The 69,624-nt window shown below is 34.0% G+C and overlaps 8 protein-coding genes across 19 annotated transcripts in view; 2 read left to right on the top strand and 6 right to left on the bottom strand.

Moving 5' to 3' along the window:
• The window catches only part of LOC18097133 (probable receptor-like protein kinase At1g80640), a 4,300-nt gene extending 4,269 nt beyond the window's left edge, over positions 1-31 (bottom strand). For 3 of the 5 annotated variants that reach the window (XM_052451733.1, XM_052451735.1, XM_052451737.1), the window contains exon 1: positions 1-31. This exon is cut by the window's left edge and continues 254 nt beyond it. The gene's annotated coding sequence lies outside the window, so the exon portion shown is untranslated. The other 2 variants (XM_052451732.1, XM_052451734.1) reach the window with 1 other exon arrangement.
• Positions 32-7,628: 7,597 nt separating this feature from the next.
• LOC127905130 (uncharacterized) lies at positions 7,629-8,613 on the bottom strand. The gene is made up of 3 exons (XM_052451671.1): positions 8,187-8,613; positions 7,946-7,997; positions 7,629-7,842 (listed from the first exon to the last, which is right to left on the bottom strand). The coding sequence occupies exons 1-3, from the start codon at positions 8,611-8,613 to the stop codon at positions 7,629-7,631; spliced, it is 693 nt and encodes a 230-aa protein (XP_052307631.1).
• Positions 8,614-10,247: 1,634 nt separating this feature from the next.
• On the bottom strand, positions 10,248-11,033 carry LOC127905129 (uncharacterized). The gene is made up of 2 exons (XM_052451670.1): positions 10,850-11,033; positions 10,248-10,801 (listed from the first exon to the last, which is right to left on the bottom strand). The coding sequence occupies exons 1-2, from the start codon at positions 11,031-11,033 to the stop codon at positions 10,248-10,250; spliced, it is 738 nt and encodes a 245-aa protein (XP_052307630.1).
• Positions 11,034-13,473: 2,440 nt separating this feature from the next.
• Positions 13,474-15,632, top strand: LOC7478290 (uncharacterized). Its single transcript, XM_024598331.2, has one exon. The coding sequence runs from the start codon at positions 13,696-13,698 to the stop codon at positions 15,427-15,429; it is 1,734 nt and encodes a 577-aa protein (XP_024454099.1). The 5' UTR covers positions 13,474-13,695; the 3' UTR covers positions 15,430-15,632.
• A 6,478-nt stretch (positions 15,633-22,110) lies between these two features.
• LOC7478287 (pleiotropic drug resistance protein 1) lies at positions 22,111-42,100 on the top strand. 7 transcript variants are annotated; one of them, XM_052451726.1, is made up of 25 exons: positions 22,111-22,281; positions 34,891-35,185; positions 35,449-35,569; positions 35,678-35,766; positions 35,861-35,945; positions 36,038-36,197; positions 36,309-36,385; positions 36,505-36,558; positions 36,666-36,756; positions 36,851-37,152; positions 37,273-37,554; positions 37,644-37,960; positions 38,068-38,228; positions 38,320-38,423; positions 38,512-38,668; positions 38,749-38,865; positions 38,960-39,099; positions 39,194-39,526; positions 39,888-40,178; positions 40,267-40,350; positions 40,463-40,596; positions 40,754-40,981; positions 41,081-41,252; positions 41,345-41,599; positions 41,708-42,100. In XM_052451726.1, exons 1-25 carry the CDS (start codon positions 22,257-22,259, stop codon positions 41,963-41,965), a joined length of 4,332 nt encoding a protein of 1,443 aa, XP_052307686.1. In that variant the 5' UTR covers positions 22,111-22,256; the 3' UTR covers positions 41,966-42,100. The 7 variants fall into 7 exon arrangements, with proteins under 7 accessions (XP_052307686.1, XP_024453096.2, XP_052307685.1 ...); XM_024597328.2 differs by having other exon boundaries at positions 22,111-22,299; XM_052451725.1 differs by lacking the exon at positions 34,891-35,185 and having other exon boundaries at positions 22,111-22,594.
• A 948-nt stretch (positions 42,101-43,048) lies between these two features.
• Positions 43,049-47,907, bottom strand: LOC7493208 (uncharacterized). Of its 2 annotated transcripts, XM_024597330.2 has the most exons (6): positions 46,775-47,907; positions 46,209-46,288; positions 45,597-45,708; positions 44,122-44,174; positions 43,173-43,354; positions 43,049-43,075 (listed from the first exon to the last, which is right to left on the bottom strand). In XM_024597330.2, the coding sequence occupies exons 1-5, from the start codon at positions 47,784-47,786 to the stop codon at positions 43,199-43,201; spliced, it is 1,413 nt and encodes a 470-aa protein (XP_024453098.2). In that variant the 5' UTR covers positions 47,787-47,907; the 3' UTR covers positions 43,049-43,075; positions 43,173-43,198. The 2 variants fall into 2 exon arrangements, with proteins under 2 accessions (XP_024453098.2, XP_002303830.2); XM_002303794.4 differs by having other exon boundaries at positions 43,049-43,354; positions 46,775-47,906.
• Positions 47,908-49,689: 1,782 nt separating this feature from the next.
• Positions 49,690-56,406, bottom strand: LOC7493207 (E3 ubiquitin-protein ligase PRT1). The gene is made up of 8 exons (XM_002303793.4): positions 56,045-56,406; positions 54,806-54,834; positions 54,554-54,733; positions 53,161-53,514; positions 52,894-53,070; positions 51,190-51,317; positions 50,235-50,638; positions 49,690-50,115 (listed from the first exon to the last, which is right to left on the bottom strand). Exons 1-7 carry the CDS (start codon positions 56,212-56,214, stop codon positions 50,267-50,269), a joined length of 1,410 nt encoding a protein of 469 aa, XP_002303829.1. The 5' UTR covers positions 56,215-56,406; the 3' UTR covers positions 49,690-50,115; positions 50,235-50,266.
• A 1,576-nt stretch (positions 56,407-57,982) lies between these two features.
• On the bottom strand, positions 57,983-67,259 carry LOC7493206 (transcriptional corepressor LEUNIG_HOMOLOG). The gene is made up of 19 exons (XM_006385860.3): positions 67,078-67,259; positions 66,909-66,999; positions 66,693-66,764; positions 66,471-66,568; positions 66,135-66,244; positions 65,754-66,037; positions 65,602-65,677; positions 65,389-65,500; positions 64,005-64,054; positions 63,643-63,924; positions 63,468-63,539; positions 63,030-63,254; positions 62,325-62,466; positions 62,137-62,246; positions 60,335-60,484; positions 59,459-59,614; positions 59,216-59,332; positions 58,913-59,110; positions 57,983-58,533 (listed from the first exon to the last, which is right to left on the bottom strand). Exons 3-19 carry the CDS (start codon positions 66,722-66,724, stop codon positions 58,390-58,392), a joined length of 2,358 nt encoding a protein of 785 aa, XP_006385922.1. The 5' UTR covers positions 66,725-66,764; positions 66,909-66,999; positions 67,078-67,259; the 3' UTR covers positions 57,983-58,389.
• Positions 67,260-69,624: the final 2,365 nt, after the last annotated feature.

Here is a 69,624-nt window from a genome sequence, read left to right as displayed (position 1 = left end):
TCCCCTTAAATTCTCAACTTGAAAATCTAACTTAAAAGGATATAGTATGGGCTGTTTATTTTTGCTGTTAAAACCATGTTTTATAATTTTTTGAAAAAAATATTTTGTTTAAAATTAAATTTTTAATATTTTTAAATAATTTTATATGTTAATATAAAAAATGATTTTTAAAAAATAAAATAGTATTATTTTTATATATTTTCAAAAAATATATATTTTAAAAACCACATAATTCGTTACCCTACGGTTGTAGAAGAAGACAAACTAAAAACTGTTTCAGGGTAAAGGACTCATGCTAGGGGCACTCTCTATAGCAATTGCCTTTCTAGTACTCCCTCTGTCATGAAGCCACGTGTATTTTTAATGAAAATAAATTGGAATCTCTCTGTTAGGCCGTGTTAGGCCGTGTTTGATTGCAGGAAAGTGAATTCCTGGAATTCACTTTCCTGCTTTTCCCATGTTTGGCAGCAATATAAGAAAATGATCAAAGGAAACTGAATTCCAGTCAAATTAAAAAAAGTAACTTTACGAAAGGAAAGTGTTTTCCTTTTGTTAAAGAAAGGAAAACACTTTCCTTCCGTTCATTTTCTGCTTTCTGCAATATTCCTCTCTTTATCAGCCGTCACCGATAACTGACACAGCCCAATCTTAAACTGCACATCGCATTAGATCACACAGCAAGCAAAAAAAGAAAAGAAAAGAAAAATCAATTACAGGAGTATGAAAATCAAAAAATGAATCAAAAAATCGTGCCTTGGTGACAGGAGGAACGGGTAAGGGAAGAGCGGGAGGGGCTCTGGCTTGCTCGGGCATGAAAGAAGCCATTATTGGAGTGTGGATTTGGGATTTCTGGTTGTGAGTGCTGTTGTTACGTGGTAGGAGAGAAGGGAAGTGGGTGTTTGATTTTGAGCGGAAAAGGGAAGAGGGCAAGCGAGATAAAGGGGAATGATTTAGATGGAGCTTTAGGCTCAGATTTTTTGAGCTCAAGAGTGTTGTCGTTGATGATATTGTTGTGATAGAGAGAGGCAAAACGGTGGGGGGAGGGTGGGAGAAATAACTGTGACAGAGAGAGGCAAAACGGTGGGGGGGGGAGGGGGGGCGATTTCTGTTAACATGGAAGAGAAGTGTAGTGGCTGGAGATGGGGCTGGAAATCAATACATCCGGGGGGAGGAAGAAGAAACAAAAATCAGGCCAGAGGGGGGAAAGGTTCCAGCGGCGGTTCTGGCTGGAGAAAAAGGAGCGGCCGAGAGGGAGAGAGGCAGAGGGGAAGTCCTTGTGGGGGGAGCTGTTTGGGTTCCTTCTGTGTTTTGGCCAAAGAGTGAGCAGAGACGGTGGGGGGAGTGTTGGCTTTTTGAGTGAGGGAGAGGAAGACTTGCCCGGCTGAAGGGAGAAGAAACTGAAAATCAGGACCCCCTTCAGCCAGGGGTTTCTCTGGTTTTGGTCCCCAAGGCCAAAAGTGGGGGAAGGTGGTGGCTTGTCTTCCAGGGGAAGGAAGAGGGACAGGAGACCGTGGGTCTCTGCCCACTGCTGTGGGGAAGAAGAAAATGGTTGCCTTCCATTGGGAGGGGAATGAGGGGGGGGGATGGGAGCAGGGGAATTGGGGGAACTGGGACCGAGAGGGGAGGGGATTGGGAGGGGAATGGGAACAGTGAATTGTTGAAGGGAAAATGTGTAATGAATAACACGGGGAATGGGAGGGGAATGGAACAGTCCAATTGAGAAATTATACAAACCGGTTATAACAGGGGAAATGAGAAATGAATATAACAGGAAAAATAGAGAATTATTGTCCGCTTCTTTCAGCATAATTTTTTGTAGAAAACTAATTTGGCTTTCTTCATATGAAAAAAAAAAACTTATTTTAAGCTTTTATAATTGAAAAAAATATATTAATAGGCTTTTTGTAGAAATATTTCATAAGCTTATGTATGAATATAGGATATAATAAAAAAAATCATCATTATACTTTTTAGATTTCATTTTTTTTTATTGTAAGTGATTAAATATTTTATATATATTAGATAAACTTGAAAAAAAAATTAATTCATTATTAAATTATTTTCTAGTTCATTTTCCATAACATAACCAAACACTGGAAAGTGTTTTCCAGTTTATTTTCCATAACACTACCAAACATTGGAAAATACTTTCCCGGAATTCACTTTCCAGGAATTCACTTTCCCCGGAATTCACTTTCCCAAAGGAATTCACTTTTCTGCAAACAAACGGGGCCTTAGTTTAGTGATAGTTTGGAAACGCCGCTGTATCTATATTTTTAAAAAATCTAATTTTTTTTTGTTAAAAATTAAGTTTTTATGTTTTTTGGATTATTTTGATACGCTAATCTTAAAAATAATTTTTTTAAAATGAAAAAAATATCATTTTGATGCATTTCAGCACGAAAAATATTTTAAAAAGCAATCGCAACCACATTCTCAAACAGATTTAAAAGAGAAAAGGGAATATCTATCATTATATCATAATTATTTCTTTTTTACTGTCTGGTTTTTTTTTAATTAAGGTCATGTGAAATTGGTCACGAAACTTTAAAAGATGATTGAGTAAATAAATTGCCAAATTAAATATTTAGTTTTGCCTTTTACAATCCACACATGAAGACTCAGTAGCCCTTAGATTTATAAATAGGAGCACAAATAATTATGTAGAACATGTGAAAAATATGCAAGAATATCTTATAAATTATATAGTTGTGGTCGGGGTTATAATTGTGTTTATATTTAGAGTTATTTTGTATCGTGGTATTGAATGTTTTTTAAAATATTTTTTGTTTGAAAATATATTAAAATAATATTTTATTTTTATTTTTAAAATCAGCACATCAAAACGATTTAAAAATAAAAAAATAATATGAAGTAAGAAAAAAATAAAAATAAAATTTATTTTTAAAAAAATACTTTTGAAATACAAAAATAAATTAGCTTTTGGGAAAAAAAATTGTATAGTAAACTTACAGGTTAAATTGAAATGCATATTTGATATAATATAAAACTAGTTTATTATTTTATATAAGTTTTTATGTATTAAGATATACATGTGAAGTTTCTCTACTTTTGTCATTTACAACGTAAGGATCATATGTACTCCGATCTCATTTTATTTAATTAATTACTAAACACTATAAATGTATTGGGTATATATCTTATATCGCTTTTGTAGTTCCAATTTAGAAAACAGATTAAAATTGTGAGGCATATTAATTAATTAAGTAATTTTAATATTATAGTTGAGATGAATTATAATTTTAACCACAATACACTTCCAAATATGTAGTAAAAAGGCGATTGTAACCACACAACGCGGTTGCACCGTGTTTTTTGTATTTTTTATTATTTTAATATGCTGAAAATTAAAATTTTAAAAATAAATAAATAAATTTTATTTTAATTAACTTTTCAATAAAATATACTTTAAAAAACAAACCTACACTGTGGAGAGATAGAGAAGGATGAAATCGTAAAGAGCAAGCTGATGTTAGGTGTTTCAGCAACTGTGCATGATAAAGTTGCCGGTTGCAGTGAGCATGCATTAAAACCTGTTTTTTAAAGTATTTTTAGTTTAAAAATTATTAAATTAATTTTTAAAAAATATCTTTTGATAATTTTGATATATTAATATTAAAAACAATTATTTAATATATTCTTAAATGCTGCTTAAAAGCGATGGTAGCTAGCAATGCCTAAAAAGGGAGGAAGATAGGAAGAGGAGGCAAGTGGACATGAAATCACGTAGCAGTTATTGACTATGAAAGCTGGCCATGACCTCAATTCAAGAGGTTTGAGAGAGAGATAGCTGGCGATGACCTGTGCCTGTGTGACTCCCATTAAGGCAGCCTCTACTCTCTGCCACTTCCCCAAAACCACCGAGGTTGATTGAACAACAGGAAGAAGAAGAAATATCTTAGGAACCTATCGGCGAGTTCGTGATCTTGAAGAAGATAAGGTATAATACCTAGTTCTCTGGCATCAACCACAACTCGCATGTGAGGAAGGGTCAAGCCATGAATTTTTCCTGGCTATTAAATAAATATATAAATTTTTTAAAAGATTAATTATTAATTCATATACATGAATTTTTGAAGTTAATAATAAAGTTTTAATTCAAATACACTACCTAAAATATTAAAAAAATAAATTTAAAAACACATAAAATTAAAGTGAAAGTAAAAATAAACTCATTATTGAAGTTACATCTTTTGATGTTTTGTGGAATATAATTCATCTATAATCGAATCTGAATCGATATTGTAATAACTCCTTAACCGAGATAAAATAACAATGTCATGTCAGCTGGAAAATAAAAAAATTAAATTTTTTTCCCTCTCTCAATTCCTCATTCCTTCACTTGATTCTTCCTTAGATTAGTATTTTATAAGTTAGACTTTGTAAGTTTACAAAGTTATTCTCTCACTTTTTTTTTTCTTGGATTTTTTTTATGTTTTTCCCTTACTTTTCTCTCTTTCTCTCTCGCCTTTTCTTTTCTTTCTTTTCCATTTTTGTTTCTGCCCAATTGGCAACATATAAAAGGAAAGAGGAGCTGATTTGTTTTATTTTTTAATGGCAAATAACTATTTTATCTTTAATGAGTCGTTTTGCTTTTATTTGACAGTTTTTTTTTTTGTTAGCACTACCAAGCTCCATTCATCCTAAAATTTTTATCATATTTTATTCAATATATTTTAAGATCCCTCGTAAAATTTCAGCTCAATCTGATGGTCGGATTGAAAATTACGTCCAATAACATAAAACTGATCAAATTGTAATTTTTCATCAAATTTTTAAATTTCTCCAAAAATTATGAAATTTTAACTCAAGTTAAAACATCATATTAGAAGGCTCTTCGCAAATTTTTAGAATTTTTTGATAACTCAATTGAGAATTATAAATTTATTTTTTACATAAAACTAGTCAAAAAATATTAATAAAATCTTGACCTGAATTGTAGCCCAGCCAAGCTTTAACATTACTCCACCCTGATATGAGATTTGTTTCGATCATCAATGTTGAAACTCGAAAAACCGAAGCACATCGATGATTTCTATGCTACTGAATGAGGGTTACAACAAAGCTTTAAATGCTCTACAAATGCAGAGGGGACGTAATTCACCGCCATATGGGCCTCCTTCTAACCATTGCAAGGAGAATTAAAAAAATATCCTTGAATTATGGGACATTTCTCGTCTGTTGTCACTGAGCTGGGGACAATAAGGACGGTGACGGCACACTGTTAGCCGTTTGGTTCATCTCGTTAGTAATCCACTCAAACTTCCAATCACATCTCTTTCAATGCCCCACGTTCAAATTTCAATCCCAATCCTTCACTAAAAAACCCCACCACCAGCTCTGCTAGCCTTTTCATTCGCCGATCCCACTCAACCACCTGATATTATAAGGAGATTGGAGAGTGCCCCTCTGCCAACAAGTAATGAAAAATACCAGAGTAATGAACTAGAGGAGGGTCGTATAAACACAAATTCTGGCTACCATAATTTGATGACTCATTTTGTTCCATGTTCTAAGTTTTCTAGATATGCACTACTAGTCAGGCGGTGGTAAGGAGATCTCCAAGGTGTCAGAACGTCCCTGATTCGAATTCTATTTTTTACATTTTCAATCCACAAGCGAGTGTGTGAAAATGACTACCAACCGCTCTCTGTCGTTAATACTATTGCGGTGGGTAAGTTACTGGTAATTCAAGATTACCACCGGAACATTATCAATGAGAGACAGGCAGCTGGTAATAATTTTTCAATTTAACCACTGCATGTTCTCTCCTCTATTCCATTTATCTTCTTCACTCATAAACAACAGACCCCGACTAGCTCCCATTGCCATCAATGCTCGGCCTGCCAATCCTTACCGGCCGACCACCCGGTGCGAATGGGCTTAAAGAAACTTCCTTGAGTTGAAGACACTCCCTTGTGCGCGAGCGCGTGTTTTCGTTGTGTTGTTATGGATTTTAATGTGTTTTTTGAGTGAAAGTTTTTGGGATTCGATGGAAAACCTTGTGATATGCTGTGATTGGATCAGTTTGAATAAGCCAATTAAAAAAAAAGTGAATCCAAAATCTACATGGGTGTTTCATGTGGACATCAGCTTGCGATATATTATCCGGGCTGGGTATGACCATTGCATGTATTCTAGTTATCAAGGCCTTTCTGTTATGGATTGAAATTGGAAAGACTGTGTAATCGGGCCATGAGCCTTGCATGCATGATTTGCTTTCGATGAAAAGTACACACAAAAAAAAAAAAATTGTTTTAAAAAATTATATATATATATTTGAGAGTGAAGTTGTTACTGTATTTTTAAATGAGTTTCTAAAATATTTTATATTTAAAAATTAAATAAATACTATTAGTTTTTTTTATTATGATGTGATGATATCAAAATAAAAAAAAATTATTTTAATATATTTTTAAATAAAAAAATATTTTTGACTACAATGTTAAATTAGTGTTACATCATGTTCATGAAGATTTTTTAAAATGTCAAATATTATTTTCGATTTTTTAATTAATCTATTGTATAATTTGAGTAGGAAATAACCTTAAGACGTTGCTCCTATTCAAAAGAGAAAAAAAATGAAAAAAAAAATTAGCAAGAGGAGAAATGAAAGTACACCTCATCAAAAAAAAAAAATATATATATATATATATACAAAAAAAATATTTGAGATTTCACTCTAGCAATTAATACTGTTATATTTTTGGTATTTTGCAACTTGATCCTTCAATTTTTTTATTATAACTTTATCCTTTAATGTTGGGTTAATAGGTATTGAGTTTTATAAAAAAAAATTATATAGAGTTATTTCAGGTAGCTTAGGTTTTTTTGGGGTCTTTTTCTAATTGATTATTTTTTCATTTATATCCTTCAAGATTGAGTTTATTGAAAATTTAATTTCATATTTTTTTTTATTTTCTTTTTATGAGGTTATCCTGATTTCATGATATAGGTTTGACAAGTTAATCTGGATTGACTCGAGATTATTTTCTTGTTTTTTAATTGAATCTTTCAATATTGGGTTGATTGAAAATTGTGTTTTATAATTTTTTTATGTACTTTCTATGGGGTTATAATGATTTTATGACTCAAGTCGCAAGTTAGCCTAGTTTTCTCGAGTTTTTTTATCTTTTTTTGAATTTATATTTTTTTTCAATACTGGGTTGATTGAGAATTATGTTTCATAATTTATTCTGATTTGCATTCTATGAGGTTATCATGGTTTCATGACTTAGGTCACGAGTTTATTCAGTTAACTCAGATTGTATTTTTGTATTCTTTTTTAATTGATTTTTTTTCAATTTTATCCTTCAATATTTGGTTGATTGAGAATTGAGTTTCATAATTTGTTTTAATTTTCCTTATATACGGTTATCCCGGTCTTATGACTAAATTTAACAGGTTAGCCTGTGTTGACTCGACTCATTTTTCTAATTGAATTTTGTTTTTAATTTCATCTTTCAATATTAGGTTGATTGAGAATCGGACTTAATTATTTTTTTATTTGCTCTCTACAAGGTTATCAAGGTCTCTGAGTTAGAGATTTGAAAAGTGAACCTGAGTTGATATTTTTTTTTTGTTACAGTGGAAATAAAGCAAAAAGACTAAACAATTCTAGGGAAGCTAATTCCCATGATATTTGCTAGAAGAAGCTGTTGCAAGCCTTGAGGAGGCTCATCCCAGATCATCAAACCATTGTCGCAGGAAGTTGCAAACTTTGCCATAAAATCAGCACAAAAATTAGCCTTTCTAAATGTATGTTCAATTCTGACAGTCCAGTCTCTACTCAGTAGTTCTCTAATCTCGAAAGTAAGGGCCCTGTACTTATGGAAACCCACTTGATTAGCAAACAACAATCTAAGAGCATCCTTTTGAGTCTAAGTGACAAATTATCTTGCGATATCCTCGATCCCAAGCCAGCTTCAGTCCTTTAGCAATAGCTAGTAACTCTGGAAGAAGGTTGCAAGCAATACCTGCAAAGACAGTAAATCCAACAAGAAAATTCCCCATACTGGCCCTAATTAAATCACCAGCTCCAATCCTACCAGGGTTACCGAGAGAGCTACCATCCACATTAATCTTTACAAAATCTCAAGGAGGCCGTTGCCACAAGATCTGGATTGTTTCTTTGGTTACCTTCATATCTTCTCCCCAAGCCATACGAGAATCAGTAGCCATTCTCCAAATATTCCTCCTCAACCAAACATCGCCTTCATAGTGGTTTTCGAAAGCAAAACAGTTTCTCTGCCTCCAGATCCACCATAAAGCTGAAAGAAACAGATGACCCTGGTCTGAATCCACTTGCTGAATAATCCAGTCCACAATATTCCCACCAAGAAAATTAGTTGCTCCAATGAAACCAAGTTCCTGCCAAACCTCCCAAGCTCTTCTACAGTCTCTAATACAGTGCCAAGTATCCTCGACAGCAAATTGGCAGCGGGGACAGCCCTGATTGTTCGTTAACCTCCTCTTAAATCGAAGTGTGTTTGTTGGTAAACAGCCATGGAATATGAGCCAAATTAAGTGCTTGACCTTTTCTATAGCCTTAAGCTTCACTAACCAATGCCATTTCCCCGTATTATCCTCCATATGTCTAGAGGATCCAATATGAGTTGATATGAATAAATCCAAGTATATCCAATATGTTATCGTTTTAATATTAAAAAAAATATTGTTTTGATTTTTTTAGTCAAATTATATTTTTATCAGTTGTTTGAGTTATTTTTGGACTTTCAAAGTCGACTATATTATATCTAGTCGATCTCTATATAATTTAAGTTTTTTTTTGCTAGAAAACATGTTAACAACACCTAAATATTTTTTTATATTCAACAAAAATTTAATTAGACCTACAAGTAGCGTAGATAATTATCTAGTTATAAACAGCAACATTATTTGGGAATACGATTAAACTGTAAGTTTTTTGTTTTTTGAGTGTTATTTAATTATTTTAATTTAATAATATCAAAATTTAAAAATATATTTAAAAAAGCTTTTGAAAATCACTTTCCCAAGGACCACGAACATTCAAAAGAGGCATATGGTCTGGCATTTGCATTTAAGGGTCTTCTGGTCAAAATGGCACATATAACCAGGCATCCCCAACTCCAACGCAGTGTTAAATTGCGAGCTAAAAATTAAAAAATAATATTTTAATTTTTATTTGTTTGTTTTTTCATGTTAAAGGATAAATTAAATAAAATATTAAAATACATTTTCTTTTTCACAAATATTATTTTTTTATATTTTTTTTAAAAATCAAAATTAATAAAGTGGAACCAATAAAATAATAAGTAGAAAAAAAATAATATTAAAGTTATTAATAAAAAATAAAATATTTATTTACTCCACTCTAATACAATTAATTTTTTAAATATTTTTTTCATTGAAATATATATGATAAAAAAATTTATATTTATACTATTTAAAATACTATTTTAGTAATTTACCTCTTTAAAATAACATAATGAAGATGCTCTTACACCGAAGAGCATCCCATTTCACCCACCTCTCAATTATCCATTGTCCAGAGCCTGGACTCTGCAAGGCCTTGCCCCTATCCATTTCTATTGGAACTCGCAAAACTAGCTCTCATCTCTTGCACATTAATGGATTCCGTGACATTTAATTAAGCATCGAACAAGTTGATACTGCGTTTTTCGGCTCAAGAGTCAAGACTGGTCACCAACAGGGTATGGCATATTTATAGTCCACTGAGACGAATCAGGCTAGTCATGATTAAGAGGGATCGAAACTAGGTTAAGATTAATAAATGGCTCAAGGCAGAACGAGCATTGATGCTACCTCATTCAAGCTCCTCCTCGACCTTACATTTCACAGAGTCTTTATATATATATATATATACTGGTAAACCATTTTCAGGCGGACAGAGAGGAATGAGAAAAGCAAAATGAGGTGAAAGCAGCAAAAATGAAAGTAAATAGAGTGATTCTGATAGTTTTAGCACTTCTTTTGATAACCCAATCGCTCTCGGAAGCCATCCCTCGCCTCAAACACAAAGAAATTACCGAAGGCAAAGATAGAGAAGAGAAGAGAAGCAGCAGTGGAAGCAGTGGCAGAAGTAGCAGAGGTGGTAGTAGACGGAGCAGAAGTGGTGGAAGAAGATCAAGGGGATCATCCAACTGTGACCCATTATTTCAGTACCTATTTGGAAACTGTGGCCAATGGCCTTTCCCAACTTCCCCCTCACCAAACAATCCATTTCAGCCCTCACCCAGACCCTCCCCTCCTAGGAGGAGGGCTCCACCATTGCCTCCTCTAGTGCCTTCTCCTCCTCCACTCCCCCTTGTCCCGTCTCCACCACCAACAGTGCAACCTCCAGTAGTACCATCACCACCTCCCGAAGTCCCATCCCCGCCACCCGTTGCTACGTCCCCACCACCTTCTTCATCGCCACCAGTGTCACCACCTTCTTCACCACCACCCCCATCTCCACCTCCACCATCCTCTCCACCTCCACCACTGGCTCCTTCTCCACCACCACCAGTACCATCTCCTCCTCCAGCACCATTAGTATTCCCACCACCTCCACTAGTCCCTTCACCACCACCACCCGAAGTGACACCATCACCATTAAATCCATGGCTATTACCTCCACCTGAATTCACACCTCCGCCACCACTAGTCTCTATATTTGATCCACCAACAGAGCCAGACGTCCCACCAGATGATGAGTTTACACCAGCACCGCCATTAATTCCAATATTTGATCCACCAACAGAACCAGATATGCCATCACCAGATGATGAATTTACACCTTCACCACCATTAATCCCAATATTTTCCCCACCAAGTACCGATCAACCAAATATGCCACCGGATGAATTTGCACTACCACCACCATTGCCCTTATTTAATCCACCGCCAGAGCAAGATTCGCCACCCGCTGATGAGTTTACACCAGCACCCTTTCTACCAATACCACCATTTCTACCACTCATAGGATCACCACCAACTGATGTGTTTACACCAACTCCTTTAGTCCCCATGTTTTCTCCACCAGTACCTGACGATCAGCCTCCACAATTTCCTTTACTGCCACCAAAAGAACCATTTACATTCACTCCACCTATAGAATCAACCACCCCAAATGCACCTGACCTTTATTTCCCACCACCTTTAGTGCCTGAAATACCAGATAATCCACAGGAGCCCCTGCCATTTTCTAATTACGTGCCGCCAGCACCAGATGCTGCATAAAATCTGCACCCAGTTTAGCATCTACAACCGCCAAATGCTCTTCCATTGAAGAGCTGAATGCTTCTTCTTTTTCTTTATACTAGAATTGATCCGTTAAAAAAATAAATAAGCAGAAAATAGTAAGTACTGATGACGAAAAATTAGAGAAAGTTTGTCTTCTAAATTCGAGTCATCGAGTGTTTGAAAAAAATCAATGAGATCACGTGTTCTTAAGAATCTGCACTTCCACGTCCATGATTGCATTTATTATTATTATTATTATTATTATCATCAGGAAAGATAATATTAGAATTCGGAATTTTCTACAAATCAATGGCCTAAATGCAAATCCGACCCAGCTATAACTATAGACCATGGCAACAGGGGCGGAGCAAGAACAAATAATTAGGGGGGCCGTGACATTTCCTTGCACATTTCCGATGCTCTTCACGTCACAAGGAAGGGGCTGGGAAATGTGGAAAAACATTTCCTTGTACGGGCCGGGGCCGGGGCCCTGCCAGCCCCCCTGCCTCCGTTACTGCATGGCAAGGCTCGGGACATGATCATTGATCATTTTTTTTTAAACATGGGCTAAAAATTATGTTTTTTTTATTTTTTTAAAATAACAAAATTTGATTTAATTGACTAAATTACAAGTTTACCCAAGATTTTAGTATGATTATTCCAGTTCGGTTTAATCATGTTATGCCCCACTACTCAAGTTGACTTGCGAGCTTGATTAAAAATATGTTTGGTATTATAATAATAATTATTTTTAAAAACTTATATTTAAAAATTTATTTAAATAATTTTTTTTATTTTTTAAAATTTATTTTTAACAATAATGCATTAAAAAATTAAATTAAAAACTTTCAGAACGCACTGTGCAACATTGCCTAACAAGCTCTGAATTTAATAATCAGTCCAAAGAGTTCTGATTTTTTAATACTGTTTATTTATCATCGGTTTTGAATTCCAATCGAGATCACCTCCCAATAAAATAAAAAATGGTCGTTGTAACCATCTAGATGGTGGCCCAATAGTAAGAGTTTGGGACCAAGAGGTTTGCTTCCTCTGTGGTCTCAGGTTCGAGCTCTGTGTTTGCTCATATGATGGTCACTGGAGGCTTACATAGTCATTAACTTTAGGGCCCGTAAAATTAATCGAGATGCGCACAATTTAACCCGAACACCTACATTAAACTAAAAAAAAAATAATCGTTGTATTGTCTGTTCACTTTCAAACAATATTGTTTTATTAACTTGGCAGATCATTCTAAAATAAATAAATAAGCTTAATTAAGTCATTGGGGTTGAGTTCGTAAGAAGTCAAAGGGTTATTCTAGAAAAAAAAAAACATAGGGATTGAATCCGACATTTGAATTTTTTTTAAAAAAATCTAAGATACAATATCTTCAAGACATACGTGCATTCTTGAAATCGACCGATGAGAAGATATAGTTTTGTTTAACAGGTAACCTGGTCTACGATACAAATACTCTTCATTGACCAATTAAAATGAAGATTACTTCTTGTGTTTATATTAAACTACGAACCCTAATTTAAAATTAAGATACCCAATTTATTAATTTCACTACTTAATCTCAGGGCTTTGATTTAATTTATTGGAGATGGCATAAGGCATTTTTTTTTAAAAAAAAATCAGCATGGTAAATTAAAAATAGTGGTAGAATAACATAATTTTTTTAAAATAAAATAACACTGTTTTAACTTGTCGTGTTTTCTAATCGCAATATTTATGGATATCACGATTCTAAAACATGATAATTGCAATATATCGTAAAATTAAATTTTTTTTGCTAGTATTTTGATAATTATTGCGGTTTCAAAACAGAACAATTACTTAATATCATGTTTTTTAGTTTAGTTGTGACTTTTCACATGTTATATTTTAAAACCACAACAAATAACAAGACTAAAAAAAAAAAATTACAAGGCTAAAAGAAACAATAAATATAGAGGGGTAGCTTGTCATATTTTTTTAAAAATAAGAAAGAAAAGAAAAAAAAAGAATAGTGTCAACTTATAATATTTTATTTATAAAAATATTTTGAATGTTAAAATAATTATAATAGCGAACTTATAATATTTTTATTTTTTATTGAGTTTGTAAATATCTGAATTATTATGTTATTATGTAAAGTAAAATAATTATATAAAAATAGAATTTAAAATAATTGTTTTTAAAACTTAAAAAGAAAGTGTTAAGGTGTTCAAAATACAAAATAATTAAAGAGGGGGGAGAGAGAGAGAGAGAGAGAGAAGGAGCGGAGGGCTGAAGGACCTTTTCGAATTTGAAAAGAAAGGGTTAATCGTTCTTGAAGCTCCATTATATATTCTGAAGAGGGGAGCTCACTGATTCTCTCCTCCAGCAACTTTCCTTTCAAGTCACTATCTCTCGTTTTCTTCTTCTCTCATCCCAATTTCCAATTCTCAAATCCACACAAGCAAAATGAGAGATCGATCCACTGAATTACCACCAGAATGCTGGGAATTGATTTTCAATTTCCTTGACCACCACCGTCACTTCGAATCCCTCTCTCTAGTCTCCACCCAATTCCTCTCTATCACCAATCACCTCCGTCGTTCCTTAATAATCTCCTCCCAAACATCCCCTTTCCTTCCAAATCTTTTCCAAAGATTCCCAAATCTCAAAGGAATTGAAATCCGTGAGTTCGACGGAGACCTCAATTTCCTTCTCCATCAAATCTCCAATTCAGGGTTGGACCTTGAATCCCTCACTCTCTCTAGCCAAGACCACTTTCCCTTGATGGGTTTGAGGGAGTTGGGGCTGAGAATGAGAAATTTAAGGAAATTGAGTTGCTCGGAAATGAATTGTTTACAAGATACTCATCTTTTTGAAATTGGGAATTCGTTTCCATTGCTTGAAGATCTTAATATTAGTTTTCCGCAATATAATTCACGTTTTGATCCAATTGGGTCCTTGGATCTGCAGCGTTTTTCAGGGATTGTAACTGATGAAGGGATCATTCACTTGTCAATGAAGCTCAAGAGTTTGCTTAAGATTGATCTTTCTGGTAACCAATTCATTTCTGATAAATCACTTCAGTTTTTATCGGAGAATTGTTTGTTGTTAAGGGAAATAGTGATTCGTGAGTGTGATTTTATAACCCAGAATGGAATTGGTTCGGTTATGCGTAGATGCATTAATTTGAATTATATTTCGGTGGATGGAATTGGAATCCCTTCTATTGAACTGTATTTTCAAGAATCATTTGTGTTTGCGAAAAATTTATCTGAAGTTAATCTCTCACATTCGTTTATCTCCGATGAATTGCTTTCTTCGATTGCAGACGCTTGTCTTCCACTAAAGAAACTGACTATCTGTCATTGCTATGATTTCACATTTGTTGGAGTTTCTTATTTGTTGTATAAGTATCAGTTTCTTGAATACTTGGATCTTGAAGGAGCAAATTTTTTGACCGATGAGTCCATGATTGATTTGTGTGAGTTTCTTCGGAAGCTGACCTTTATAAACCTTAGTTTATGTTCTAAGCTGACGAGTTTGACCTTCTTTATGCTTGTAAGTAACTGTTCCTTGTTGAAAGATGTCAAAATGGAGAGAACAAATTTAGGGGTGGAAGAGTTTCTGGTGGATTTTGGAATCAACCCCTGTGTCATGTCTCTAAACTTGGCCAGGAATGAGAGTTTGAGTGATGAATGCATAAAAAAGATTGCATTTTGTTGCCCCAATTTGCAAGAGCTCAAGATCAGCCATTGCCCTACTATTACAGAAGAAGGGATTAGAGAAGTTTTAAGGAGTTGTGGTGAAATAAGACATTTGGAGATGAATCATTGTTCAGGGATAAAGTGTCTGGATATAGACTTTGAACTTCCTAAGTTGGAGGTTGTGCAAGCAGAAGGACCAGTACTGGATGATGAAGCATTGATGATGATTGCTAAGAGATGCCATGGATTGTTGCAGTTGGACCTGGAAGGTTGCCTGAATGTGACGATAAAAGGGGTAAATGGAGTGGTGCAAAGCTGTATGAGATTGAGGGAGATAAATTTGAAGTGGTGTGATAATGTGAAAGTTGATATCATACCAAGAATGGTGTTTTCAAGGCCATCCCTGAGGAAAATTATCCCCCCATGTAGATTTATTCCTACTGATAAGCAGAATAAATTTTTTCTGCGTCATGGATGTTTAGTTTGCAAAGGCTAGTTTTCTGGAGCTCTTGGCTTTGCTCTCTTCCAATTTGATTGAGTATTATAGTTTTCATTTTAGTTACTACTGTGAGAAATTTGTTAGTGGATTGTATATGTGTGTAAGCAATCACGTTGTCGATGCTTGATAGAACTGAGACTTGTAATATTTGCAGGCTTGCAATAAATCTTTTTAGACGCCAGGTGTTTATTGGTTGTAAATTGAGCACTGTACTTGAACTAGCCTTGCATATGTGTTTGTGTGACCTTGAGCGGGGTTTTGCTCACTTTTCTTCTAACTGTGATAATTTCTTTTTCTAATGTTGGATCTCTCTGATTCTTGGGCAAGTTGATTGCATAACCAGGGGTTGCTGGTCAGTTTTATGCTATTGTTTTTTGTTAGGTTTAGAGATTGTTACTGATTTTTCTTGGAATCATCACCCTGTGCAATGGATCTATTTAACAAACAGCCCATGCAGCTCTCCTTTCTGGAAGGATTGTTCCATCTTCCATGTAATTCTAAATGTTCGTTGCTCTTTATGTTCTTTCCTCTGGGTATAAACTTTGCATTTTAAATCATCATAGAACATCATCTGCTTGTTAGTATATTATATCAGCATCATCCCATTTTGGTTGATATGCATCAGCTTTACTTTATCTATAACTATCGATACACTATTGCTTGCTGGCCAGTATCCTTTACTAAAACAAAGAAAAGAAATGCATACAATGGTGAAGGCATGTTTAATAAAACTGTCATTTTCCTCTCTTACTTCAAAAACTCTTCAAGTTTGTTCGGTTATATAGTGGCCTGATCAAAATCCCAAGCACTGAAATGTTACTTTGAAATAGCTATTCCATTTGATTTCAGCGTTTGCAAAATTACTGTATGTGACACGAGAGCTAGCTTGATGATTGGATCCGAGGTTTAACTTCTCAAGGTCTTTTAGTTCTAGAGAGTCCAGTATAATTTCTCACTGAACCGCTAGCCCGAGTCTCCATGCACAGCCAACAAAAATGTGCTGCTGCTGCTGCTGCAAGTGATAAGAGAGCTCCACTGGACAAGCTTGTGGAATGCTTGTGTCAGTCATTAATAAATCACGAAAATACTCTCTCCTTTGCTTAGTGTGCCGGTCGCTTTGGCTGGTAGCCGGAGTTTTTACTTTGATGTGTTTGTGGTGGTGTTTTGCAGTTTTGGCCAGCTGCAAGGCTGAACTCCTTCATATACACCAAGCAATACTTTTACGGAAGAATTAACTATGGAGGAAGAGATTAGTGGCCAAACATGGTTATAAAAAGCCTAACCAACTCGTTAAATCATGATCTTATGATAAAAAAAAATAGAATCCAATTAAGACGTTATTTGTTTGATGAAAAATGGTTTTTTTAGAAAATAGATTTATGAAAAATGCATTATTTTTCGATGTTTGGTAGTGTTATAGAAAATAAGTTGGAAAATACTTTATAGTATTTGGTTATATCTTGGAAAATGAGTTGGAAAATAACTTATTAATGTTTTATTTTTTTTTCAAGTTTATTAAAATAAAGATGAATAAATTTTACAAATTAAAATGTTAAATGAGAATGAAATTGAAAAAAAATATAATTTCATTAATTATCTCATATAAAATAAATAACAATCAAAATTATGGAGATCAAATCTAACAGATAAAAAAAATTAAAAGATGATGAAATTAAAATAATAATAATAATAATTTCATAAATTATTTCAAATAAAATAAGTAATAATCAAAAGAATGAGGATCAAATTTGATAGATAAAAAATTTTAATTAAAAAAATAATAAGTGAAAAGCAAATAACAATCATAAAAATAAAGACCAAAGTTAATATAAAAATCAAATTCTAAAGGATGAAATTGAAATAAAAAATATTCAAAACAAAATATATAGCAATCAAAAGTTTGAGAACCAAATTTGATATAATCAGCAAATAATATGATATTTCTAAATTTTTCACAACTTCTGAAAAGTATTTTCCGTTCAAAATAAAAAAAAATACTTTTCTGGAAACCAAACTAAATTTCTCTTTGACTAGAAAGTGTTTTTCATTGATCATTTTTTTAATAGCAAATAAATATATAAAAGTTAAAAAATAATTTTAAATTATAAAATAAACGAGATCTAAGATGAACATCGTATCAATATTTGAAGTATCAAAATCATTAAAATCGTATTTCAGCAAGTGATTTTAACAATGGGATTGACTAGTATGATTATGTTCTCACATTAGCATCGATGTTTTAGCCATAGGTTGCGTAGAAAATTCATTATATATATATATAATGTTCTCTAAGTTTTGAAATGTTGATACAATTATAAATGTGTTTTTTTCTGATATGACCACCTATTTTGTTGGGGGGGGGGGGGGGGGGGGGGGGGGTTGGGGCGGTGTGGGGGGCGGGCGGTATTGACATCATAAAAAAGGCCGGAGCAAGTATTTTCAAAAAAAGTGACCTTGCAACCACCCACTCATGCTAGTCATTGATGGGTAATTGTGTTTGTTTTTATCTGTTTTTTTTAAATAATTTTTATTTAAAAATATATTAAAATAATATATATATTTTTATTTTCAATAGCATATCAAAACAATAAAATAATATAAAAAAATTTTTGAAGAGAAAAAATTAAAAAAATAATGGAACTTGAGAAGTGGTAAAAAAACAAATAACAATTCCAAAATTTTTTATACAAAACGACTATTAATGCCATAGTGGAAATCAATTTTCTTTACCAAGCTTCCATTGTGTTGGAGGTCATATTGTTTATCAAGCGGTGGCCTGCGGTGTTATTGTTTATGCAGTGATGGGGTTCGGATTGGCTGCTGCTATGTTCTTTTTGTATCTATTCTTTATGCACTAATTCACATTATTATACTTCACCTTGTATGGAATGATGACTGTCGGGTTTACTCCAAACCACCATATCGCCGCCATAGCTTCCGTCGCATTCTCCGGTTATGGACCTCTTCTCAGGATTTACAGTTCCCCGACCTGTAAGTGTTTGCTTTCTTAATTATTTCAAATCAAATAATAAGATAATCTTCTCGATTACACTATCAAATTAAGAAGGATTTACAAAGTCAATATTATTATCAACATTTTCCTTAAACCTCTTCAACGCTTGCATCAACTGTGATAGAGAACAATTAAAAATAAAATTCTAATTTAAGTACTAAAAAATAAATTATAATATTTCTATATAGTAAGAATTGTGTTTATTTTATTCAACGATTCAATGATTTATAAAAATTAATGTCTATATATAAACAATGATGGAGACAGATAACAACAATAACAATTTTCTTTGAAAAAAACGTCAGGATAAATCTGTCTTGCTAATTTTTAACACCTACTTTTATAGATCGTGTGGATATAAGTTTTAAAAGTACATTGAAAAAAAAGAAGTCAAATTTGCATCGCATGATGAATGATCACACATTACGTTAGTTGATGTTGATTTTGATGCTTTTGTTTTTATATTTTTTTAACAACCTCTTTGTATTTTTAATATTTTTATATAAAGTTATCAAGATTTTGTTTATTTTTTGTATTTGAAAAACGTTTTTAAAAAGATTAATTTATTTTTTTGCTTTAAATTAAAATATATTTTTTATATTTTTAGATTATTTTGATACGTTGATGTCAAAAATATTTTGTTAAAAATAAAAATATATTATTTTAATACATTTCCGAGTAAAAAATACTTTAAAAAATAACCGTAACCACACTTCCAAACATCCATTTTTCTATAGATAAACCTTGAATCTAGTTGATTCTTACATGATTTAAGTTGAGTGTTAAAAAAATCAACTCAAAATGAACACGTTTTAATTTACTATTTAACTAAATCTTGTTATAATTTTGTTATTTTTTTTAAAAAATCTTGAAATATTATTATTTTAATAAACTTAAATTAACTCGTGACTTACGACTCTAGCATCATTCAAGTCATGATGTATTTAATTAGCATGACTCTATAAATTGAAAAGAAAGGTCACCTGGAAATATCTCACACGTTTTTATTAGTTGATGTACACTTGTATGCATGTGGGTAATTTCCAACATCCTTTTCATGAACTTTGAGTAGGTATAAGTTTTAGTTGCATGGCATCACGAATGATCTCACACATTCCAAATAGCATCATGGATGATCTCACACGAATATATATATATATATATATATATATATATAATGGTATATCTCTGTGCATGGTTCTAAACTGTGGAAACCCTAGTCGGCAAAACCTTCTCATGTCAGCATTATTAAACTACTAAAATTGCCATGTGGGAGAAATTAAGGTATGGCTATGAAACTTGGAGACAAAGCAACTTCAGACGTTCTTCAACATATCTATCCCTTCGTTTTTCAGACAAAAATCTTGAAATTATTCACTTTCAGATTTAGGACATTTGATCAAGAGTGGCAGCCAAGCCAACCATTTTGTAAGGGTTTCAATACTTGGAAATATTATATTAAGTTGCAGCAAGTTCGGAGTCTTTTCTGTCTATATATGCATATCGATCGAGTTGGTTCAACTTCAACAAAAGATTGAGTTGCATGCCACCAAACTATAAAAGAAAGAAAGAAAGAAAGTTTTCATTTCTAAGTTGTAGAAGACGAGAAGTCAATAGTCAATTGGCTCCCTTCCTGATTTTAATTTCCCATGAGGTGAAAATGAAACAGATTAAATTGAAAACCATTCAAATTAGTCCCCAATTACCAATATATTCTCAATATATATAGTACTTGATTGGCCTTCAAGACTTATTCTTAATTGGGTCGTTCACTAGAATATTGGGGCAGCAATTAATTTCCATTTAATTGGCCTTAATTCGAGACTAAGATTATTCTGGAAAAACAATGATTTCTTACATAGATTAAGGTCTTCAACAACTTAATTCATCAACTATATTCAGCTTATAATTGAGTGCAATTTAGTTCGATTTGATAAAGATGATATAATCAATCTTGAAAACATTGTGTGAAATTTGACCAATTCTTTTAATAACATATATAGGGTTCATTTCTCAAATTAATTACATGGGTGGCTTTGAATATTTTTGCGATGAAAATGGGATAAATCTTCTTTGAGGATCCATAGTTTTAATTTGGTCTCTCCAATTGGAGGGAAATTGATGGAAATTTCTTAAAATTACAATTTCAACCTCATAAAAGCATCTTTCTTACTTATTACTTTCAAATTAAGGGCATTTAATAGTAATAAAATATTTCTATTTTATTTTATTTTGGTTTAAATAAAAATAAATAAATATATACCTTTTCTCCCCTAAATTTCTTTAACTCCATTCCCATCCCATCTGAAAAAGAAAAACAAACAATTTCCATTCTTTTACCTCCTTTTCTTTCCCCTTTTATTTTTAGTTGTTATGTTTTATATATATATATATATATATATATAATGTGTGCGTGTGGTTTAAGATTTATTTATTGGATAAATAAGTTTTAGTCCAATATATAGAAAACTAATAAAGAAATTTCAGGATAGAGTTATTAATTAACACAAGTAATACAAGGACAAGATTTTAGACTTTAGGATTCTCTTCCTTTTGTTTTATACCAAATCTATAATTATGTTTATTTTTTAGAATAGTGATCAATTGCACCGTACTACGTTTTGGGTTGAATTAAAAAAATTTAACTTAAGAAAAAAGGACCTATATATTATGGACGCGTAATTTTTTTATTGTGAACTTAAATTTGTGCACTCATTTATTTATAATAATTTTGTTGTTTTTATTGTAATAATCTTAAGTTATTTATATTTAAGTGATATTACAAAGCCTTTTTTTATTATTAAACTTAATAGTACTATTACAACTGCAATAACAATATTAATTATTAGATTTATTCGATTAAAAGAAACTATTATCATTTTAAAATGTCTGATAAAATCCATCTATTTTCACTCAAACTAGATATTGCTAATTGTGACCTGCGTTGCAAACTTTATTTTTCTTTTCACTACTTGTATTATAAATCTGATCAAATAAATTAATTTTATTTTAAATAAATTATTAAAAAAAGCAGCAACAACAAATAATTAAATAGTGCTCATAATAACTTGGAAAAAAAAATACTTCTTTAAAAATAAATAAATAATGTAGCTCAATTCTCATTAATTTTTATTTAATAATATGATAAAAAAATAAATGCCAATTTATTTCTAATTTTGGGATGCTTTTCAAAAACCATGATAATTATATATATATATAAAATAAAATTCAATTTTCAACAATTGAAAATGAAAATAAATAAAATACATGTTAACATGTGAGCAGCGGAACAGTTTATGTTAATTCTAGGGTAGACTTTTTGAAAAGAAAAATATTTTTACCACAGATTATAAATAAAATACACTCTGGTCAACTTGTGAAGCAACGAAACTTGAACGATTTTCTCTCTCTATCCCCGTTTTCTCCAATAAAACTATATATATCTTGACATTTTGTCGTCAACTTTTCACGGGGCTACGCTTCAGGTTCGTTCCCTTGAAGCTCAAGGAAACACAATCTGGGTTTTGATTGTTTTTTAAGATTTCTTTTCAAAAAAGCCAACTGTACTGTACGTACAGTCAAGTTTTCTACTATATATATATATCTTGACATTTCGTACTAATTTGTTCATGGTCGCTCCACTATAGGTTTTGTTTCCCCTTGAAGGTGAAGAAAACACAATCTGGGCTGATTCATTTTAGCTTTTTGTTAAGATTTCTTGATTAAAGTTCCCAAACCAAGAAAAAAAAAAAACAAAATCTAGGATTTGTTTTGTTTTTAGTTGTTGTTTAAATATTCTGATCCATTATCAATGGAGAGTGCTGATATTTCTAGAGGTAGTGATAGTTTTAGAGGTAGTTCTAGAGGAGTTTCGTCAGTTTGGAGAAACAGCACTGTGGAAGTGTTTTCAAGATCTTCAAGAGACGAAGATGATGAAGAGGCTCTAAAATGGGCTGCGCTTGAGAAACTACCTACCTATGATCGTTTAAGGAAAGGTATATTAACGAGTGCGTCAAGAGGTATAATTAGTGAGGTAGATATTGAAAACCTTGGAGTCCAAGAGAGAAAACAGTTGCTTGAGAGGTTGGTCAAAGTTGCAGACGAGGATAATGAGAAGTTCTTGTGGAAACTCAAGAACCGTGTTGAAAGGTAAGAACCTATCCTTTGTTTCTCCATTCCTGTGTATGGTAACTCTGTTTGGTTTATAGAGAGAATGTCAAAAAGAAAGCAAGTTCTTGCATTGCAACATGATATTTTGCCTAATGGATATATATTTGTTAGTTTCTGATCATTCATAGCATAACTCGACAAGGGATTGATTTAAAAAAAGAAAAGATATTTTGCTTTTCCTTTCTTGTTTGCTGTTTTGGACGATGAAGTTCTTTGATTTTCTGTAATAATTGGTGTTTCAGGGTTGGAATAGAGTTTCCAACAATTGAAGTTCGGTACGAGAATCTAAATATTGAAGCAGAAGCTTACGTAGGAAGTAGTGCTTTGCCTTCATTCGCCAAGTTCATTTTTAATATAATAGAGGTAACAGCATTTCCAATCAATGAACACCAGTTATTAATGCTGAAATATGAATTATAAGATACTACTCTTTTTCTTTGTTCATGTTTTTCTTACCAATCAATTTTGTAGGGTTTTTTTATTGCTCTTCATGTCCTTCCAAGTAGAAAGAAGCCACTCACCATCCTTAAGGATGTTAGTGGAATCATCAAGCCATCAAGGTAAGATAATCATGATGTAAAGCTCTGTTTGCTTAAGAATTATTTCAATAATCTATTGCCTATTCCTAATTTTTGTGCCACCTGCATGTTTTAGATTGACTTTGCTTTTGGGTCCTCCGAATTCTGGGAAGACCACACTGTTGTTGGCATTGGCTGGAAAGCTTGATCCTAGTCTGAAGGTGGGGATATATTCTTGTAAATTTGTATATTCCTTGAGGATTTAGTTTTTGGTTTTCAGTTTTAATTTGAGAAGCTGAATTATTTCGTGCAGTTTTCTGGTCATGTGACTTACAATGGTCATGAGATGAACGAATTTATACCACAAAGAACGGCTGCCTATGTCAGTCAACATGATCTCCATATAGGAGAAATGACTGTGAGGGAGACTTTGGAATTCTCTGCCAGATGCCAAGGGGTTGGCCACCTACATGGTTAGAATAAAGGACTAAATTTTCGTTGCAAATTCCACCAGAAACATAATTCACTCTGGTGATCTATCCATAAACCAAGCATTGCTAAATAAAATTTCTGGCAATTCACAGAGATGCTGGCAGAGTTGTCGAGAAGAGAGAAAGAAGCCAACATCAAGCCTGATCCTGATGTTGATGTCTTCATGAAGGTGAGGAAAGATATCACTATTTTGCCTGTTAGAAGTCTTTCAGAAGAGTTGACGTTGCTAGAATAAGCTACGATGATTTGGAAAGTAACTTTCCTTCTCTGATGTTTCTGGAATTGCAGGCAGTAGCAACACAAGGTCAAGAGGCCAATGTCATCACCGATTACGTCTTGAAGGTATTATTTATCAATAAATACTACATAAATGTCTTGAAAGTCTTCATCAGAAACCGTGAACATAATATCTAAACCTTTTATGCTCTCTCTCTCTGATAATTATAGATATTAGGATTGGAAGTCTGCGCAGATACTTTGGTAGGGGATGAAATGATAAGGGGTATATCTGGAGGACAAAGGAAGCGTGTTACAACCGGTAAACATCTCCATCAGTCCATTCTCATATCAAGAACAATCATTTCATTTCATTCTCCATTTAATGTACAAAAATCTCCAATGATCTGTCGTAGGGGAAATGCTGGTCGGACCATCAAGGGCATTGCTTATGGATGAGATTTCTACAGGCCTGGATAGCTCAACAACTTACCAAATTGTGAACTCATTAAAGCAAACTATTCACGTTCTCAATTGCACTGCTGTCATCTCACTTCTCCAGCCAGCACCAGAGACTTATGACCTCTTTGATGACATCATTCTCCTGTCAGATGGCCAAATTGTGTACCAGGGTCCTCGTGAAAACGTGCTTGGATTTTTTGAACATATGGGCTTCAAGTGTCCCGACAGAAAAGGCGCGGCAGACTTTCTACAAGAAGTAAGCATAAACAAGGCTTTTTTACATGGAACCTCGACGGCAATAGGATCTCCTATTCTCAATATATGAGCCTTATGCAAGTGTCACAATCTTCAGGAATAATGAATAAATTCATTGCAGGTGACATCAAAAAAAGATCAAGAGCAGTATTGGGCAATTAAAGATCAGCCTTACAGGTTTGTCAGGGTCAACGAATTTTCTGAGGCATTTCAGTCATTCAACGTGGGACGAAAGATCGCAGATGAGCTTTCAATCCCATTTGACAAGACTAAGAACCATCCAGCTGCATTGGTAAACAAAAAATATGGAGCTGGAAAGATGGATCTGCTTAAAGCTAACTTCTCAAGAGAATACTTGCTCATGAAGAGGAACTCATTTGTCTACATCTTCAAGATATGCCAAGTAATTATCGATAGTTGTTACAATATCCAAGTTTCTCTTACTTTCAGATTTTGCATCCAATGTGACACTTTTTACTGATCTTCTATCAGCTGACAGTAGTGGCATTGATTTCCATGTCACTCTTTTTCCGGACGAAGATGCATCATGATACGGTTGCCGATGGAGGAATTTATACCGGTGCTTTGTTCTTCACTGTGATCATGATCATGTTTAATGGAATGTCAGAGCTATCTATGACCATCGCAAAGCTTCCTGTGTTTTACAAGCAAAGGGAACTCCTATTCTTTCCTCCATGGGCATATTCAATTCCTCCATGGATCCTGAAAATTCCCGTCACGTTTGTTGAAGTTGCTGCATGGGTGTTCCTAACCTATTATGTAATTGGATTTGATCCAAATGTTGAAAGGTAAACAAAAATTCTTTTTTTTTTATGTAAACTTGCACAAGAATCCATTCTGATCCAGCTGTTATAACAAGGTGGTGTTTTTTTTTTTCAGGCTTTTAAGGCAGTACTTTCTGCTTTTGCTAATTAACCAGATGGCATCTGCACTATTTCGATTTATTGCTGCAGCTGGAAGGAACATGATTGTTGCTAACACTTTTGGGTCTTTTGCGCTCCTTACACTTTTTGCTTTGGGTGGCTTCATCTTGTCTCGAGGTATGGTGATTATACTATTCTACTTAAATATTGTATTCTGCAACTCAACCTGGAGGAAATTATATATCAATTTTTTTGTTTAACGCCGCAGAGCAAATAAAAAAGTGGTGGATATGGGGTTACTGGCTTTCACCATTGATGTATGGGCAGAACGCAATAGTAGTGAATGAGTTCCTTGGACATAGCTGGAGTCATGTAAAGTTTCTTGAACTGGCCCTTTATATATTTGCACCCTTGGCTCTCAATAATGAACTGATATCTGAAATTGTTTTTCAAATCACAGAATCCTGGAAACTCCACAGAACCACTAGGAATCCAAGTTTTGAAGAGTCGCGAATTTTTCACTGAAGCAAATTGGTATTGGATAGGAGTAGGGGCAACAGTAGGATTCATGCTACTGTTCAATATCTGCTTCGTTTTGGCCCTCACTTTCCTCAATGGTAAGTGTCATTTCCCGCTCAACTGCATACTTCTTGAAAGTTGGAGCTTATATTTATATATTGCAAATTTATGTTGGCAGCATTTGAGAAGCCTCAAGCTTTTATATTTGAAGAATCCGAAAGGGAAGGTTCTGTTGGCAAAACAGGAGGAGCTGTTCAGTTATCAAACCATCGAAGTAGCCACAAAAACAAAACAGGTAAAAGAACCCATTTGATGAAGCGCGTTTATGGTCCCTCGTTACCTAGCCTCTCAGATACTAATTGCCAATACATTTGCAATTTACAAGCAGAGAATGGAGATGAAATTATTAGAAATGGTTTTGCGTCGATTGGTGAGGCCAGCGATAAAAGGAAGAGAGGAATGGTCCTTCCATTTGAACCACATTCCATCACATTTGATGATGTTATTTACTCCGTTGACATGCCACAGGTATCAAAATTTAGTAAAAAGAAGATCATACCTTGCTTTGATGTGATATTTACAGAGCGTGAACAAACTGATCATCTTGTATTGAAAATTTCAGGAAATGAAAATTCAAGGAGTAGTTGAGGATAGATTGGTGCTTTTGAAGGGTGTGAGTGGTGCTTTCAGGCCTGGTGTCCTTACAGCTTTGATGGGTGTTAGTGGTGCAGGAAAAACGACTTTGATGGATGTGCTGGCAGGTAGGAAAACTGGTGGATATATTGAGGGAGACATCAAAATTTCTGGGTACCCAAAGAAGCAAGAAACTTTTGCTAGAATTGCAGGATACTGTGAACAAAATGACATTCACTCTCCACATGTTACTGTCTACGAATCCTTACTCTACTCAGCCTGGCTTCGTCTACCCCCTGAAGTTGATTCTGAAACCAGAAAGGTAGGTACCCATTTTCTTAAATTTACTTCAGACATCTGGGATTCAGTTTGCAGATTTGGGTTCTCTGAATATTTCTCCTTCCAATACTTGTTTCCTTTTGGTCTGCTTGTCATCCATTCAAGTTCAATCAACTTGATTAGCATTACCTAGTTCAACTATCATTTATATTTTATGATTTATCCTGCGATCAAGATCAACGATCCTATTCTTTCTAGCTAAGAACGGTGCTGCTGAAGTTGATCTTACATAGTGTTTGTGCTAGAAAGCTTCCATTTAACTGCTCTGCTTCCAGAGGTATCATCTAATGGTTTCTTGGTCAGCTACTGACTTCTCCATTGCCAAAATTGGTTTCAGATGTTCATTGAGGAAGTCATGGAGCTTGTGGAGTTGGATTCGTTGCGCAATGCATTAGTTGGGTTGCCTGGTGTGAATGGTTTGTCCACTGAGCAGCGCAAGCGGCTAACCATTGCAGTAGAGCTAGTTGCAAACCCCTCTATCATATTCATGGATGAGCCAACTTCAGGGCTAGATGCTAGAGCTGCTGCAATTGTGATGAGAACAGTAAGAAACACTGTGGACACAGGAAGAACAGTTGTATGCACCATCCACCAGCCCAGTATAGATATATTTGAAGCTTTTGATGAGGTAATAAAAATGCTAAAAACTATCTGGGCTAGAACTTTGTCATGAGTGTATCCCCATAATAAGCTGGATTGTTTACACGGCATTGCAGCTATTCCTGATGAAGCGAGGAGGAGAAGAGATATATGTGGGGCCATTGGGTCACCATTCTACCCATCTAATTAAATACTTTGAGGTATGTTAATTTGATTTGATCAATAATCAAACAACACAAACAGTTCTGAGCTTCTTCTAATCTATGCTCAAACTAACTATTGACTAATTCGTTGACCTTTCTATCTGTGAAGGCAATTGAAGGAGTGAGTAAAATTAAAGATGGTTATAATCCAGCAACATGGATGTTGGAAGTTACTGCTTCATCACAAGAGATGGCTTTGGAGGTTGATTTTGCTAATATTTACAAGAATTCAGATCTGTTCAGGTCAGATAAAGTGTTTCTTTTATGTGGTTAAACTGAAAAATATTCTAAAGCCATCCCAAGTTGGCTTTGGCAAGGAATAGCTAAGCATTTGATTAAAAATCTAGAGTTGGATTTGTCTAAAGTTTGTTGCTGCTGATGTGTGGCATAACTCAGGAGAAACAAAGCTCTCATTGCGGAATTAAGCACACCTGCTCCCGGCTCCAAGGACGTTCATTTCCCTACACGGTATTCAACATCATTTTTCACACAATGTATGGCTTGCTTGTGGAAGCAACATTGGTCATACTGGAGGAACCCACCGTACACGGCCGTGAGATTTCTTTTCACAACCTTTATAGCCTTGATGTTTGGAACAATGTTCTGGGACCTTGGCTCCAAAGTGTAAGTCACGATGAGGAACTCAAAAACAATTTAACAGTTCTGGCTTTGATGGTTTTGCTGCAATCTAGCTACTCATCTAAGTTATCTTACGAACTGTAGGAAAACTACCCAAGATCTTATCAACGCAATGGGTTCGATGTATGCGGCAGTTCTCTTCCTTGGTTTTCAAAATGGAACAGCTGTGCAGCCAGTGGTGGCTGTTGAAAGAACTGTCTTCTACAGAGAAAGGGCTGCTGGAATGTATTCAGCTTTGCCCTATGCCTTTGCACAGGTAAGAGCACTCATTAAGCTAGCATCTCAGAATTCACCTCGTCAAGTAAGAATTGTATGGACGTTTTGTTGACCAAACTCCATCTGATGCTGCAGGCCCTGATTGAGCTTCCATATGTCTTTGTTCAAGCTGCAGTCTACGGCGTTATAGTTTATGCAATGATTGGATTTGAATGGACTGCTGCTAAGTTCTTTTGGTATCTATTCTTTATGTACTTCACACTATTATACTTCACCTTTTATGGAATGATGGCTGTAGCTGTGACTCCAAACCACCACATAGCTGCCATAGTTTCCACAGCATTTTATGCAATCTGGAACCTCTTCTCAGGGTTTATAATCCCCCGAACTGTAAGTGTTTGCCATCTTAATTACTTCAAGCAATGAGTTTCCTTCAGTGACTAGTTATCTCGTGGGCTAATATGTTCGTCATTTCTCTGCTTGGTCAATATATAACAGCGGATACCTATATGGTGGAGATGGTACTACTGGGGATGCCCCGTATCATGGTCCTTGTATGGATTGGTTGTGTCACAGTATGGAGATATACAGGAACCCATTACCGCAACTCAAACAGTGGAAGGATATGTCAAGGATTACTTAGGTTTTGACCACGATTTTCTTGGAGTAGTTGCAGCCGTGGTTCTTGGGTGGACTGTCCTCTTTGCCTTCATTTTCGCCTTCTCTATAAAGGCCTTCAACTTCCAGAGGCGATAGAAATTTTCTTTCCATGCTTCGATTTTTTTTAATTTTTTACCCTTTCTATGTAAGCAATTGTGGCTCCACAAGCTACAAGCTACACGTATAATCTCTACGTTTTTCATGAATTTATTTATTACCCAGTCTTTCTCACTCTCTGTCGTTCCCATGTTCCTTTCCACTTTATTTTGGTTTTGATAATAATTTATTCTTTACTATTCTATGTTTAATGAAATAATAAATCTTAATATTCCAAGATAATAAAATCTAGAATAATTATACAATATCAAAATTTCTAAATAAATAAAAACGAGAATATTGTGATCCTTGATCATTCTCCATCATTTAAATTATTGGGTATTATGCTGGCATTTTAAATTTTATCATAATAAATAGTATGATTTAAACTCATAATCATCATTTAGGTTTTTATATCATGTAAATTTTTCTTATCTCATACTAAAAAATTAAAGTATTAAATGAGTTCTGAGACTTCTATATATATACGCATATATTAAGAAAACAACATTAAATATACCAAAAACATATATTTCAACATGATCATAAAGAGGAGAAGATCAGCGAAATCTATGGAAAAATATTGATCTACGCCAAGGACAAAGAGAACTACCATTTTTTATTGTGCGAGGGAGCAAATGGTTGCAAAAGAAATAAAATAAATTAATAATAATAATAAAAAACAATGATATTGGAGACAGATAACAACGATAACATTTTTCTTTGAAAAAAACGTCGTCAGGATACTTTTGTCTTGCTAATTTTTAACACCTACTTTTATAATTGTATGAATATAAAGTACATTGAAAAAGAAGAAGAAGTCAAATTTCCATAGCATCATGAATGAACTCACATCTTACCGTTAGTTGATTTTGATTTTGATGCTTTTGTCTTTATATTTTTAACACTCTCTTTGTATTTTTGATATTTTTATATAAAATTATTAAATTTAATAGATAAACCTTGAATCTAGATCATTCATCCATAATAAATTAAGTTGAATATTAAAAAAACCAACTCAAATGAACACGTCTCAATTTATAATGAAATTAAATCATGATTTGATATTTTATAAAACATCATTGTTTTAATACTTTTTTTAAAAAAAATATCTTGAAATATTGTTGTTTTGTTAGACATAAATTAACTTGAATTAATTCATATGAAATGTGACTCAAGCAATGTATCAAGTCATAGTCATGATAAATTTAATTAGGATGACTATAAATTGAAAAGAAAAGTCACATGGAATGATCTCACACATTTATATATATTAGTTGATGTTAACACTTGTACGTGGGTAAGTTTAAACACCCTTTTCATGAACTAAGTTTTAGTTACATGGCATCATGAATGATCTCACACATTTCCAATAGCATCATGAATGATCTCACATGAATGGTAGTATCTCTAGTGTGTTTGATGTTGTGTTTCGGAAGTGTTTTTGAAAAAATTTAAATTTTTTTTATTTTTTTTTTGTTTTAAATTAATATTTTTTTATGTTTTTAGATCATTTTGATGTACTGATGTCAAAAATAATTTTTTAAAAATAAAAAAAATATTATTTTAATGTGTTTTGAAATGAAAAACACTTTAAAAAACAACCACCACCAGACTCTCATGTTAGCATTATTAAACTACTAAAATTGCCACGCGGGAGAAATTAAGATATAGTTATGAAATTCGGTGACAAAGCAACTTCAGACATTCTTTAACTTATCTATCCCTTTTGTTTTCAGAAAAAAAATCTTGAAATTTACTTATCTATCCAATTATCCAGTCAACCATTTTGTAAGGATGTCAATACTTAAAATATTATTTTAAATTATAGCGAGTTTGGAGTATCTTAATTTTCCAAAACCATTCAAATTAGTCCCCAATTATCAATATATTCCCAATATAGTACTTGATTGGCCTTCAAGACTTTTCAACCTCATATCTCATATATAAAAGCATCTTTTTTTACTTATTACTTTCAAATTAAGGGCATTTAATAGTAATAAAAGATTTCTATTTTATTTTATTTTGGTTTAAATAACAAAAAATAAATATACCTTTTCTCCCCTAAATTTCTTTAACTCCATTCCCATCCCATCTGAAAAGAAAAGAAAACATTTTTCATTCTTTTACCTCATTTTCTTTCCCCTTTTATTTTTAGTTGTTATATATATATATATATATATATATAAAATGTGTGTGTGGTTTAAGATTTATTTATTGGCTAAATAAGTTTTAGTCCAATAGAAAACTAATAAAGAAGTTTCAGGATAGAGAGTTATTAACACAAGTAATGCAAGGACAAGATTTTAGACTTTAGGATTGTCTTTCTTTTGTTTTATATAATTATGTTTGTTTTTTAGAATAGTCAATTGCACTGTACGACGTTTAGGGTTGAATTAAAAAAATTTAACGAAAAAAAAATCTATTATGGACGTGTTTTTTAACAATAATTTTTTATTATTATTATGAACTTAAATTTGTGCACCCATTTAATAAAATAGATCAAAATCATTAATAAATATTAAAAAAATTGTTATTATTATTGTAATAATCTTAAGTTATTTATATTTAAGTGATATTACAAAGCCTTTTTTATTATTAAACTTAATAGTACTATTACAACTGCAATAACAATAGTAATTATTAGATTTATTCGATTAAAAGACACTATTATCATTGTTAAAAGATATTTAAAGTGTTTAATAAAATCCATCCAACTTCACTTAAATTAGATAATACTAACTATGACCCGAGCTACACTGCAAGCCTGATTTTTTTTTTGTGACTCGGGTTATAGATCTGATTTAATCAAATAAGTTGGTTTTATTTAACTAGATGATAAAAAAAAAAAAAGCAACGACAACAAATAAATCAAATAAAAAAATGCTCACAATAACCTTGGAAAAAATAATTTTTGAAAAATAAATAAACGATGTAACTCAATTCATAGCTCATTAAATAAAGAAGGAAGTAGTTTGGTAAAAAAAGGGCGTAAAAAAATTAGGTCAAGTCAATTTGAGTCAGCATGACAAACTTGTAATCCCGGTAATTAGGGTTGAGTCAGACCATGTTATCTCGCCAAGCTCGCAACTCAGGTCATGAGATTGGGATAACCCAATAGAAAAGAAAACGAAGAAAATCACTTAACCTACTATTTTTTCTTTTAAAATATCAATGACAATCCATGTTAACTTTTCAAACTTGTGACCCAGGTCATTAGACTAGAAACACCTTATCTAAAAAAACCATGAAACTCAATTACCAATTAATCAAATGTTGAAAGATAAAATTGAAAAAATAATTTTAATTATACAAAAGAATTACAAACAAAAATATCAATTAAAAGAATGGAGATCAAAGTTGAAATACAAAATAAGTTTTATCTTTGAATGAAGGTGAAATTGAAAAGAAAACGTAATTTAGTAAAAGAGCCCAAAAAAAATCAAAAGAATGAGAGTTAAAATCAAAATAAGAAATACAAAAAAAAATTTATTGTAAGGTGAAATTGAAAAGAAAAAGAAATTTCACAAAAAGCCTAAAACAATAATTAAAATAATGAGGATCAAATTGAAAAAAAAAACACATCACAAATTACGATTAAATGATGAAATTGAAAAACAAAATCAAAGTTTTATGAAAGGGACAAGACTAAAAATTATAAATTAAAAAAATAAGGACTAAAGTGAAAATCCCTATAAATTATAGGACAACTTTGAAATTTTGCATTATTAGCGTGAATTTTGAGAGGAGAAAAGAGAAAAGAGGGGGGGAAAGAAAGTGTCGCCAGTGACAAACTGTGCCAACACCTACCACGCGCGCCACCTAAAAAACAAAGACATAGCAGTGCTTGCAATGACATGTCGGAAGGGGGTTTTTGGTTGCTGGATGGTGCTACACGCAGAGCCCAAAGGGCACAAATGCCTCCTACACACGCCAACCATTTTTTTTTAGTATTTTTTTTATATTATGTAAATACCAAATTGCCCCTCAATCGACTTGACAATAACAAAAAAAAAAACCATTGTGAAAATATGAAAAAGCCCCTTGAAGTCCTTTTTAATTTTTTTGCTTCAAGGGTATTTTGGTCGTTTCAATTTATTTTTTTATTTTTTTATATTTAGTCAAATATCAAAGTGTTTCTCAACTGACCTGATAATAACAAAAAAAACCATTGTGAAGATATGAAAAAGCTCTTGGACGCCATTTTAAAATCTTTTGCTTTTAAGAACATTTTGATTGTTTCACTGTACTTTCACAGTGAAAAAAACTTATTTACCCTTGATCAATTTGTTAATGACTAAAACACGTTCTGAAAAGACTTTAATACCCTTAATAACTAATTTAATAATTTTTTATTTGAAAGGTAAAGATGTCATTATATTGTTCGATTTAACAGTGCAAATGAGTATACGGCAATAGTGTTTTACCAATGCTGATTAGGTTTTGTTAATTTTGAATGAAAAATAATTAATTATTAATATTAATATTAAAAAATAACTATAGAGATTGTATAGTAGTGTACTAGACATTTTAAAATACACTATAAAAGTATATTAACTTAAAATAATTTATAAACTATACATTTGCAATTCATGAAATTAATTCATATATTTTGTTTTTAAAAGTTCGCGAGATGATAATTTTATTAGCAAATAAGTTTTTTTTTGTCAATATACACATGATATAATTATATTAATTATTTACATGAACTTATTGTAAACGTAATTACTTCAAGTTAGTATAGAAAACGACTAGATAATTCCCCGCCTATGCTGTGGCGGGACCAAAGTTCTTTTACATGTGAAAAAATAATATTTAGGTCAAAGAAAATTCTTTAATGGTATCAGTAAATTCAACTCAGCAGTTTGAATTTAAAACGTCCCAATTATACTCCCAGTCTAACTTTACTTTCAAGTTAAATTGTATAACAATTGTCACAATCTAACGTGGTTTATTTGGCAAGTTAAATTAGTAAAATTATAATTTAATTATTAAAATAATATTTTTTTAAAAAAAAATAATAAAACAATAAATCCGAATCCATCTAGATTAATCTGGGTTATAAACTCCTTTGAGTTTAATAATTTTTTTTTGAAATTATTTTTATTTAATTGCATGATAAAAAATAGATATTTATATAACTGAGCACCAACTCAATATCTAGACTTTTTCTAAAATCACAATAAATTCATAAAATAAATCAAAATAAATTATAAAATTTAATTCTTAATAATAAGATAAAAAATAGGAAACACAATCTGACGTGGTAAAGTTTTTCTACTATATATATATCTTGACATTTCGTACTAATTTGTTCAATGTCGCTCCACTATAGGTTTTGTTTCCCCTTGAAAGTGAAGAAAACACAATCTGGGCTGATTCATTTTAGCTTTTGTTAAGATTTCTTGATTCAAGTTCCCAAACCAAGAAAAAAAAAAGAAACAGAATCTAGGATTTGTTTTGTTTTTAGTTGTTGTTTAAATATTCTGATCCATTATCAATGGAGAGTGCTGTTATTTCTAGAGGTAGTGACAGTTTTAGAGGTAGTTCTAGAGGAGTTTCGTCAGTATGGAGAAACAGCACTGTGGAAGTGTTTTCAAGATCTTCAAGAGAAGAAGATGATGAAGAGGCTCTAAAATGGGCTGCGCTTGAGAAACTACCTACCTATGATCGTTTAAGGAAAGGTATATTAACGAGTGCGTCAAGAGGTATAATTAGTGAGGTAGATATTGAGAACCTTGGAGTCCAAGAGAGAAAACAGTTGCTTGAGAGGTTGGTCAAAGTTGCAGACGAGGATAATGAGAAGTTCTTGTGGAAACTCAAGAACCGTGTTGAAAGGTAAGAACTTATCCTTTGTTTCTCCATTCCTATGTATGTTAACTCTGTTTGGTTTATAGAGAGAATGTCAAAAAGAAAGGAAGTTCTTGCATTGCAACATGATATTTTGCCTAATGGATATATATTTGTTAGTTTCTGATCATTCATAGCATAACTCGACAAGGGATTGATTTTAAAAAAGAAAAGATATTTTGCTTTTCCTTTCTTGTTTGCTGTTATGGACGATGAAGTTCTTTGATTTTCTGTAATAATTGGTGCTTCAGGGTTGGAATTGAGTTTCCAACAATTGAAGTTCGGTACGAGAATCTAAATATTGAAGCAGAAGCTTACGTGGGAAGTAGTGCTTTGCCTTCATTCGCCAAGTTCATTTTTCATATAATAGAGGTAACAACATTTCCAATCAATGAACACCAGTTATTATTGCTGAAATATGAATTATAAGATACTACTCTTTTTCTTTGTTCATGTGTTTCTTACCAATCAATTTTGTAGGGTTTTTTTATTGCTCTTCATGTCCTTCCAAGTAGAAAGAAGCCACTCACCATCCTTAAGGATGTTAGTGGAATCATCAAGCCATCAAGGTAAGATAATCATGATGTAAAGCTCTATTTGCTTAAGAATAATTTCAATAATCTATTGCCTGTTCCTAATTTTTGTGCCACCTGCATGTTTTAGATTGACTTTGCTTTTGGGTCCTCCGAATTCTGGGAAGACCACACTGTTGTTGGCAATGGCTGGAAAGCTTGATCCTAGTCTGAAGGTGGGGATATATTCTTGTAAATTTGTATATTCCTTGAGGATTTAGTTTTTGGTTTTCATTTTTAATTTGAGAAGCTGAATTATTTCGTGCAGTTTTCTGGTCATGTGACTTACAATGGTCATGAGATGAACGAATTTGTACCACAAAGAACGGCTGCCTATGTCAGTCAACATGATCTCCATATAGGAGAAATGACTGTGAGGGAGACTTTGGAATTCTCTGCCAGATGCCAAGGGGTTGGCCACCTACATGGTTAGAATAAAGGACTAAATTTTCGTTGCAAATTCCACCAGAAACACAATTCACTCTGGTGATCTATTCATAAACCAAGCATTGCTAAATAAAATTTCTGGCAATTCACAGAGATGCTAGCAGAGTTGTCGAGAAGAGAGAAAGAAGCCAACATCAAGCCTGATCAAGATGTTGATGTCTTCATGAAGGTGAGGAAAGATATTACTATTTTGCCTGTTAGACCTCTCTCAAAAGAGTTGACCTTGCTAGAATAAGCTACGATTATTTGGAAAGTAACTTTCCTTCTCTGATGTTTCTGGAATTGCAGGCAGTAGCAACACAAGGTCAAGAGGCCAGTGTCATCACCGATTACGTCTTGAAGGTATTATTTATCAATATATACTACATAAATGTCATGAAAGTCTTCATCAGAAACCGTGAACATAATATCTAAACCTTTTATAATCTCTCTCTCTGTGATAATTGTAGATATTAGGATTGGAAGTCTGCGCAGATACTTTGGTAGGGGATGAAATGATAAGGGGTATATCTGGAGGACAAAGGAAGCGTGTTACAACCGGTAAACATCTCCATCAGTCCATTCTCATATCAAGAACAATCATTTCATTTCATTCTCCATTTAATGTACAAAAATCTCCAATGATCTGTCGTAGGGGAAATGCTGGTCGGACCATCAAGGGCATTGCTTATGGATGAGATTTCTACAGGCCTGGATAGCTCAACAACTTACCAAATTGTGAACTCATTAAAGCAAACTATTCACGTTCTCAATTGCACTGCTGTCATCTCACTTCTCCAGCCAGCACCAGAGACTTATGACCTCTTTGATGACATCATTCTCCTGTCAGATGGCCAAATTGTGTACCAGGGTCCTCGTGAAAATGTGCTTGGATTTTTTGAACATATGGGCTTCAAGTGTCCCGACAGAAAAGGCGTGGCAGACTTTCTACAAGAAGTAAGCATAAACAAGGCTTTTTTACATGCAACCTCGACGACAATAGGATCTCCTATTCTCAATATATGAGCCTTATGCAAGTGTCACAATCTTCAGGAATAATGAATAAATTCATTGCAGGTGACATCAAAAAAAGATCAAGAGCAGTATTGGGCAATTAAAGATCAGCCTTACAGGTTTGTCAGGGTCAACGAATTTTCTGAGGCATTTCAGTCATTCAACGTGGGACGAAAGATCGCAGATGAGCTTTCAATCCCATTTGACAAGACTAAGAACCATCCAGCTGCATTGGTAAACAAAAAATATGGAGCTGGAAAGATGGATCTGCTTAAAGCTAACTTCTCAAGAGAATACTTGCTCATGAAGAGGAACTCATTTGTCTACATCTTCAAGATATGCCAAGTAATTATCGATAGTTGTTACAATATCCAAGTTTCTCTTACTTTCAGATTTTGCATCCAATGTGACACTTTTTACTGATCTTCTATCAGCTGACAGTAGTGGCATTGATTTCCATGTCACTCTTTTTTCGGACCAAGATGCATCATGATACGGTTGCCGATGGAGGAATTTATACCGGTGCTTTGTTCTTCACTGTGATCATTATAATGTTTAATGGAATGTCAGAGCTATCTATGACCATCGTAAAGCTTCCTGTGTTTTACAAGCAAAGGGAACTCCTATTCTTTCCTCCATGGGCATATTCAATTCCTCCATGGATTCTGAAAATTCCCGTCACGTTTGTTGAAGTTGCTGCATGGGTGCTCCTAACCTATTATGTAATTGGATTTGATCCAAATGTTGAAAGGTAAACAAAAATTCTTATTTTTTTATTTGTAAACTTGCACAAGAATCCATTCTGATCCAGCTGTTATAAAAAGGCGGTGTTTATTTTCTTTCAATCTTTTTTTTCAGGCTTTTAAGGCAGTACTTTCTGCTTTTGCTAATTAACCAGATGGCATCTGCACTATTTCGATTTATTGCTGCAGCTGGAAGGAACATGATTGTTGCTAACACTTTTGGGTCTTTTGCGCTACTTACACTTTTTGCATTGGGTGGCTTTATCTTGTCTCGAGGTATGGTGATTATACTCTTCTACTTAAAGATTGTATTTTGCTACTCAACCTGGAGGAAATTATATATCAATTTTTTTGTTTAACGCCGCAGAGCAAATAAAAAAGTGGTGGATATGGGGTTACTGGCTTTCACCATTGATGTATGGGCAGAACGCAATAGTAGTGAATGAGTTCCTTGGACATAGCTGGAGTCATGTAAAGTTTCTTGAACTGGCCATTTATATATTTGCACCCTTGGCTCTCAATAATGAACTGATATCTGAAATTGTTTTTGAAATCACAGATTCCTGGAACCTCCACAGAACCACTAGGAATCCAAGTTTTGAAGAGTCGCGAATTTTTCACTGAAGCAAATTGGTATTGGATAGGAGTAGGGGCAACAGTAGGATTCATGCTACTGTTCAATATCTGCTTCGCTTTGGCCCTCACTTTCCTCAATGGCAAGTGTCATTACCTGCTCAACTCCATACTTCTTGAAAATTGGAGCTTATATTTATATATTGCAAATTTATGTTGGCAGCATTTGAGAAGCCTCAAGCTTTTATATTTGAAGAATCCGAAAGGGAAGGTTCTGTTGGCAAAACAGGAGGAGCTGTTCAGTTATCAAACCATGGAAGTAGCCACAAAAACAAAACAGGTAAAAGAACTCAATTGATGAAGCGCGTTTGAAGTCCCTTCGTTTCCTAGCCTGTCAGATACTAATTGCCAATACATTTCCAATTTACAAGCAGAGAATGGAGATGAAATTAATAGAAATGGTTTTGCGTCCATTGGTGAAGCCAGCGATAACAGGAAGAGAGGGATGGTTCTTCCATTTGAACCACATTCCATCACATTTGATGATGTTATTTACTCCGTTGACATGCCACAGGTATCAAAATTTAGTAAAAAGAAGATCATACCTTGCTTTGATGTGATATTTACAGAGCATGAACAAACTGATCATCTTGTATTGAAAATTTCAGGAAATGAAAATTCAAGGAGTAGTTGAGGATAGATTGGTGCTTTTGAAGGGTGTGAATGGTGCTTTCAGGCCTGGTGTCCTTACAACTTTGATGGGTGTTAGTGGTGCAGGAAAAACGACTTTGATGGATGTGCTGGCAGGTAGGAAAACTGGTGGATATATTGAGGGAGACATCAAAATTTCTGGGTACCCAAAGAAGCAAGAAACTTTTGCTAGAATTGCAGGATACTGTGAACAAAATGACATTCACTCTCCACATGTTACTGTCTACGAATCCTTACTCTACTCAGCCTGGCTTCGTCTACCCCCTGAAGTTGATTCTGAAACCAGAAAGGTAGGTACCCATTTTCTTAAATTTACTTCAGACATCTGGGATTCAGTTTGCAGATTTGGGTTCTCTGAATTTTTCTCCTTCCAATACTTGTTTCCTTTTGGTCTGCTTGTCATCCATTCAAGTTCAATCAACTTGATTAGCATTACCTAGTTCAACTATCATTTCTATTTTATGATTTATCCTCAGATCAAGATCAACGATCCTATTCTTTCTAGCTAAGAACGGTGCTGCTGAAGTTGATCTTACATAATTTTTGTGCTAGAAAGCTTCCATTTAACTCCTCTGCTTCCAGAGGTATCATCTAATGGTTTCTTGGTCAGATAAACCTGATTGACTTCTCCTTTGCCAAAATTGGTTTCAGATGTTCATTGACGAAGTCATGGAGCTTGTGGAGTTGGATTCGTTGCGCAATGCATTAGTTGGGTTGCCTGGTGTGAATGGTTTGTCCACTGAGCAGCGCAAGCGTCTAACCATTGCAGTAGAGCTCGTTGCAAACCCCTCTATCATATTCATGGATGAGCCAACTTCAGGGTTAGATGCTAGAGCTGCTGCAATTGTGATGAGAACAGTAAGAAACACTGTGGACACAGGAAGAACAGTTGTATGCACCATCCACCAGCCCAGTATAGATATATTTGATGCTTTTGATGAGGTAATAAAAATGCTAAAAACTATCTGGGCTAGAACTTTGTCATGAGTGTATCCCCATAATAAGCTAGATTGTTTACACGGCATTGCAGCTATTCCTGATGAAGCGAGGAGGAGAAGAGATATATGTGGGGCCATTGGGTCACCATTCTACCCATCTAATTAAATACTTTGAGGTATGTTAATTTGATTTGATCAATAATCAAACAACACTAACAGTTGCGAGCTTCTTCTAACCTATGCTCAAACTAACTATTGACTAATTCGTTGACCTTTCTATCTGTGAAGGCAATTGAAGGAGTGAGTAAAATTAAAGATGGTTATAATCCAGCAACATGGATGTTGGAAGTTACTGCTTCATCACAAGAGATGGCTTTGGAGGTTGATTTTGCTAATATTTACAAGAATTCAGATCTGTTCAGGTCAGATAAATTGTTTCTTTTATGTGCATGGTTAAACTGAAAAATATTCTAAAGCCATCCCAAGTTGGCTTTGGCAAGGAATAGCAAAGCATTTGATTAAAAATCTAGAGTTGGATTTGTCTAAAGTTTGTTGCTGCTGATGTGTGGCATAACTCAGGAGAAACAAAGCTCTCATTGCGGAATTAAGCACACCTGCTCCCGGCTCCAAGGACGTTCATTTCCCTACACGGTATTCAACATCATTTTTCACACAATGTATGGCTTGCTTGTGGAAGCAACATTGGTCATACTGGAGGAACCCACCGTACACGGCCGTGAGATTTCTTTTCACAACCTTTATAGCCTTGATGTTTGGAACAATGTTCTGGGACCTTGGCTCCAAAGTGTAAGTCACGATGAGGAACTCAAAAACAATTTAACAGTTCAGGCTTTGATGGTTTTCCTGCAATCTACCTACTCATCTAAGTTATCTTACGAACTGTAGGAAAACTACCCAAGATCTTTCCAACGCAATGGGTTCGATGTATGCAGCAGTTCTCTTCCTTGGTTTTCAAAATGGAACAGCTGTGCAGCCAGTGGTGGCTGTTGAAAGAACTGTCTTCTACAGAGAAAGGGCTGCTGGAATGTATTCAGCTTTGCCCTATGCCTTTGCACAGGTAAGAGCTTATTAAGCTAGCATTTCAGAATTCACCTCGTCAAGTAGAATTGTATGGACGTTTCGTTGACCAAACTCCATCTTATGCTGCAGGCCCTGATTGAGCTTCCATATGTCTTTGTTCAAGCTGCAGTCTACGGCGTTATAGTTTATGCAATGATTGGATTTGAATGGACTGCAGCTAAGTTCTTTTGGTATCTATTCTTTATGTACTTCACACTATTATACTTCACCTTTTATGGAATGATGGCTGTAGCTGTGACTCCAAACCACCACATAGCTGGCATAGTTTCCACAGCATTTTATGCAATCTGGAACCTCTTCTCAGGGTTTATAATTCCCCGAACTGTAAGTGTTTGCCATCTTAATTACTTCAAGCATTGAGTTTCCTTCAGTGACTAGTTATCTCGTGGGCTAATATGTTCGTCATTTCTCTGCTTGGTCAATATATAACAGCGGATACCTATATGGTGGAGATGGTACTACTGGGGATGCCCCGTATCATGGTCCTTGTATGGATTGGTTGTGTCACAGTATGGAGATATACAGGAACCCATTACCGCAACTCAAACAGTGGAAGGATATGTCAAGGATTACTTCGGTTTTGACCACGATTTTCTTGGAGTAGTTGCAGCCGTGGTTCTTGGGTGGACTGTCCTCTTTGCCTTCATTTTCGCCTTCTCTATAAAGGCCTTCAACTTCCAGAGGCGATAGAAATTTTCTTTCCATGCTTCAATTTTTTTTTATTTTTTACCCTTTCTATGTAAGCAATTGTAGCTCCACAAGCTACAAGCTACACGTTTAATCTCTACGTTTTTCTTGAATTTATTTATTACCTAGTCTTTCTCACTCTCTGTCGTTCCCATGTTCCTTTCCACTTTATTTCGGTTTTGATAATAATTTATTTTTTACTATTCTATGTTTAATGAAATTTCTCTATCCCTCGATCAAAAAAAATAGACATTCTTCTTATGCAATAAGATTTCATGATAGATTTATTTTATAATTAATAAAACATGATTTAAATTAAATAATGGAATCTATAAACCTGTTGAATAGAGAAACCTTGAGATAAATCAGGTGTGTGCCAAAAATAGGAAAGCTACTTCCAAAAAAGAGATAATGGCTAGTTTTCTACACATACAGAGAACTTTATTGGTGGTTATATTCTTACATATTTGCTATTGTACTTTAAGCTTTCTTTGTTTTCCTCTCAGGGTAAGCATAATAAATTAGGTTACCATTGTGGATGTGTGAAGAACACCGCATCCACACTCAAAAAAGACAAGTGATGTGAATGATACTAAATCAACATTTAGGCTAAAAAAAGTTATTATAAGAAACTTGTAGATTGAAAAAAATCAAGTTGGGATTTGAATTTAGACATCTGTGTTTGATTTCTGTATCCCTGCACTTTTTACTTTCTGCCTCGTGACTTGCATGCTCTCTAACTTTATAATTCTTGCATGCTCTCAAGCTTTACTTCTACTTGTCATTGTCAGATTTATCTCTACAAACACTCCATTCATATTTCAAAAATTTATCCCCCCCCCCCCCCCCCCCCTCCCAAAGGCTTAATTCTTAACCTTCAACATTACTTAACACTTTTGACAGTACTACAATCTGATCGAGCTAACAGCCGGTCAGCCACCCAACATTCTATTTTAAAACAAACTAGTGTTATCAGCAAATCATGCCCTCTAAAGAGACTTGCATCATTCCCTTCTTTAAGTCCCACTAATTCCGTAAATGCAGTGTCCAAGCAATTTCTACTTTCACTGCCATTGGACTTGAATATTTCAATAACCATAACTTCCATGCAGCCTGTATAAGCATTGCTTGTTTCAGAACAAAAAATTATGAAGGAACAGAACAATTTCTTCTACAAAGTTCATACAAAATTTTGGTAAAATCAACTTACAGGTTGCCCTAGTCTAGTTCTCGTCATTATTGTCTAGTCAGGGTCTTGTGATCTGGATTGTCTCGGAGACCAAGTTTTGAAAGAACAAGGCAGTAAGAATCCCAGTCAGTCCTCCGGAGATACTTCAACAACTTCTTCCTCTTTTGAACCATCCCTATAAGACCCTTCCGAGAATGCTTATCCTACAAAGTTGTGCGAAAGAATATAAGAATAGCAGCACAGAAGGTTATCCCCTAAACACTTGAATGGGATAAAACAATTCTTCTAACATAAAAATCACCATGTAGAATGGTCTCAAAGTTGCAGTTAGTAACATTGCATCATTTAGCGAAGGTCATTCAGCAAACAACCATCCAGTTGCACATCAAGAGAGATGGAAATTGGATAGTAGGCAAGGCAACATGAGGTTCCGTGCGCAACGACCCCACAGAATCCAGTAAAACTATGTGTGTTCGGGATTGTGGTGTAGGATGTTTTTCAAAATAACTTTTCGATTAAAAATGCATCAAAATAAATTTTTTTCATATTTATTTTTTATTTTTGACATCAACACTTCAAAACCATCAGAAAGCACTAAAAAAAGCATCAATTTGATTTTTTTCAAGCCAAAAACACTTTTGAAAAGCACCTAAAAGCAGAAGCAAAAGCACTGATAACTTTCCACTTCGCAAAATATAGATCAAAGGCAAAAAATGATAATGGGCCCTATGTTTATGCATCTCAGACTGTGTACTTGAACGAAGAAGTAAATATGTTTCTACAGATGTTGATATAGCAGTTTCTGTCAACTTTCTCTTTGTCGTAATTAGGATAACCACAGTCACAACAAACATTTATCCCTTAACCCTAGTAAAATGGAATGTAAATGTGAATTCAAGGAGCAGGAAGCATCAACACTCCAAGATAATAAAATGTAAGAAATAGAGGATTGTTTCAGCTCCAGTTTCACCTTCTTGTTCAGAACCGAAGAGAGATGCTTGATCTTAGTTGTCAGTAGTGCCACTGCAAAACAATCAGAAAAAAGATATAACATAACGAAGAAAACAATGTGCATGCAAACTTGGTATGTATTAAAGAAAGTGACCGAAATAAGAGGGGTGAAGAGAGCGAGATCAGGAATCAAGCTTCAAGACCAGCCCACTATGGAACTGGAAACAGCAAATAAATAACTCGATTTTCGTATAATTGATGCAACTCACACTGCCATGCGAACTTTTCCACATTGGTTCTGTTAAGAGAATGATACCTAGTCAATGCTAGAAAATGGAAATACATGTTCATTCACGTGTCCCCTGATTGTTCTAGATAACAGCAACTCCATGTCTCTTATCCTTTGTCAGTTCAATAAATCTGCTTGATAATCTATTTCCAGTCCAACCAGTGAATCCTTTAAAGTATCTGATACATGTGACTGCTAAATAATAATTTACGAACCCTAAATAAATCTGCCTTATAATCCATTTTGAAGCCCAAATGGCCAATCCTTGAAGTATCTGACACATCTGGCTGCTAAATCATAACAAACAAACTCTAAGACGACCTCCTTATTAACAAAAGACTGCCATGTATTGCAATCATTCCAAAAAAGCAAAAGGCAAAAAAAAAGAGCAGCAAGATATGCACTCACATTTCTTCTCATGTTATACAAAGACCATGTCCTATTCGAGCATCCAATTTCATCACAACAAACCATCCAAAATTACCATGACCCATGAGAATCTAATAGTCCATACAGTAACTCCAAGAAAGCATCAAGCCCATAAAGGGTGAATAACAGGCTTGAATGCTTCTATAGATAACACTGATAACCAAGATTGTAGCTTGTTTGAAGTCATTGGTTGAGAAATTCCATCACAAGCAGCACCCCAAGCCAGAAGAGAGACTTGAAGTTGCTTGGGTGCATTTTTTTTTTTTTCATTTTCAAAAATTTAAGGCCATGCCAAGATCATAACATTTTTCCAGCCATGTTCAAGGTGCAGTACAAGGTTAACTTCTGAGTCAAAACACTAAAAATGGCATTCACAAGAAGAAAAGACGAATAATAGTCCCAGAAGGACACAATTAATACATTTTTTTCCTTTTTCACAGCAATTTGCTTCAGTTAGCATAAGTATTGCACAACCAGAACACATCTTCAATGACACTTTTGCGAAATTAGCAAAGTATACAGATGCCAAAAATCAGACCACTAAAAATGGAATTCAAAAGAAGACGAATAATAGTCCCAGAAGTTGGACACAATTGCAAAAAAAATTTCCTTTTTCACAGCAATTTGCTTCAGGCAGCTTAAGTATTGCACAACCAGAACACATCCCCAATAACATGCTTGAGAAATTAGCAAAGTATACAGATGTCAAAGTATACAGCAATATTTGCTTCAGTTTTATATTGATCACAATAAAACCAAAATGGAAAGGCCTTTACCTTGAACACGTGCAGATCCACAGTCTGACTCTGACATTTTAAATTCATCTCTAACTCTTGCAAGCTCAATTTTCATTTTCTCAGAAGAAGACATGTTATCTGGATGGAAATACTGCACAAACCATATATGAAGCCATCAGAGCAGTAAGACACTGAATGCTGGTAATAGTGATCAAGAAGACAACTACTTCATGGAGAATAAACAATTAACACATATCACTAAACTCCTTCAATTGTTTTCATCAGAAAATACATCCTTTCAAAAGGATGCAGACAAATTTTGTCACTAAACAAAGACACTCTGGAATGCGATGCAAAATATGATCCTATATAAAGACCCAGACCAAGTGTCCATGACTCTTAAAAGATGTATTCTTTTGTGCAAGTATGAATTAAAACTAGACGGGTAAGCACTTTATAATGCAGAAATATCATATCCTTGTTTGCATCATTGTTAATGTCCACTAAAACTTTAAGGCAGTGGACATCATGATTAAAGTTGGGCAACACAAATTGTGAAGTCATCTCAATGTTGCAGAAATAAGGAATCTTGTGAAGGTTCACACTTCCAAACAAAAAGCAAAATTAATATCAAAAGAAAACTATACTTGCCTTCTCAACTAAGTGCTTCTTTGGAGGCTGCAGCGTTACATTTGAAGCTCGTAACTGGCCCATGAGATTCAGTCTCTGAACTGAAACGATAAATTTGACCAGTAAATAGTAAGATAAAATATCATCTCTCAATGCATAAAAACAATAGATAGGAGGTTTGCATGAAGTATCATTTCATGCAGGATAAGAACATGACAATGACAACATTTGCAGAAACATTTAGAAAAAGAAAGAAAAAAAGAAGCAATTTTGCATTTATTTTCTCTCAGGGGATAAATCTAAAGGTTAAACAGAGCAAACTGTGTTACAGTCCTAAATTATCACAAATTCAATGCATTCTTCATCTTGTTTACAGAGCCAAGCCCCAAAAAAGGAGTATATAAACACCTGCTAAAACTTAAGCGACAGATACTTATGCACAAAGTGAAATATCACTTCTCCTGATCAAGCTAAACAAAAATATTTATCTAACTAAGATCCACTGAAAAACAATATAAGTAGCTATCACCAAAACTTCAACAAACAAACTTTAAAAAATCTCAAGAATCAACACAAAAAATACTCACCCGAATTCTTTATAGCCTTCTCATCACTGGACGCTTTCAACTTCACTAAACTCTCCCTCAAATCCCTAAAGGAAACCCCACTAATCCTCGACTCTGTCTCCTTTTCCTCCATTTCCCTCAACTTCCTCAACCTCTCGTTCAATTCCTTCAACGTAAACCACCCCTTTTCACCCCTTTTCACCTTTGGCCGCAAAATCCTCAACTTATCTCCCAACTCTCCATGACTATACATTTTCACAAACTCCGTACTCATTTCACCTTTTGCACCCCCTTCCCCCTCCATTTCCCTCCCAAATACCGCACTCGGCAACCCCTCAGTCCCACCAATTATAGTCGACTTATTCATTGGTTCATTTTCGTTTCCTGGCTTTATCTTAAAACTCGAAAATGACAATTCCCCAACACGGCCTCTCCCGGCCGCGGTATTGTTATTATCACCACCACCCTTCATCTGCCTCAAACTCTCTCTAATTGCGTCAAATGTTAGCCTCCCTGAAATGGGTTGGTTAGCATTGATACCACCTGATTGAGTGGTTCCACTACCACCCGTCGATCTTGCAAGGACATTTCTTTTATAAAGTTCTTGAAATGAGATCTGTTGCTTAGAAGATGGCTCCTGTGAGGGAGCAGAGTTAGGTTCTCTAGGTGGTGGATCAGAGGATCGAAGCCTGAATTCAGAGAGATTCTTTCTGATTTCATCAAAAGAAGCAATATTGCTTGTGGGTTTTGAGAATGATTGGTTTGTTGAGTAACTGGGTTTACTTAAAGGTGGAGAATTTGGCCTGTTTTCAGGGTTTTGTTGCTTAAGACTGGCTTTGACATCATTGAAATAGCTAGAGAGAGAGGACTTTTGCTGTTGCTGTTGCTGTTGCTGTTGCTGTTGCTGTTGCTGTTGCTGGGGTTCGGAAACAGAGGGGTCATCTGATGGGGTTGTGGAAGAGGAAGAGAAGAGGTGGATTAGATAAGGGTTAGAGAGGGATCTGTGTCTGGGTCTTGAAAGAGAGAGAGCCATTACAAGTGGACAAGGAAGGTGAGGGTGTTTTAAGATGACGAGGGTTTTCTGAGAGTGAAGAAGCGGAGGAGAAAAGTGAATAGGGTTTATTGAGGGATTTGTGCTTTGATGGCTTAGACCGGGTTTAATGGGAGTTGGACCGGGTTTGAGGATGGAGCATTAAGGATTTGTTTGTTATCAGATTCACTTGTTAATGTATGCATGTGATAGGATGCTAATCTAGCCTTGAAACAATTGTAGGACTCCAATGTTTTTTTCTTAAAGAATATTAATAATGGATTGTAAGATGAAATTTGAACTTAATACCTCATTTCTATCACTTTATATGATTACTATTGGAAAAAAAAAATAGCATTGTAAAATTCATGTATCACTAGACACATTGTATTATTTATAGAATAATGTAGTTATTTTTTCACCTTTTTAATAAAATAATTTTGTTATTTTTTCCCTCTCGTCTCTTTTAGGTTATTTTTGTTTTTTTATTTGATCAATTTATCATTGTGTTATTAATTGGGGATAAATTTATCTTTATAACTTTAAAATACATAGTAAAATGACTTCTAAACCCTTAAAAGCAAACAAAAATGAAGAGTTGATCAAGAGTGATTTGATCTTTAAATCTTTAAAATGTATAGTGAAATGACTTATATATTCTTGGAGGCTAAAAATTTAAAAGAGATGTCAGGGTCAACTTGGTCTTTTCCTTGTTTAGAGCACAATATGAAGACGAGCCTACCCTTTAAGGCAAAAAAAAAAAATGTACTTGTATTACTCATTAGCCAAGTTAGATATGTCATAGCTTACCCATTCTTTGTTCTCGAGCTAACGCAAAATGATCTAGTTTATACTCTTGAGCCTGCACAACATCCTGGAGTGCCTACCCTCTTGTATTGTGAAAATAGGTTATTATCGTTTTCATCCATAAAAAAGACCAACTTACTTTATACCAATTGATGCAACTTATAGCGTCGATAAAATTAAGGTTTTCAAACCCTAAAGCTACATGCCTAAGTTGTAGATAAATTTATAAAAAAAAACACTAGTATTTTATAAAATCCGAATGTTCTTCCAAAAATAAACTAGAAGTCTTTATTTATACTAGTTCTATAATTAAAATCCTTATAGAAAAAATTTCTTATTAAAGCTTAAATAACTAATAGAATCTTCTAGTATTAGGATTCTTAAAAAATTAAAATATTAATTAAAAATTCTAAAGTAAGTAGGAAAAAAATATCAATTGTGTCTTGGACTTTTCTTTAACTTCTCAGTACCTAAAAATCTTAAAAATTAATAAAATAATGCAATAAATATTATTAGGCTAAGAATATCAAAGAAAACTCATGTCATGCTACTAGTAGAAGCACAGGTAGACCCGTAAAGCTCTTTAAAATATGCTATTTAAAAAAAAAAAGTATTTAACAATGTTAGTTAGGATATTTTTTTGTCACTATTATTTAAAAAAAAATTAAGAATTTCTCTCACAGTTTAGAGACATGAATTCTTTTTAAATAACAATTAAAAAAACCAATGCACAATTCAATGTACAGTAGAGTAATCGGGGCAACTTTAAAAACATGAGGATTCTTAGGGGCGAGGAATTTCATGCAAGATGACTGTCTAATAGCTATCAGAACAGAGTAGGGAAGTCATCCAGCTCACTCCACCTTGGCTGGAAAAAAGAAAATGGCATGGGATACAAAACAGCTTTAGAAATGTCTTCGTCTCAACTTAAAGTTCGAGCTGTACCTGAAACAACATATCACCCGGCGACAATACCAACGACGTTCTATTCAACAGATTATTTAAGAATGATATCCCTCCGATGACAGCAGGTGTAACCAGCCCAACATGCCCAGAAGGGAAGCAATTATCTGCATCAAAACAGTTACAAAGTGCCAACTACTGAAAAACAGGCCCCAATATTTAAATAGCATCGCAATATATGTTTTACAACTGAAATTTATGATAGTAATACAAGTATATGCAGTGCCGTTGAAGTTAATATCTTGTGGTTTTGTTGTTGGTGTAATGTTAATATATTGTGGTTTTTTGTTGGTGTAATAGATTCAAGTGGCCATTTCATATGGAAGATGTGAGATGTGATAATGAAGAGGCCATTTATGCTGCCAAAGAAACTTCTCGGTAGACCACATTGCTTTCTAGCTTCAAACAAAGTAGAGCTGGAAAATGATACATTTTGAATGTGTTATCTTCGAATTCAAAGCTTATTATGCATGCGACGTGTGGGGATGCGGAATTTGTGAGTTCCATCTTCAAGAAAGTCCAAAACCCGAACCCTTTTGTATTGATATGATTGTTTAGGCATCTGCATTCAATGACAGGTGTGGGAACAGTTAGATTTCTCAAATTTTCAAAAGCAGATCTGCATACAACACAGCCATTAGGAAATTTGAAAGGGTTACAGAAATGTGTTGCTGGTGGTACCTTGTCAATTTTCTCTAGTCAAAGCTGATGATCTAGGAGACACTAGGATCATCTTCTTGATCTGGTGCAACATCGACTGACAAAACCAAAGCAGAAACTTCTAACAAATCATTAGAACCATCCTCTACATCCTGTAGAGCATCATCTGACAAGACTTGAGCAAGAAAATCATGTCCATCATCATCTGAGTCATCTGTGTCATCAGACTGATCAAGATTCAGCATGTATATAAATTCACCAATGCCCCGTGGCGGCACAATCTCAAAATTGTGCTCTGGTTTATGCTGCTGATTAAATCGGCCTGACACTTCAGAGGGATTGTTGTAGCATGATTCACACATGTCAAAACCTATTTCCTCTGAACAGTCTTTGCATTTGTACCTCTCCCCAATTATTGGTATCATCTGTTATGAAAGTTCAAAGCTTTTAATTCACTAATAGAGTACTTCCATAATGAAAATGACATGCTAGACCAGTTCGCACTGGCATTGTGTCAATACTACATATACTGTAAAAAGAAACTGAACTGTCTATCAGTACTTGATGTACTTACTATGAACATTTACCATCTTTCGTTGCATAAAGCAACAAAAACCCAATTTAGGATGACAGTAGCATTTACATTGCTGGCTAAATAAAAATTGTATGTTCCTCTAATAAGAATGGCATTTCTAAGAAGAGATTTTGGAGAAGGGAGTTCATTTCTGTTGAGCAATCGATGAGAATAAGCACAAAAATAGACACAATGAGGGCAAGTAAGAGATTTTCTGAGGATAGATACAGTAACAAGTAAGAAAATGTCATCCTAATTCTGAGCATGCATTCAATAGAAGTGCCAAGCCTTCTAAAGGAAATTATGCATCTGAGATTGAAATTTGTTCATGAATAAATTATGAGCTACTTTTGCAATTATCAAACAAGATAGACAAAGGGAACTGAAGATGAACAACATTACCCCACAAGAATCACAACCAACTCTAATGTGAACCTTGGGTCCATTGCCAAATATCCATGATGAATAGACCTTAGCAGGTACTGATGATGACTGCGTAGCTAATTGTTGAGTTTGTGCTGAACTTGAACCTGAAGTCAAGGTACATTCAATGCAAAAGGCACACAGAATAAAAATTGCAATATAAGAATACTTTAAAATGTGAACAAATTCAAGGAGGATCACCAACCAACAGATGCTGATGCAAACAAGTTGTCAGGCCCTCAATGCGCAAGGGCCCAAATCAAAATTTGCATGTGTTTGCATAAACTGTTTGAGATCTAAAGGGATAGGTTAGAATCCCATTGGCATTCTAGGAAAATGTGAAGATGGTAGGGTCAGATTTGTCGTAAAGTCAATCTTACATGGCTTGGCTTCAATTACTCCTTTCCTTTCCTGATTGACTGACTTGTGAAGAAGGATCCTTCAAGTTTAGAAAGGGTAATCGTGCAACCCTTTTAGGTGTCATATACTATTTTTCTTTTAGATTGCTGTGCTACTGTGAACACATTCACATCATGTTTAAATGTGTGCAAGTTGGCTATTGGAGTATTTTCATCCATTTTCAATTACAAAACATTCATGCTCTTAGCTTTCCATGCTAGAGCAAGCAAGAAAGCCACACGCAAACATGATGTGCAGGCACACACATGCACCCACGCACACAACGCCCAAGTACAACATGTGGATATTGAGAGAAAAATACGAGTGACATGTAAAAGAACGGAATGGAGTTATTTGTCAGAATATCTACACAAAACCATTTGGGAGAAAAGCAAATGGAAAAAAAGGTTGAGACAGTTCGAACGTACAATTTTATCACATTACATGCCAATGTTGGTTCAAAAGCCAACTACCTATTCTTTCAATGACCATCACCTTGCTTATGGTCCTTAGATATAAGTATAGACATGCATTTAATGAGAAGCTCAATCACAGATCAGTTTATTTTTCTGCAAGAAGGTTGTCTTTGCTTTAAGAATTACAAAGCAAAAAATAAGCAACAAAACTGACAATCTGATAGATAGAGAATGATTGGTTTTACTTACGTTATATAGTTCATCATCCGGTCCCATTTCAAAGATAAAAAAAACAAATTGATCATACCAACCAATCAACATCATTCAAAAAATTCTAAGCAAAACACAAGCATTTTTTTTCTTTTTTTGCATTCTAGAAATAAATTTTGATGGATAATGTGTTATCTGCAAAATAATTCGTTTAGTGAAGTTGACCAGTAAAATAATACACTCTACAAAACTTCATTGCTTGTTTTGTGTTCACAAGTGAAAATTTTGAGGAGATTTAGGTTATCTTTGGGCATTCTTAGAATGATTTTGTGAACCTCAATTTAATATCCTTAGATGCATTTCTTTTAAAATTCTTTCCTTTATTTATCATTTTAGCCTAGAGAAACTATCACCACTACAATTTTGTTAAAAAGACATCTAAGGTTTTTCCCTTATTTGACCCAGAAATTTTTCCTTCTTTGGTCTATCAACAGGTTAATTTGCTTAAGTTTTACCCCAAAAAAGAATGGTGTAACTTAATAGAAAATTTATATTTCAAGAAAGTTACTTTAATAACCCATTTTCAGATTTGGAAACGAAGTCCAAACACTAACAAGAGGAAATGATAGGCTATAAGTTAAAGGTTTTGCATACTGACAATCAGTTTGTTTGGCAAAAGCTTCTCGTCTCTCTGCATATATTTCAGAAAACTGCTCCTCCAAAAAATGCTCTAGGACTAAACAAACACTCGGGATCCCATTTGGATGCAAACTTTGACAAATTTGACACCTAGGAATCCCTTGCATGGGACTGGCGATACAAGATTCACAATACACTGCACAAAGAAGAAATTAGATTGAGTAATTAATAGTAATAATTTATTTCTTTTGTTTTCAATGAGTAAATGCAGCTTAATAGAGATTACCATGGCCACAATTAAGAACCACTGGTTGAAACAGCAATTTCTTGCATTCAGCACACAGCAAGTCAGCAACAGAGGCCTGAGTCTTAATTCCATGTCCAAACTCTGTCCCAATCAAGTTGCAATTTTCAATGGCTGCATTTGTAGTTCCGTCAGATCTACTTGATAGTGTTGATGGCACAATTTTCATATTTTCCTCTCTATGAGCAATTGCTTTTGGAAAATAACACAACTTATTTTGAGGATGAATAGGGAAATGCTGAGAATAGCTTGGGAAATCCAGCTCTTCACCAGAATGTGATCCAAATGGATGATGAACAAACTGAGGTGAAAAGCGGCCACCTTTCTTTTCTTCTTCTGCACAACCGAATAAGAAAATATAGCATCAGTCTGTTTCAAATGACATTATCAGTCAGAATGTTAATAAGTAAAACCACTAAAGAGGTTCAGCACAGTGGTGGTGTTATTATTAGGATCAATGGAAGGTCCAAGGCACCTAATAAAATGAAAGGAATGTACAAAGAGCAATTGCAAAGGGGCAAGAAGATTCAACCCTCCAAAATCTGTTCCCGTAAAAATATAAATAGTCATGTGAATTGCCTTCACAGATCTAGAAGCTTTTGTTCCACATGTGTTACTGACATCCCAAAGGCTCTGCTTCTATTCCTTTCAACCACAAAGAAGCAAGAACATGTGCAACTGTTCATTAGCAACACCACTTTGCAGATATAGGATGATTATAACTAAATTCACTGGCCATTTGAGCACTAAAACAAAGAAATGACACAGCAAAAGAAGTTTTCATTCTGTTTTCTCTTTCTTTAGCAAAATGAAGAGATGCCTTAATATTGTACAAAGAAAAGGCAAATGGCAGATTTACAGTACGTCAAAGAGAGAGAGAGAGAGCAGACAGTTTGGGGAGGTGGAACAGGTAATTCAAATATAAAATTTACCAAAAAGCTTTTCAACAATTACAAGACCATTCTAAGAGTTTTTTCAAGTAAGGAAAACAGTTTTATCTACTGTTCTTAAAATTAATCAGCAGCTATTTTTCTTTCCCTTCAATAACATAAGCAGAATCAGTCCACATGTCCAGCCAAAACAAACAATTTGGTTTCACTCTTTGTAACTCTTTCTCAGCCAAATTTGGGCCAGAATTGCAAAGCAAGTACAGGAATTAGTATCATAGCAAAAGAGTGTATGCTGTAAGAGTGGTTCTCCTCTGGAAACCAACGACTGCATTTTGTATACACTTGCTAGCACTAGGATGTTCTAACATTCTTGACTGGCTAGTTGTAAATGGCCCAAGACCAAAAAACAGTGAAACTAATAAATCAAAATTAGAAATTCAAGCGGTAAGAAGAAAGAAAAAGAAAAGGATATGAAAGATATTTACCTCCCACTTCTCTTTCCCGTCTCTTATAGGCTATAGGGTACATCTTCATAAGCAGGAAATGCAGCAATTGACACACACTTGGGAAATGATTAAACTGGTGCCGACAAATTGGACAGTGTGACTCACGCAGCCCATTCATGCTATAAAAGACACACCAGAAGCATGAAAGGTGGCCACATCCTACAAAAAAAAAGGGATTTATAAAAATAAGATCACACACTGAGTATAAACTTCAATGTTTTGCCTCCTTACCTAATACAACTGGCTTGTAAAGTAGGTCCCTGTAACACAAAGAAAACTCCCTTTAAACATGTCATGCACTAGAGAAAAATAGATTGGAATAATAACTATGGGGTCCTCAAGTCTGCAAAGATGCAATTTTGGTCATTAACATGATCCTCAAATTTTTGCATGCAAACATAGGAAACAAACATGGTAACCAAAAGATCTAAGGATGGATAGTCTGTGTGCCTCTAGAACTTTAGATTAGTTATTCATTTGCTTCTTCAACCACAGATGCTGAAATTCTATCAACATCATAAAGAAGCATTCATTAATATAAAAAATGAGCATGAAGCTGTTAGAATTCTACATTTTTTTCTGCAAATAAGGGTTAATCATCTTAAAATTGTCTGCAAGAATATCAAAACAGTTGGAAATGAATATTTCACATCCTCAAGTAAGCTTTCTAATTTTTCTATACAAGAAGTTTCTACAAATGATCACTGTTACCATTGGAGGAAGCTGGAAGCTTCCTGAAATTTCTCCATTTCAATCTAAATTCCTCAAAATTTAATATTTGAATCATGGTCCAAATTGAAATACTAGAGTACATATTTTCAATACACAGCATCATCAGTACACAATGTAACACACACACAGTTGATTAAATTTTCAAAAAATGATCTTGACAACCTAGTTTCTTTAAATGACTACAGTGATACCAAACAACCAACTTGATACTGCAGAAATTAAAAAAGGTAAATCCAAATTAAAAACAAAGGAACTTCATCTTACTTGGACCCTTATCATAAATTTAATTGAAAAAGCTTCACAAAATCTTAACTGTAAATCTTTTAAGCATGAATTAGCAGCCCAACACAGTTAATAAACAATCGAGGCACAAAGGTGAAGCACAAAATCGAAACAAAAATATAAAATCTTGCAATGTGACCTCTTTTTTTTCTCGTCTACCAAATCAAGCTATTCTTCAGCTAAACTCTGGAAAATTGGTTTCTTTTTAGCACAAAACAGTAAATTATAGCTTTTGTTCATTACCACCCAACATCAAGAGCCCTATCTTATCCTTTGATATAAACATAACAACTTTCCCAAACTAATCAAACAGCAATAGAAGGAGCCTTTAAGCATTACAGAATAGTAATAGTAACTTTCAACATGGAAAATCACTGCTCAATCAACTTTAAAACATATATATAGAGAGAGAGAGAGAGATTTACACCAAAAAGATGGTGGCAATCAAATACTTACAGGCAAACAGAGCACTGGAACTCGTCAAGGAAATCCTCTTCTTCTCGGACATTATCTTCTTCAATTTGCTGAAGATGTTTCGGTGATGGGGTTTTCTTGTTATTGTCGCATTGGCATTGCATTTTCGATTCTTCTGTTGATGGGATTTTGTTGTTATCTTTGTTTTCCATTTTTCTCAATTTGAAGAGACAGAGAGGCAGACAGAGAGAGAGAGATACAGGAAGCAAAAGAAGACACGAGTACGAGGCGGTGTCTTTCTTTATCAAGCTAGTTATTCGGTTTGCGTAATGCGCATTTTGGTTGGCTTTTTTTCTTTTCTTATAAAAATAAAAGATAAAAAGCAAAGGAAAGGAAAAGGAAAACTCAACCCATGTCGGTCGGTAATGGGACACCAATTTGAACAGCGGCTGCGTCTTCAGTTGCGAGCATAGCTCTCAAACGTGGCTGCTGGTGGGCCGATCTTGGACTCGTAAATTCAAGGATTATTCCGAGTCAGGTTCATAGAAAAATCTAGATTTTTCTAAAAAACAACTTGGTTTTAATGCTTTTTAAAAACAATTAATTAACCTGGATTAACAGATTTACTCTTATCTTAAATCTTGAATCCACTGGCTAAACTTAAATTATTGATGCAAATATCTTAAATCATTAATTAATGGGAATCCACTGGCTAAACTTAAATTATTGATACAAATATCTTGCTCTAAATTTTTTAGATTGGGATAATTTGCACATACAAATCATTAATTAATTGTATTGGTATAACTCACAACTTTTAATAACTAATTAAAGATTTGGATACACAATGTTTTTTAAAAGTATTTTTTATTTAAAAAATATATCTAAATAATTTATTTTAAAAAAAAAATTGTGTATTTTTATAATAAGAAAATTTTACAATTTTCCCCTTAAATTCACTTAAAATATTTTAAATTTTTTGGGCGCATGCAACTCAAAATAAATTCATGACTTGAGATCTTGTTATTTAGATTATTAGTTATTTGTTTCTGAATAAAAAGTAATTTAAGTTGGTTATTATAGTTAAATGAAAATCAAGCTTGAATTAATTTAAATCCTTTCCTTTTATTTTATTTTTATCAAAACCTTCACCATTCTAATCCCTCACAGCTATTATATCTCTTTCTTTCTTTGATGTTGCAAACAAAATATCAAATAACAACTTTTATATGTGCAAGTAATCATGTTATGATTGATGTCATAATTTTCCTGTACTCAAGCTACAATTTCAATAGTATGAGAGAATGTTTTTTTAGAATTCTTGTACAATATTTTAATGAAGAATTAGATCAAATATATATATATATATATATATATATATATATATAGTAGGCTAGCGAGCAAGTGGGCGTGTATGAGAGGAAGCATCAAAGTGATGGCCATTAATATTGTTATTCAAAAAATATTTTTTATCATATTTATTTTTAGTTTTGTTTTTTTCTTGTATTGTCAAATGACTACCTGGGTAGGTTAGGCACGCTGGCTAACATGCTTGAATTTTGGTTTTTCTTTCCTAAATTTATTTTTTTAATTGATGTCTTTTTTAATTTATATTTAAATTACTATCCATTCTTTTTTTTTATTTTGTTTACTTCACATCTTTTAAATTATAGTTATTTTGTATGAAATTAATTTTTAAAATGATTATTCTAGTTTATCTAAATTTTTTCTATGTTTTATGTAAATAAACTTCATTTTTTTTCATCATGTATCTCAACTTTGATAAAAAAAAATCTTTAAACATAGAACTTATATTTATCACTTGATTTTTCTATTTTCATTTAATGATTTTTTTCTTAAATGTATACATAAACTTTGGATTTGAGGTTTAAATCTACATATATAATTATTATTATTATTGTAGAAAAAAATATATCCAACTCACATCGAAATGCAGCATGTCACCTGAGGAGCAGGATATGGCGAAACAACTTCACATTCAATCATCAATCCTAGCAATGACGGTATAATCTTCAATACGGAATAGAAGCATATGGGAAATGTTCCATCACAAAGCTTTAAACTCAGATGCCGTTTATAGCAGTCATCAGCATGCCGAGACCTCTCAAAGCAAAGCAAGTATACTTCCACCTACTCATTCTGGGTAATTTGGGTTCAGATCATAACAAAGGCAACATTCAAACAGCAAGTCGAAACCTGGAAACCTCGAATCCCCTTATTACATATAAATAATATTAAATTGATAGAAGAAAATAGATCAAGTTAATGCATCCCTGTATTTTGTTTTCCCCTGGAAGACCATGTCAGAGAATGGAAGGACCATTAGGCTTGATGATGGGGGATTTGAAGCACCAAATGGCCGACACTTACTTCCATATCTTCACACATTTGTCATGACTTGCAGAAGCAACCATCCCTGTAGCTTGTGATTGAGCCAAAGCTGATATCACACACTCATGAGCCGCAACCGTCATGCACTTGTTCTCAGCCATGTTCCAAAGCTCCAATGACTGAATTGGAACAATGATTACAACCAGGGAAGAGAGAATAGAAACCAACATGAGTAAAAAATATCAAGAATTGTAAGTGCAAGAGTTCTCCTTAAATGGATATTATGACCCCATGAAGTTAAAAAGATAAGACACTTCGTTTCCCAAAATACAAGCACAAGAGTTTCCTATGAACAAACATAAGGCGGGTTAGAACTGAAACAAAAATCCTTTTATCCTTGGAACGTTTCCTATAAATATAACAAGGTTGATCTGTTTTAAATAAAATGGAACTCGAAGTACTCATCTCCAAAGCAGGTTCAATTACAGGAAACAGCTCATTTCCATGGCAAATAAAAACAGTCAGAACTTAAACACTAAATAAGACAAGCAAATGTACCTGGTAGCCTCCAATAACCAAGAGAGTGGAGTAGCTCGGATGGAAAACACAAGAATGGAACTTGTTCCCACTTGAACTAAGTTCATGAATGCACTCTCCTGTGGCCAATGACCACACTCTAACAGATTCTTGACTGACAGATGCCAAGTAATCTCCGTTCACATCCCAGCAAACAGAGTGTACCGCTGTGGAGTGCCCCTAGAGCAAAACAAAAAAATTATTTATTTTAATGGCGATCAAATAACAAACATGAAAGAGCAGAGTTTCATTGGTTTTCTCAACTTCCAAGTTTAAGACCAATACCCGTAATGAGTGTGTCTGTCTGTCAGCCTCAACATCAAAGATGGACACAACATTCTCTGCAGCTGCAGCCAGCAGTTGTCCGATTCTTGGCTGAAATCTAACTTGTGTGGTCCCTCCCTGCTCCAACAAATGACCAAGATTTAGAATAGACAAGAACTAAAATCCATCAGAAATTCAAGAACAAAAGCACAGTGTGTGTGTGTGTGTGTGTGTGTGTGTGTGTAAAGGAGCTTCATGGCTAACCTTGGATATCCGGGTGCAAGAATACTGATTGATGTTCCAGAAGCGAATCTCATTGTTATCATCACAGGAGCAGAAAACATCATTCTTCTTCGGGTGAAAGTCAAGGGACACCACATGTGAGGTATGCCCCGTATATGTTTGCAAGGCATATCTTGGCTGCGAGGATAAACCACATTATAATCCTAGTATTCCATGATAAAGTAACTGATGCCAATTCCTTTTGTGTCTTTCAAATACACAAAGGATCTGATTCTATTTCCATAAGTTCAGAATAAAATGGGGCATAAAAAGGCTATAACTTAAAAGAGAAGGGATGCCAGAATATCAAACTTTCTCAAAAAATCACATGTAGGATCTAAACTTACATCAGCAAGATCAAAGGGACAACAGCCATGTTTTACCAACTGTATTTGGCAAACTATAATACAAGAGAAGCTGCAGTGTATAGGCTGAGTAGAAGCAAAACATTTCAAAGAACATCCTAACCAGAACCTCAATGTAACATAAGATGAATCGAGGGAATAAATAGCACTTCAAAAGATTGCTATCTAAATTGAAAATTGCTTTCAATAGAATGAATATATGAAAAGGTGAGATTCATGTTGTTGTAAAGATCATTGAAATGACATTAATAAAGACATGCATCTCAAATAAAAAGAGTGACGATTTACCTACATTAAAAAACTAGCAACCCAAAAGCAAGAAATTAAATAAACAAATGCAAGCATAGAAACGTGGTTATCCCATGGCCAAAAGTTTTTGAAAGGAAAAGGAAGCAATTAACTTATGGAACTGACAAGTAGTTGATCCAAGACAAGTAGTTGATCCAAAAGAATGAATGATTAATATGAGAAGCATTGGAGGTAGAAAACTCACTCCTGCAGCATCCCAGAGACGTACACTTGAATCAAATGAAGATGTTGCCAGCTGAGTTGAATTTGGCCTGAAACGAACATCAGTGATAATGTGGGTATGCTCCTCTGGATTGCACTCTGTTTGCAGAGTTTCCATGTTCCAAAGAACAACCTACTGACGTGAAAACATATAAATCCACATCAATTCTTATCAACAAGATATCAACTTTCACGGTTCATAGTTGCTTTTGCTGATAAAAAAAACCCAAACTTGTAACAGATATCTAATGGAATGGTTTTATTCTGGCTTAGTCCTACATTAATGTGTCCACCTTTCCATTCAAGGTGTCCAAAATGTTTACCTGCTTCAATTTTTAAAGCATAGTATACATGAAACTTTACTATTTCTCTTAATGGGAATATTTAAAAACAAAAAAGGGTAGTTTTGGAAGTTATGGGAGCTATAATTTGATGTTTCATTAAGTTGCAGTAACAGGATAGAGTAAAAGCAAAACACATGAGTGTCCTGACGTGGCATCCACATTTTGGTTACCAAGTTTGCGCATTCAGTTAGTTATTTGAGACATTTCCATTATCACATTTTTATCTGAGAATATTTCAGCTAAACTGTAAACACTTCTTTCCACAGTATGCAACTGTACAATTACTTTTGAAGTATAGCAATCATCTTAAATGAATTGAGAAAACCGAGGGAGCTCTGGTCTTCATTTTTCAGAGATCATGTCCCTTCTACAATCATCTGCCTTCTTCACTGTATTCTCATGATGCTTCAACTTTCTCCAACAAACATGAACTATATAAACCATGGTTTGTAATGAATGAAGCTTTGGCTGAGATTGCGATTCTACTGGTGAAGTTGCTCATCTCTGAACATACCAAGTTGACGTGTTGAAACATTTAATAGTAAATTGACACAATTAAACTACCTAAAGTGGTTGGCGTCAATAGTTAAACTTGAGAAGGTTAGTTGTGTTGACTTCCTATTCAACAAGGAACAAGGTCTTAGTTAACTTGAGATAAGCTACATTAATCATGGTCGCTTCCTTGTATGAGCCTATCAGGTCTATATAGGCCTTTGCTCTTCAGGTTTAGGAATGGCACACTCTTCATCTGCAGGTCCAACAGAACCATACAGATATAGCATAGCAGGAAACAACCACGACGACAAAAAGATTAGAAGAATAACAAACTAGCCTAGCATATGCAGCAGCAAGCAATGAAATACAACAACGGCAGGTTCGTGCTAAGTATCAACCCAATGGATAAGCCCAAGTACTACATAACTGTAACAGTGCTAATCTATCTTGGTCCATTATCCATCAATTAATTGCTGAATAGAAAGCTGAAGCACATAGGGCAAACAAGATGATGCCATATACATAAAAAAATAAATAAAAATGATCACTTAAGTACAAAGATGCTGTCTAAATTACTGCATTTTTTATGTATACCCTCGCATAACAGTGATTTAGTGAATAGTTTCCCAAAGCATGCCACATCAATTTCATGCTCTGTTTAATTGAACCTTGGAATGAAAGCAATGGTTTCTAAACCAACTTGAATCATCTATTTAACATGGTGAAGGCAAATAATAGGGTGGCAATCAAAAACAGGATTTAAAATGGGTATTATAAGCTCTTTACATTTCTCCACGTTGGTGGAGGTATGCATTAACTAAACAGCAATTCAGTTCAAAACAACGCAAGCAAAACAGAAGTAAAAGGTTCAATAATCAAAATTTCCCCAAACATGTAAATCAGAAATGAAATTAATTCTTGCTCGCTACAAAACAATGGATTATACCTTCTTGTCATGCCCAGCACTGGCCAACAATTTCCCATCTGTGGAGAAGTGACAGCAAACAACTTTCCCATTACTTTTGCGTATCGAACTAACTTCACTGAAGTTGAAACCTGAGATGTTAAGGAACAAGCATTGCTGTGGTCAATTCGAACAAAATAATAGCGGAAGAAATTGAAAACATTGCTTACCTTTTGAAGCTTCAGCAGCATGTTCAGAAGAATTCCTTTTTAAGGTACCAAACAAATCTCTTCCGTCTCCATCATCAGGTGATAAAAAAGATTCCACGTTATCATCTAAGGAGCCAACATCTGCAAAATGTTCAATGTCTTCCTGCAGAGAGATGTAAAATCAAAGACAGGCAATGGGTAGGACCAACTTCGGGCACTACCGTGAGGAATACATTAACATACCAGCACAAGCTCAGAACTCAATAAAGGATTTATATACTTGGACAAGCAATTTCATTGGGCAAAAATATAAAATAATTGCATTTTGTAACAATACAAAAAACTGAACCCTGGACTTGACATTTTTTCCACTAGCAGGACCAAGAACAACATGGACAACAACCCCCTCCCCCACCAACAAACAGAATCATCAAAAGACATCACAATTGAATCACCATGAAGATGAAATTTGAAGAATTTCCTTCACGGAATATTATCTAGTGACCATATATTCCAGATAATAAATCCATCAACTACCTTATGTTTATGAATACCAAGCAAGGGCAAGACATGTTAATAATTGATGTTATTCTGTCCTAAAACTTTAGTTGAATTCCATAAACCAGTATGGGGTAGTTGTGGGTTCCAAACAGCAGATTCGCGATGTTCCATTCGCATCTCTAGGTTATTCATGTCAAAGCAAGTGAGTTTGTTAAGAGCACATACCAGTGGGTTTGTGGATGATGCAAGAGCTCCAGTTGTATCACCACCATACATCAAGCCTTTTGACATGCTATTGACATGCTGCAAATTGCCTGCTGTGGCAATTCCATCACCAGGAGTATGAGTTGATGGGGTAGATGGCTGAGAATTAGAAGGGCCTACTGTATTTCCTGTACCAGTACTATTAGCAGGTCCAGAAGATGAAGGGCCTTTCCTCTTTCGGTTATTCTATTACACCATAAACAAGCATTGGTCAGTGATTTACCAATATTATTATGCATTGCATATTTAGAAAAGGAATTCATCATGGCACTAGTTAATAAAAAACTCATGGGTAAGTGCAGGAGAGTGGATACTTAAGCATGTGGTTTCAAGTAACTTCACAATTTGTTCCAGGTTAAACCAGGTGTATATCATAATGTGTATTTAAGGAAACACAACCTGCTGTCCTTGCTGTGGTTGCAAAGGATCTTGTTGTTGAGAGGATGATTGTTGCATCTGTGGCAAATTCATCTGTTTAAGACAAACCCACCACAATGAGCATTAAGAACTCATGACCCAATTAGACCAGTTCAGAACATCAAATTTTGAATTATTACAAGGAAGAAAATCCTACCTTAGATGAAGTTGATTGCATTGGAGAACCAATAGATCCATCCTTTACATTAGGTTGGCCATCTTTGCTATTCAAAGGACCTCTAGGCAACCCCCTAAACTTCCGTGGATCAATATCTCCATACATTGGCGAAGCAGAAAGGTTCCCTTGTGCCTGGACATGTGCCAAGAGCTGCTGCTGTTGTTGCTGTGGCAAAAGCTGAAACTGACTTGCAGCATGTAAAAGAGGCCTTTGAACTTGTGCACCTAAACTCTGCCGAGTTTGTTCAATTCCCTGTATATTCTATAATGGCCTAGGTTGTGAATAGCAAGCTATATATTTAATTATACCCCCATAAAAATGAACTCCAATATAGAACTTACAGTTAAGGGCCATCCCTTCAATGGAAGACCATTGACTCCAGGATTCAATCCTGGATACATAAATTAGAAATAATTAAAAAAAAATATTATAAACATAAAACTTTAAGAGGATTAGTACAGTAGAATTCTTCTGGAATTTTGAAGAATAAGTTGAAGGAAAGACTCATGGTGAATAGACATTTATCTTTTTTCTTGATTCCACATACCCCATTCCTCTATGCACTGCATACATTTTGTTAGTTATCTAAAATCTAAATCAACCATGAGACACATCTATTTTGATATACATGGCATCATAAACAAGTCAGTTTACAATTTATACATTTTGAATTGACAGGATTAATTTTTTGGACATAACAGAAGATGGTCAATTGTATATGTTTGGACATGACGGAAGATTGTCAATTGGATATGCAAGAAACAGTTGATTACTGTTAATATGCAAGATCTGGATTTCAAAAAAGGCTTCACTCTGCACAATGATGATGGGCCAAAGTATTTCCCATACTGTAGGAAATAAGTACATAGAAAAACAGTCCTGCGTATTAGACCATGCAAGATAAAGGGGCATATGTGCAGACCTTTATTCAAAATAATAATCCAGATGTGCAAGTAGCCAGGTACCTAGCTAACAGAGGAATCCTTAATGGATTCACTTAAATAAGAAAATGAATAGTTGATACAGCACTATGAACATAGACAGGAGACACTCAGCCTTCTAAACCTTTATAACACCGTTCTTGGGGTTGGAAACTGGTGGAAAAAGAATCTTTTGGATCTAGCTAGTACATTAATATCTCAATTAATAGTTAAAAATCAAGTGAAGCAAGTTATGCAGCACGAATAAACTGAGAAAAGTGCAAGCACTCTGCAGGACTTTGCAGTTTTACCTTTCCCATTTTGACATACTATATGCTATAGTTGGATCACCACATCTAGAGTAGAAGCACGTGGTACTTGCATGCTTATATTTCTTTTTATTTCTTACCAAAACTTTTGAAGTAACTAACTGTAAACTGCATAGAGATTTTGTCAAAAGGCCAAGAGATCTCATAGGAAACAATAAGGAAAGTAATTTAAGGGCAGTGGAAGTTCTAGTTTCTTCTTTTAGTTAAGATTTAGGTAAGTCAAGATTAGCTCAAGACTTTATTCTTAAAAGTAAGGTGCTTAATTTTCCCAAACAGGATACAGTAAAAATCAATTTGTAGATGCACATGTTTATATGCCCTCATATTGAGTTCCATTTCTGGGATACAGTGAATTTCAATTTGTAGATTCACATGTTTATATGCCCTTGTATTGAGTTCCATTTCTGGGATACAGTGAAAATTATATGCCCTTGTATTGAGTTCCAGTTCTGCAATACAAGATCCCGTGCATTTACCTGAATTTCCAATTCCAGGTTTTGACTGCATGATTCCCTGCCCATAAATGGTTGAAGGGTCCATAGGCAAAGATCTCTGGGCAGCACCCAGGTTCACTTCTTGTTTGACATCCTGCAAATTGAAATTGAATCAAGAACTCGATGAAAATGAAAAGGCAAATAAACAGAACGCATAGTCCCAGAGAATATGGTTATTGCTGTTTAAGTAGTTACAGCGGTCTGTTGAGTTTGTGCCTGGATTTGTTGCAGTGCAGCAGTAACATTCCCATGATTTCCTTGGACCAACTGGCTGTGTTAGCACAAAAGAATCAGCACTCAAATAAGTGGTAAAAACACTGTCTACTAACATCTACAACGAAACTTACCCTGAATGGTTTGTAGTTGATTTGAGAAGGGCCATCCTAGCATCAAGATGCGGTTGGGATGTTTCAGATTCCATTTGGTTGGAATGCTTCAGTCGTTCCTCATACATTTTTGCAGCCAACACACTCGCATTTGATTGCCTGAGCATTCCTTCAGAACCAACAGCATTTACCGGACCACCCATGGTTGGGTTGTTATTACCCCCTCGTTGCAACTGAGCGTGATGCATTAGTTGGAAGTGCTGCATTTGCAGCTGTTGCTGTTCCTTTGTTTTGCTTTGCTGTGCCTATATATCAATACCACAAGTCCAGCTAAAGAATATCAAAACAAGATCCGTATTCAACAGGGAGGTTTACAACACTCATTAAAATCTAAAAACTCACCTCTAGATATGCTGCGGCAGTCTCAGAATGTTTCTCGTTAGTCCTTGCTATAAAAATATCCCAGAAGACAGACCACCACTCAAAAAGAAACCCCCCAGGAGCATCAATTGCTGCACGCACATTCAAACTAGAAATTATAATTACATCTTAAACATTTCAATTTCTTTTACACCGTGTTTAAGCAGCTAGTTCAGAGCCAATCCATAAGAAGTAGACTACTTTCACTTCCATTGACTTCAAAAACACCCGCATAATTATATCCAATGTAACAAACTACTTTCCCCGTCAAAATATGCTCCTCAAAAAGCAAACTAAAAGTAGGATTTCGCACATTACCTACTGGATCGGGGGCAACTTTCCCTTCTGTCATGAATGATTTTGCGGTGGCATGCAATTTCTTCTTCACCAAATAATCATATATGTACACATCAAGCCTACCAAACATAGCCAGTTAAGAGAAAAATCCAAAACATGATCAAAAACCTAATCATTAACTTAATTGAAAAAAAAATATTAACAAAACAAAAATCAAAGAAATAGAAATACAAGATCACGTACATTTTATCTGCTTCCCAATTACTCTGTGCCATGATTTCAGCTCAAAAATCACCAAATAAAACTGCTAATAACCTAAATTAAAATAAATAAATTCTCAATCAATAAAATTGACCGATCAAATTCAAATCACAGTTCACTGAATTTCGAAGTTTAGATAAAATCAGTGACTCGAAGGAAGTTAAAACTAAATAAATAAATTAAAAAAAAAAAACAGACCTTAATTTGAAGAATTAGACGGATCAAAAAAGTATGCACGACTAATCACGGACTCTGTGTGATAACGATCTCCATTGATCAAGCATTGTCACTGAATTGAATTATGAGACAAAAAATAAATAAATAAATAACAAAAATATGAAATTAAAATAATTAATTTTTTTATTACCTCGAATTCTATAATTTATGCGATTAATGAAAGAGAGAACAGGTCTTGGGGGTTTGTGATTTTAAGACGCCAGAAGGAGGTTTTAACGGAGTGAAAGTGGGGAGAGTCGACCCGAGAGAGGAGTTTGAGCTGGATCCGGAGCTCAGGTTTGGAGGGATAAGCCTGAGGTTGGGAGTCCAAAACTGAGGTGGGGTTATTGGTTCCTTATACGTGCACAGTTGAAACCTAGATATTTACTTTTTGGAGTTTTGTTATAGTTATTTTTTAAATATTTTTTATTTAAAAATATATTAAAATAATTATTTTTTTATTTTTAAAAAATTATTTTTAATATCAATATATTATCCAAAATCACTAAAAACTATTAATTTAAAAATAAATTATTTTAAAAAAATACTTTAAAAAAAAAAAATCAGGCCAAGTTTAGTTAGTGACGTGGAAAGTTAAAAAAGCCAGTGGACTTTTACCACGTTGGATATACCACAAGTATAGAGAAATAAATTTTTTCAGTATTTATTTATCTAGTTTATAAATAATGTGGTAAATTAAATTTATCTAACAATTTTTTTAAAATAAACGTATAGCTACATTGATCGCACTAAATGGATCCTAGAGTAGTGTTGTACTCGTCAGATTCTAAAATCTAAAAGAATTATAGATACAAATTGAAGTGTATAAATTTCGAATGTGGTATTGAAATAATTTTATTTTTATTTATTTTATTTATAATTACCATGTTCGCTCCCTCTTAATTTTAAAAATTTGGTGTTATATCAGTCATCATATTTATATTTTTATTGGTTTCTTAGCCAGTCTAATAAATCATGATATTAGAAAGTTCATCCAATCTCAAAGTTAAAAAAAATGTAGTGTTATTGTCACTCCATGGTTTATCATTTCCACTCCATAATTTATTTTATTTACTTAGATAGACTAAAATATACCTAGTTATATTTTTCATAGATGATGATAATTGTTAAAGTAATATTATTAGTTTTAGGTATTATTCATTAATAAAATATTTATCTTCAAAAAAAAAATAGGGAAATTAAAATTTTACAATTTCTATATACTTTTTTTTCTTTGAATTTTAATGTTTTAAAAAAAAAATTCAGTGCAAAACAGATACTTCATAATTTTATTGAAAACTAGGGATGGTATTTTATATTGAATGTAAAGTGAAAATAATAATAATAATAACAAGTAGTTTTAAACAATTTAATTCATTTAAACTTGGGTTGATACCTAGTAGATTTGTTGTCATAAACTAAAGTTAAAACACAAGCCCAAGCAAGCATGTTTATCAGAGCAAGTTTGAAAATGTGGTAAATATTATTTTTTATTTAGAAATTTATTAAAAAATATATTTTTTAAAAATTTAATTTTGATATCACAGTAATCAAAATGATTTTTAAAAAAAAATATTTTTTTCAAAAGCACGATTCAACCGCATTCTTAAACACATCTTAAAGCTTTTTTTCGTGTTAATTGACTTCGAGATTGTTTGTTTTTCAGCTCAACTATTTTTTTTAAATAACTTTTTTAAAAAATTAATTTGTTATATGTGTTTTTTATTATTTTGACGTGTTCATATATAAAATGAATTTTAATGAAAACTAGGGATGGTATTTTATATTGAATGTAAAGTGAGAATAATAAAAAAAAAACAAGTAGTTTTAAACAATTTGATTCATTTAAGCTTGGGTTAATACCTAGTAGATTTGTTGTCATTTATTTGCTGGAAAGTAGTTTTCTTTTGCAAAGTTGTTTCCTTAGAAAGTGAATTCCTGAAAAGTGAATTATTGTCCGATGTTTGGTAGTGTTATGTAAAATTAACTAGAAAATACTTTCCGGTATTTGGTTATGTTATGGAAAATGAACTGGAAAATAATTTATTAATGAATTAATTTTTTTTTCAATTTTATCTAATATATGAAAATATTAAATATAAATATTTAATCACTTACAATAAAAGAATAAAATCTAAAAAGTATAATGATAAATTTTTTTATTATATCCTATATTCATATATAGTTTATTTTATAAAATATAACTATATATTATTTAAAAAAAATCTTATTCTCATTTTATATTTTATATTCTCGTCTCCCTCATATTCATTTATCCTCCATGTGAATAAAATTTTCACTATTCTATTTGTTATTACCAAAGCACTAGGAAATAACAAAGCACTAGGAATTAAAAAAAAATGAAAAAACAAGGAAAATGAAAGTGAAGGAGATAGCACATGTTTTTTGCTTGTCACAAGGAGACAACACACGTTTTATTTTGTTTAAGCAAAGGAAAGTGTTTTTCTTAAGATAAGAAAAGAAAAACACTTTCCTGCCATAAAGCTTTAAGCCCCGTTTGTTTGCTGGAAAATAATTTCCTTTTAAAAAGTGAATTATGGGAAAGTGAATTCCGGGAAAGTGAATTATTTTCTGATGTTTGGCAGTGTAATGAAAAATAAGATGAAAAATACTTTACAGTGTTTGGTTATGTCATGGAAAATGAGTTGGAAAATAACTTATTAATGTTTTATTTTTC

Source organism: Populus trichocarpa, chromosome 3 (genome assembly GCF_000002775.5).
Source record: "Populus trichocarpa isolate Nisqually-1 chromosome 3, P.trichocarpa_v4.1, whole genome shotgun sequence".
Lineage (NCBI taxonomy): Eukaryota > Viridiplantae > Streptophyta > Magnoliopsida > Malpighiales > Salicaceae > Populus > Populus trichocarpa.
Note: the sequence above shows the minus strand (reverse complement) of the source record. Positions and strands in the feature narration are given on the sequence as shown.

Excerpts from the sequence above, each read along its gene's own strand:
- LOC127905130 (XM_052451671.1), bottom strand. The coding sequence starts at position 8,613 with ATGGAGGATAATACGGGGAAATGGCATTGGTTAGTGAAGCTTAAGGCT. Across the intron at positions 7,998-8,186 it reads GAGAATGGCTACTGATTCTC|GTATTGCTTGCAACCTTCTT; the intron begins GTATGGCTTGGG and ends CTGTCTTTGCAG. Across the intron at positions 7,843-7,945 it reads GCTATTGCTAAAGGACTGAA|GGCCCTTACTTTCGAGATTA; the intron begins GCTGGCTTGGGA and ends CCATAAGTACAG.
- LOC127905129 (XM_052451670.1), bottom strand. The coding sequence starts at position 11,033 with ATGGGGACTAAAGGAGTTGGTGTAAACACATCAGTTGGTGGTGATCCT. Across the intron at positions 10,802-10,849 it reads TTCATCCGGTGGCATATTTG|GTGTAAATTCATCATCTGGT; the intron begins GTTGATCGGTAC and ends ATGGTGGTGAAG.
- LOC7478290 (XM_024598331.2), top strand. The coding sequence starts at position 13,696 with ATGAGAGATCGATCCACTGAATTACCACCAGAATGCTGGGAATTGATT.
- LOC7478287 (XM_024597328.2), top strand. The coding sequence starts at position 22,257 with ATGGAGAGTGCTGATATTTCTAGAGGTAGTGATAGTTTTAGAG. Across the intron at positions 36,198-36,308 it reads AGGGGTTGGCCACCTACATG|AGATGCTAGCAGAGTTGTCG; the intron begins GTTAGAATAAAG and ends GGCAATTCACAG. Across the intron at positions 41,253-41,344 it reads TGCCCTATGCCTTTGCACAG|GCCCTGATTGAGCTTCCATA; the intron begins GTAAGAGCTTAT and ends CTTATGCTGCAG.
- LOC7493208 (XM_024597330.2), bottom strand. The coding sequence starts at position 47,786 with ATGGCTCTCTCTCTTTCAAGACCCAGACACAGATCCCTCTCTAACCCT. Across the intron at positions 46,289-46,774 it reads GAAGGCTATAAAGAATTCGG|TTCAGAGACTGAATCTCATG; the intron begins GTGAGTATTTTT and ends TTATCGTTTCAG. Across the intron at positions 43,355-44,121 it reads CTTCGGTTCTGAACAAGAAG|GATAAGCATTCTCGGAAGGG; the intron begins GTGAAACTGGAG and ends ACAACTTTGTAG.
- LOC7493207 (XM_002303793.4), bottom strand. The coding sequence starts at position 56,214 with ATGGAAAACAAAGATAACAACAAAATCCCATCAACAGAAGAATCGAAA. Across the intron at positions 53,071-53,160 it reads GGTTCTTAATTGTGGCCATG|TGTATTGTGAATCTTGTATC; the intron begins GTAATCTCTATT and ends TTCTTTGTGCAG. Across the intron at positions 50,639-51,189 it reads TTGGTTGTGATTCTTGTGGG|ATGATACCAATAATTGGGGA; the intron begins GTAATGTTGTTC and ends CTTTCATAACAG.
- LOC7493206 (XM_006385860.3), bottom strand. The coding sequence starts at position 66,724 with ATGGCACAGAGTAATTGGGAAGCAGATAAAAT. Across the intron at positions 66,245-66,470 it reads AGTTGCCCCCGATCCAGTAG|CAATTGATGCTCCTGGGGGG; the intron begins GTAATGTGCGAA and ends ATGTGCGTGCAG. Across the intron at positions 62,247-62,324 it reads TGCTGCTGAAGCTTCAAAAG|GTTTCAACTTCAGTGAAGTT; the intron begins GTAAGCAATGTT and ends TTAACATCTCAG.